The sequence below is a fragment of the Molossus molossus genome, unplaced genomic scaffold (genome assembly GCF_014108415.1).
Source record: "Molossus molossus isolate mMolMol1 unplaced genomic scaffold, mMolMol1.p scaffold_m16_p_18, whole genome shotgun sequence".
In the NCBI taxonomy this organism is placed as follows: domain Eukaryota; kingdom Metazoa; phylum Chordata; class Mammalia; order Chiroptera; family Molossidae; genus Molossus; species Molossus molossus.
Genome location: NW_023425353.1, coordinates 31,883,245 through 31,954,742, shown reverse-complemented (window position 1 = coordinate 31,954,742; position 71,498 = coordinate 31,883,245). Strand labels below are relative to the sequence as shown.

General features: G+C 47.0%; 2 protein-coding genes and 2 pseudogenes across 2 annotated transcripts; 1 reads left to right on the top strand and 3 right to left on the bottom strand.

Annotated features, from left to right (window-relative positions):
* Positions 1-12,243: 12,243 nt before the first annotated feature.
* On the bottom strand, positions 12,244-13,536 carry FOXL2 (forkhead box L2). The gene has a single exon (XM_036267494.1). It carries the CDS (start codon positions 13,372-13,374, stop codon positions 12,244-12,246), a length of 1,131 nt encoding a protein of 376 aa, XP_036123387.1. The 5' UTR covers positions 13,375-13,536.
* Positions 13,537-23,044: 9,508 nt separating this feature from the next.
* Positions 23,045-44,819, top strand: LOC118633550 (annotated as a pseudogene).
* A 17,350-nt stretch (positions 44,820-62,169) lies between these two features.
* LOC118633549 lies at positions 62,170-62,964 on the bottom strand (annotated as a pseudogene).
* A 6,965-nt stretch (positions 62,965-69,929) lies between these two features.
* Positions 69,930-70,670, bottom strand: LOC118633578 (proline-rich protein 23C-like). Its single transcript, XM_036267489.1, has one exon. The coding sequence runs from the start codon at positions 70,668-70,670 to the stop codon at positions 69,930-69,932; it is 741 nt and encodes a 246-aa protein (XP_036123382.1).
* Positions 70,671-71,498: the final 828 nt, after the last annotated feature.

The window sequence follows — 71,498 nt, the reverse complement described above, 5'->3', positions numbered from 1 at the left end:
TGGTCTGCAGAGGGAAGCTCCCCTCAGCCCCTGTTCCAGCCCTTCACAGGGTCTGGTTGCCACCCTGTGGGGCTTCGGGGCTTCAGGGGTCACCTACAAATCCTTGTAACAATCTCCCCCAACTTCACTGTTTGGTTTAAGCCAGTTCTAGTGGGTTTATATTACTCATGACCAAAGAGGACTGGCACGTGTACAGCCCACAGCACAACAAAAGCACACAAAAATAAACATGTATTCACCCCCCCCCCCCCACACACATCCGGTGTTTGAATCAGGCTCTTTGTAACTCCATGTGGTCCCAATGGAAGATTCTTTGGAATCTGTATTTTCTGGAATCCAGTTGGAGAAACCTCAGCTTTCAGTTCAATTGGGAACAGCAGTGGTTCCCTAATGTGGCTCCATGGCTTCATCAGAATCACCTGGAGGAACTGACTAATAGATACATATATAGCTCGCCAAGCCCCAGCTCCAGAGAGGCCAAAGCTATCCCATTTGAAGAGAATCTTAAAATCTGTGCTTTAAAAACTTTTTCCATGAGTTTGGCCGTTGTGGCTCAGTGGCTAAGCATCGACCCATGCATGAAGAGGTCGCCTGTTCGATTCCCGGCCAGGACATATGCCTCCATCCGGGGCCTGACACCCAGTGGGGGGCATGTGGGAGGCAGCCAATCAATGTTTTCTCTCATTGATGTTTCTGTCTCTCTCTCCCTTTTGCTTCCTCTCTCTTTAAAGATCAATAAAGGGGGAAAAAAACCCACAACTTTTTCCATGAGATTTTCATGTACAGTTGTGTCTATTGTAATAAAATTGGCTGAACGAATGTACTTTATGAAATTTCTCTTTAGCTTCTTTTTTAGATGGAGGTGATGTTCTTATCAAGTGTGGGAGATGGATAAGAGTCTACTCCGTGGACACACAAAATAGAACCCAGTGAGGTTTGGCTGATTGGAGCACATGTAAACAAACTATCAGACCGTTTTAGGTTGGCTGCTTGAGCTGATCAAATGAACCAGATCATTTGCTTTGCCTTCTTAGCTCTAGACACAACCCCCCCCCCACCCAAAGTGTGTAAAGCAGCAAATGTACTTTTTATTTTAGAAACAAAAATATCATATCTGATCCAACAATAGCCGGATCCCTGTGAATGAAGGGTTTGCATATTTTCCTGTTTTAACGGTTCTAGTATAAACAGCCCAAGCCCAGGCCTGATTGTCAGTAGGTCCTGAGCAGCCCAACCAGAGTGCTGGAAGTGACTCCTTCAGTCCTGAGAACCTGGATCGGGCTCAGTGCCAGGATTCAGGCTTGTACGGGAGCAATGGGGTCAGGAGTTGAGGGAGAGGGCAGCTGCAGTGTTCCCCCTAGACCAAAGCTAATGCCAGAAGCAATAGCAGTAGCAGCTGCAGAGGCAGTAGAAGCAGCGGCTCCCATGTATTGAGAATTTCTTTGTACAGGCACCAGGCTAAGTGATGTAATTACTTATCTGAAAACTCAAGAAAGTTCAATGTGTTAGCATTATTATTCCAATGTTTAGAATGAGGTTCAGAGAGGTTTAGCAGCTTTTCTGAGGTCACACCGATTCTAAGAGGAAGATCCAGGATTCAAATGAAGGCATGTTTGACTCCTAACTATTATAAGATACAACACACACAAACCCAAGTCACAGACACATTTTGTGTGCCAGGTGGGGATACAGGGCTTTGTTTCCAGAAGCAGGCCTGGCACTTTGCTGCTCCCTGCTGTTTTCAAGCCATTTCTCTCAGCACTGGGCTCCGCTGGTCTCTACTGGTCTCCAACAAAGGGACATGGCTCCCAGCGCAGGTGGAAGGCGTTCTCCCAGATCAAAGCAATCCCAAATTTTTGGGTGGATCTTTTGTGCCCTGAGAGTGGGACCATGACTCCTTTGAGGGGTTAGCAAAGGACTCAAGATTTATTGATAAACTACTGATTATATAGTTGGTGACTCGGAGACTTTCCTGGACCTGAAACAAAGAGAATTGTGCTGTTATATAAAAAAATTAAGGTTTACCCATAAGATGGATTAAGCATTCACTGAAAATCATGTTTCAAAGAATAAAATATGGTGTAAGGTTAAAAAAAACAGGATACAAAATTGCAAATTCTATATAAAATATATTCTTTTAATTATGGAAATTTAGACTTACTTTCATTAAAATATATAAGTAAAAGACCAGAGGAAAGTCACCAAAATGTTAACTGTGGTTGCTTCTTGGGGAGGGGGTGGGATAACCTATAATTATTGTTTTCTTTGTACATCTTAATTCTTTTCCCCAACTTTCTTTAATTTGAATTGTCTTTGTAAATAGGGAAAAGGTGAACATGTAAAAAGTCTTAATATAGCACTGAAGGTGCACAGGTATGATTATTGGTTAATTTTTACCCCACCTTGGATTTTAGCAGGCCGAAGTGTCTCCTGGCCTCACTGTTAAGACCTATTTTTAGAGGAGAATGGAGGCATCTTGAATCAGTACTGTCACCACTAGGCAGACCCTGAGCGAGGTCCTGTGCGGTGAGGGTCGGAAACCGGCCCCTTTCTGGTCCTTGAGGCGCTTTTTATTTGGTTGGAGAGACAAATGCTTTGCAACGAATAGAGATAGCCAAGCTCCAAGGCGACTATCAAGTAGGGTTAGAAGTCGATCCGAGGGGGACGGCAGGCAGGGTTTTCTGGGAGTAAGCCATGGCTAAGGGGTGCCAATCAAGGCTATGGTACAGAGAGTAAAGAGAGCACAGCCTGGGGCTTTCCCTGGGGTCCCCAGAGTCCACCGGCGGCCGAGAAGACGCGTCTGGAGAACGTCTGTGGGTAGCGGCTTTCCATGCCCCGCGGGCTTCTCCACTAGGGCGGATCGACGAGGAACCCTGCGGAAGGCGCAGAGTAGCTGGTGGCCAGCGCTTAGCTTTGACTCTCTGAGAAGTCCCCTTGGTCACAGAGCCCAAAATCTTTAGTGCTGTCGGGCGGGGGTGGGGTGTGGGTGTGGGCGGGAGGCGGAGGGGTTGCTGGGCAGGAGTCAGAGATTTAAAATACCGGCAGTCTCGGCAGTGGTTGAAAGTGCGGCGGCCACTTCTAGGATCCAGCGAGGGTGAGGTCACTCACTCTGCGCTGTGGTGTCGCCTTGCCCTGTGAGAGCCCCTCTCGTGGGCCCAGCTCCTGGGCCACTGAGGGAGACGGTGATGATGTCGCTTGGTGCCAGCAGAGGGCAGCCTCGAGGCTGCGCGGTCTCCAGGCGACTTCGTCTAGCTGCAGGCTCCCTTCCAGCGCCCAGGTTCTGCTGGGTGGGGGAGGCCTTTCAGCCCCGAGACCAGTGACCTCAGTCTGCAGAAGCCGGGACCCAAGGCTCAAGGGCGCTGAGATCTGGTCAAACTACCTCAGTCTCAAAGAGTGAGGGCTTAGGGCTGGGGATAACCAAATGCCCTAGGAGAGGAAACAAGAAGCAAAACCTAGCACATGCAGGAATGTGTGTGTGTGTGTGTGTGTGTGTGTGTGTGTGTGTATGTATATGTATATATAAACACACATATATATATGTGTATATATATTTAAGCAACAGATTTTATGATTGACTTTGTGCCTTTGGCGAAGGAAGGCAGAGGCTAAGAGCCCAGTGGCTTTGAGCAGCACGCAGATGCTGTGCTGCAAGCAGGGACCTGGCCGTCCATGGTTAGGGACCACGGTCTAGGGATCCAGACAGCTAACTGGGCACTTCCTGGCTGTGGAATTTGGGCAACTCACTGTATTGCTGTTGCCTCCGACTAATCACTTCTGTGAAATGGGCATGGTGGGCTCCAGTCGCTTAGAGATTCCAGACTGCAAAAGTTCAATGAATTCAAGTTTGGTCTCTCCCCCCGCCCTGGCAGGACACCAGGGTCCTGGGTTTGTTACTAGGGAGAAAGATCCTGTCACCCGCATTTGACTGACAGCTGTCTTTGGAGACAAAGGCCCACCAGGCTTTGAGACTAAGTTGTACATGGCCGGCCACGGTCCTGGAATCTGCCGACGCTCTTTCGTGGCATTTGGGTGAGCCCTGAGCTCCCTTGTTCTGCGCAACCGGGTCACTGAGCTCCGGAAGAGTGCACTTATCAGTGAACGAATTGAAACTTGGCACTCAGAGCCTTGGGTCTCCGGGGAAGCCTGGCAAAGGGCCAAGGGCCGCCAGACGGACGTGGGGTCTTGCTTGGGCTGCTGAACAGGCCAACCTCAGAGCACATGGGCAAGCACATCAGTGTTGAACAAGCGGGTACTTTGGCAGGTCTTCGTCTCTCACAAACTATGTAAAGGGGCCCTTGTTAAATTCTCTTAGTTTGTTTCTATCTTCTAAAATTCCAAAGGAGAGCATTTCTCAGAATAAGTGTGAAAATCGCGACTGAAAATTGTAAATGTGAGGCATAATTACTACTCACAAGCCACCAGCTCCATCAGTGCACAAACAGTGTGGGAACAGGACAGATGCAAGAGCAGTGTACAAACGTGTGCACACGCATATCACAGCTGTATAAATGTGTGTGACTGTCTCCCTTGATGTATGACAAGTGCACACACATGCGCCTGCACATGCACACGGATACAGAACACCCTTGTGCAGATGTGTGCAGATGTACTCCGCACTTGAACATGATTGTGCCCGAAGGCAGAGTATGCACACTGTTCAACCGACCCGTTTCTCTGGAAATGGGTCAGTGCCACCTGGGGAAGCAGAGTCTAACATGCAGCTCTAGGGTGCGGGGAAGCCGGGATCCATCCTATCAGCGCCTGGGCACGGCCGGGCTTCTTTATCTTTCGTCTGCCGTCAGGCAGACTGCTCTAGTTTCAGCGGGGACTAAGATCCCCAAGTTATTCGGTGGGGGACAAAGGGCGAGAGAAGGAAGAGGTGGGCAGCGCTCAGGGCACAAGAGGCTGCAGTGCCTCGCTCCCTAGGACTGACATTATTTCTTTGCCTCCCCAGGTCGCATTCCCAAAGAAGATAAAAGAGGGGCCTTGATCAGCTCAGGGAAGGCACCCGGGTCCTCTACCCTTAGAAGCCACCATGAAAGCAGGCCAACATGGGGTGGGGGGGGATATGCGGCTGCTATGGGGGCCAGGGACCCCAGGGCACCACATGGTGTTCGTGGGAGGCACGCAGGACGGCTGCTTTAAGTCCCTGCATCTCCGCACCCGCAGGTGGCAGGGCTGGTCTTTCTCTTCCTTAGGAAGGATTATTAGCGGCTCAGCGCTTGCACCACCTGAGTGCGTCTGCAGAGAAAAGGGCTCCATGTGTACCCTGGGAATTTCAAGGACACCACCAGGCAAAGGCAGTACTGAGTTTGTATATGACAGAAAGCAATCGGATCGGCTCACAGACTGTCTCTCGCCATCTCCGCAGACCCGTTCTGCCGACAGGAGAGCATTAGGCAGAAAATTTGAGGCCAGTCGCTGGAGGCGTCTCCGAGAGAACGGCGCAAGAGGCGCAGCTGTGACAGACAGGGCACGAGTTCGGATCCTGTTGGGCAACGGAGCCCAGGGACCCCGAACGCTAGTCGCAGAAAAAACAAACGATTTCCCTTCTGAGGACTAAGTCAGGCGTGATTCAGCGGGGAGCCACAGCCCCTCACGCCCCAGGAGCCCTTAAGTGGGCAAACGTAATGCTGGTGGGAACTGGGTCCAAGAAGACTTTCAAACTAAGTCAGGACACGTGGATGGGTGCCTGAGTTGGGCCTGGGGTTGGCGGAGCAGTCCCTGGCCTGTAGCCCCTGTTTCAGCAAGGCCGGCCTGTTGGAAACGGAGGTGGGACAGCCCCCTCATCCCCCCCGCTGACCTTTCCCTCAGGAATCCTCAGGGCTCTGACCCGGCCTTTATCTCGGTGCGGTCAGCAGTCTTGGGGGCTTCAGGAAAGAAGACAAAGGCCCGGGTGTCACTGCGGGCGGGGGCTCGGTTTCCTGACTCTCTGCTCACACTCAGCCTTTAGCAGTTGGGGGTGTGTGTGTAAAAACATGCCGAATATCCTCCCCCCTCTAGACACACACACACACACACACACACACACACACGGCACGCACGCAGAAGGCATATTCCCCTTCCCTCCTCATCCCTAGAGATGGAAGTTTTCTGGGATCCTGCCCTTTCCTTTTCTTTGCCTGCCTAGAGAAGTCCTTTTCCTTTGTACAGAGAAGAAAATCCGGAGACAGATTTTGTTTTATTTGGTTTGTGAGTATTATTACTGAGGACAACAAGGTCAGGCTGAGCTCCCAACTTGGAGAGGCAGAGTCGGCTTCCCGGCGTGGCGGGGACTCCGGCGACCTTTGCCCTGTGCGCTCAGTACCTCTGGGGACGACCGTGCGCTCCCTCTGCTTGTCCCGCTACGGGGAGCACCCTGTACTTAGACAGGACCAGTTATTCTCCCCGAATTTTGTTCAGAGCTGCCAGGAGGCGCCGCGTCCCCGCCTGAGGATCTGCGCCTGTAGCGCCGCCAGCAGGCCTGCGCAGGGCGGTCTGGTAGCTCAGGCCGGGTCTTCGAGCCGCTGGCCCCACACCGACCGGCGCCCACCCTCGGGCGGCAACCCTGGCCGCGGCAGCTCGGCCCAACCCGCTTCCTGCGTTTGCCCCTAGGTTTCCCGTTTCTCCACAAAGACCGAGGGGAGCCTCTCCCACAAGTTGACCTCCGAAACATCCCGCCGGGTGGCTACTTACTGCTTTTCTGACAAGGTGGGGGCGGGAGGGAGTTCAAACAGCCCTGCGTTCCGGAGGGAGGCTCCCGAGGGCCGGAGGCGGCCGCCCACTAGCCTAGAGTGACGGCTGTACCTGGCCCCATGCGCCTGGGTCGGTGTCATTTCGCAGATCAGTCGGGCCTTTCTCAAAGAAAGCCTCGTATGTTGGTGAAGACTGACTTCGGAGTAGTGAGAGGACGGTTGGAGAAGCTCCGGGCTGGGGTATTCACCACGATGGCGACAGAATATACCTTACCCCAGGTCAAGGGGCCGGGGCAGGGTGGACGCAGTTGCCTGGGTCCCGACCTAGGAAGGTCATCGGTGGTCTGGGCTGTTGGGACACAAAGGAGTGGCCGTGGCCATTGGGTTAGGATGTCAGACCCTGCAGGATTATATTATCAAACCCTTCCTTCCTTCCTTCCTTCCTTCCTTCCTTCCTTCCTTCCTTCCTTCCTTCCTTCCTTCCTTCCTTCCTTCCTTCCTTCCCTCTTTCCATAGGGAAAGGAAAGCCACCTACTATAAACCAGGCATTTTGACATTAGACCATATAATTATTGTAATAACCCTGCATGGTATTATAATTTGTTCTATTTTACAGATGAGAAAACTAACATTCAGCAGGGGTGCTTTGCCCAAGGTCACACAGTTATTAAAGGAGGTTACTGGGCTTCACACTAGTTCTTTCAAGCTGAACAGGCCCTTGTCCGTGCCCTATCCCAAAGAAGCCACATCCCTGGGTGACATAGTCCCAGAACAAGCTTGCCAGAGCTTATTACCACGTTGAGACTGTGCAGCAAATAGCCATCACAGAAGTTCCTGGGTACAATCTGCCCAGCCCTGTGCTTCTTTCTCCTCTCGCTGGTTCCCCCTCCATCCAATGAGCTCCCCCAACGTTGGGCAGCAGGGCCTGTGCCTCTGGGAGAGCCCAAGTAGGCAGAATGGGCCTTCTCTCCAGAAAGCACATTGGTAAGATTGCTTAGTTTCAAGAATCCTTAATTTCTGGTTGTCCCTGTGGGAGAACTGGGGACATGAAGGTTGCTCCCATCTACTCATGCCTCTGGTTCCTATCACATAGGGAAGGTGTGGGACCCTGGTCCTATACCTTCCTATAGCTTCCACATGCTACTCCAAGAACCAGGGACCACCCTGTTGAGGTAGCAGGAATGACAAGGCAGGGCCACTGCTAGCTTAGCTCCACAGGGTGGGGGCACTGCAGGGCTCCTGAGCTTGGCACAGTGGTTCTGGTGCTCCAAGCCTCCACTAAGGAAAAAGCTCATTCATGGGCAGGCTTCTGTGGGTCTGACCTAGTTTCTTGGGTCTGGCCCATCCTCTCCTACCCCAACGGCTGCAAGAAGCCCTGGTCATCCCGATTTCCACCTACCACCAGGGGGCTCCTTGCATCCCAGACCTCTAGCCTCTGCTAGTGGGAGGCCCAGGCAAGAGCCGAGGGCCCCTAATCTCAGGTGAAAGATGCCAGGTTTCATGCCCCCCACCCCCAAACTGGACACACAGGGCAGTGAACTCTTTATTTACGCAAGGAGGAAGCAGGCCTAGGACACCCTCTGGAGTAGGGTGTAAGGCCATTCCAGAGAATCCCCTAGGTCCACATCCCACAGTCCCTTACTGCACTAGCAAAGATTTCCCCAGGGTTCCCCTCAGAACAGGACACAATCCCAGTATTTTTGCTGGGCAGTCTTAGGGGGAAGGGGTGACCAAGAATTGGTGTGTAGCCTGCCGATGTGGCTCAGTGGTTCAGCATCAACCCATGAACCAAGAGGTCTCTGGTTTGATTCCCAGTCAGGGCACATGCCCAGGTTGTGGGCCAAATCCCCAGTGGGGGGCATGTAGGATGTGGCCAATCAATGTTCTCTCTCACTGATGATTCTATCTCTCTCTCCCTCTTCCTTCCTCTCTCTCTAAAATTAATTAAGGAAAAATAATTTAAAAAAAGAATTGGTGTGTAAATGAGAGGAGGGTGGCTCACCTTGTCAGTGTGAGTGTGGGGATGTTTACATGCATACAAGCACACACATACTTCTCATTCAATACCATGTGTAGCAACTCATTATCCAGAACATGCAGAAGTTGGCAGAGTATTTGTATCAAGCTCTATTTATGTTGCATTTACAGTGCACCCTAGCAAACATGTACATATACCCAAGTGTTCTGGCCATCTGGACTACACCGTATAAGCTAGGGCATAATTGCTACATATCAGGAATCTCTCTTAAATAATTTTCCTCTCATTTAGGGAATCCCTTAACTCATCTTCTCTAACAGAAACTCAAAAGTGCAAAGAGAAGAGAGAGGAAATGAAAGACTAAGAAAGTCAGCCATCGCCCTGACCTTTTAGCACTGGGTTAAAATGAGGAAACTATAGGGTTTTGAGAAACCCCTAGGGCTGGAATTAGAGACCCATGTCTTCCTGTGGGCATCCATGGGGAGGTGGGGTATGATTTGGCTCCCTTCTCTCACCTCCCCAATCCCCTAGTAGACCAGGAATCCCACACCAATTCCTTGATTTCATCCTTTATACTTGGTGAGGCTGCCACTCTCCCCAGCCTAGGGTGCCTTTTCAGTTAGTTACTGGGGGGCAGAGAGAGGTTCTGTCCTCCAGTGCTGGCCTAGGCTAACTTCCCCACCTCACTGAAGGCTCTGCCTCCTCTGCTTGATCAGCTTGGGGTAGCAGTTGGGAGGTGCTGAAAGCCAGTCTCAGAACAGAGCCTCAAGCAGCCGAAGCACAGGTTCTGTATGTATTCTCCGTTATCATCCAGCAAACCAGGATTACATACCCAGAACATAACTGCACACATTGCCAGTGATTTATAAATGCAACACACACTGTGGTTTCAGTAAGCACTCTCTGAGTACTAGCCATATGATTATTACAATGTCCCAAATATATGCACTCTCCAAAGGTGAATGACAGACATATACACCTCCCACCCTGTCACCAGGATACTGACTTACACTGTATGCACATATTTGCAGCAGTCATAGACTACCCAACTGCCCATGGGATACACGCTCACACCACAGAAAGCACAAACAGACAAGCACGAAGCAGTCTACTTTCTTCCCAGCAATTCCCCTTCGTCATCCAGACAAAGGTGCAGCAGGTCGCCAGAAGTGCCCAGACCCCAGGCCCGACCTACCTCTTGGGCTTCCCACCCCAGGTGAGCCTCTCTCTCCAGCCTGTTCTTTCCAGCTCCCCTGGCTCAGGCAGGCTCCAGTCCCTGTCTCAGGATGATACTCCTCCGAAACTTCATGGCTTCTTCCTCTAACTTCCCTCTCCCCAGGGATGCCCGAGGGAGGAGAGGGCAATCCTGAGTCGGAGCCACTTCACCTTGGGCCCAACTAGTGTAACAGGGATCCCACCCTGATGTTCCCAAGGGGTAACCACTAGTAAAGGCTGAGCAGCAGTGGACAGCCACTCCCAGACCACCAGAACACCGGGACCTACTGCTACTGTTGTCAGGTTCAGAGTGGGGAGGCAGTGGTGGACACTGGGCTGGGTGTAGGGTCCACCCCAAGTTGCACCAGAGTCCCAGCGAGAAAGCGGGCTGATACCTGTCATCTGATGGGAGGACTGAAGGTGTACCATCCCTAATCCTGCCTCTGGGCCCCTGATGGCAACTGGTCAAACCCCAGGGTTTCTCAGTGGAAGCACAGGTTTTAATTCGTTATTTAAAGAGTCTCAGGAAAGAAAAAGAAAGAAAAAAAATTAGATTTCTACAGCCACGAAGTATGTTCATCCCTTTCTGATACTCCCAAATCTCTAGGTAAATAAATTGTGATTATTAAAAATAATAAGCCACTCGTTATATTTGTACAGAGGTTTTCAGGGCATTTTCGCACACAGGATTTTATCTATTTGTAATAAACCTTTCTAGCTGTTATATTTGACTGGAAAAAAATTTAAGTATGAGGACAATATAAGGAAAACACAGCCCCCACACCTAATCCGATCTCGTAAGAAGTAAAATACAAACTTGCACGAGTGCAAAAACCACAGCAAATCCTACCTACAACGGCGCCTTGTGAACGAACCACGGCAGATAAAATCTCTGATGAGGGGAAACAGCCGCAACAGAACCGCGATGACACAGAAAACAATCCCCGAGAAAACAAAGCAGTAGAGGCAACTACAAATGCCCTGTCTTGGGCTGCCCTCCACCCACGTTTATCTGAAAAAGGATAAAATTTTGTTGAAAAGCTTCCTCTTTTAACTAGCTGCTGAACAAACAGGCATGATGGAAATAATGTAAGTCCGTGTTAAAAGAAAGAACAAGAAATTTATTCGGGTATTGACAAAACAACAACAAAAGTGCTCTAGTTCTCTCTAGAAAATTTGGTCCTTCAAACGACACACTACAGAACAATCAGGTCTAGGAATTTCGGGCAGGCCGGCTCTGGGCGACAAGCCCATCTGGTCCGACTGCTGCCCAAGGTGCGAGAAGCAAGACATTTGAAAAACAAAAATCAGGGAGAGGGCGAGCGGTCCCTGCAGCGTCCGCCAGGCTATGATCTTCCCTGGCACTAGGGACTTGCATCGGAAGATCCGGGAAAATTTGTTTTTGATTAAAAAAAAAAAATTGGTAGAGGAGGAAAATCCCCCAATTTGTAGCGGAAACCATCTTTTACTGAGCATACTCTCCTACCTCTCTTAACACAGCTTTTTGAAGGCCTCATAGGAATTCGACTTCAAATCTCCGGGAAGAGATTTTCATGTTTTGCTTTAGCGAATTCCAAGGCCACAATACTTCGCCGGTTTTCCCAGTGAGTTTTTTTTTTCTTAACAAACATTTAAAAATATTATCTGAAACAGCTCTCTCGATCCTTTTAGTAAAATCTAGCCAGCCGCCGGGCCCGGAGGGGCCCGAGGCGCCAGGATGGAGAGCGAAGGAAACGCAGCCTTTCTCCGAGCCGGGATGTGGTGTAAACTCGGGCGAAGGCCGCCCAGCGAGGCAGCCCGGCTCCCTGCTCCGGCCCAAACCCCGCCCCACCCAGTGGGCCCTGGCGAGCGACTTCTGAACGGCTTCACGGGGTTACGGAGCAAACCCATGTTCGTCTTTTTTTCCGGCGGCGCGGGGTTCGAAGTCGGCCCAGACCCGCACTTCTACGCAAGGACTGCGCGGCAGCCGGGCGGGCAAAGACGAGCGCGAGCGCACCGACCTGTGAGAGATTGCCAAGCGGTCTGCGCCGCTGACGCCCGGCTGCACCTCGACCCAGGCACTTCCTCTCCGCCTTGAATTTTGGCATAGGATGTCCAGCCCGGAGACGGGGCCTGCAGAAAGCGCGCGGAGAGGCGGCCTGCAGGCGGCAGGAGTGAAAGGGCATAGAGGCCAAGGAGGCGAGCACAGAAGGAGAAGCGAAGGAGACAAAGAGGAGCGAGAGGAGCCGAGGGGTGCGAGGAGGCGCAGAGGGGCCGCGGGCGCTGGCTCAAGAAGCGGCCCCAGCGGGCGCGCGGTCGGGCTGGCGGCGGTGGCTGCGGCCAAGGCTGGCGTCGCGCGTCCCTGCATCCTCGCATCAGGCGTGCGCTGCTGGACTCTCAGAGATCAAGGCGCGAGTGCAGCGCACCGGTCTTGCTGTCGTGGTCCCAGTAAGAGCAATGCATCATGGCGAGCTCGGGCTGCCGGGCGCAGGCGAACTGCAGGCCGGGCGCGTTGGTGGGCGCGGGCGCCGGGGGCGCGGCGGTAGCTGGGCTGGCAGGGCTGAGCTGGCCTGGGGGCGGTGCGGCGGCCCCGTGGTGCGGTGGGGCTGGCGGGGGTGCAGCGGCAGCGTGTAAATGGTGTGCGTGCGGGTGTGAGTGGGGGTGCGGTGGCGGCGGGGGCGCGGCCGGCGGGCCTCCCAGGCCGTTGTAAGAGTTCACTACGCCCGGAGGCAGCGCCATGCTCTGCACGCGTGAATACGGCCCGTACGAGGGGGCCGGGCCCGCCAGCCCCTTGACCACCGCGGCCGCGCCTGGACTGCCCGGGCCCGCGGCGGCCGCTGCCGCTGCGGCCGCCGCTGCGGCTGCCGCCATCTGGCAGGAGGCGTAGGGCATGGGCGAGGGCGGCTGCGGTAGCGGCCAAGAGTTGTTGAGAAAACCGGACTGCAGGTACTTGGGGGGCGCCAGGTAGCCGTAGCCGTCGGCCCCCGCACCGGCCACGCCGCAGCCACCCGCGGCGCCTCCGGCCCCAAAGAGCCCCTTGCCCGGCTGGAAGTGCGCGGGCGGCGGCCGGAAGGGCCGCTTCATGCGGCGGCGGCGCCGGTAGTTGCCCTTCTCGAACATGTCCTCGCAGGCCGGGTCCAGCGTCCAGTAGTTGCCCTTGCGCTCGCCGCCGCCCTCGCGCGGCACCTTGATAAAGCACTCGTTGAGACTGAGGTTGTGGCGGATGCTATTCTGCCAGCCCTTCTTGTTCTTCTCGTAGAACGGAAACTTGGCGATAATGTACTGGTAGATGCCAGACAACGTGAGCCTCTTTTCGGCGCTCTCGCGGATCGCCATGGCGATAAGCGCCACGTACGAGTATGGGGGCTTCTGCGCCGGGTCGGGCTTCTCCAGGGCTGTCCCGGCGCCGCCACCGCCCTTGCTGGGGCTCGGCGGTGGCGGCGCCTCGGGCTCTTTGGCTGCGCGGCCGGTCTCCGGGGCCAGCAGAGACCCCGTGGCGTCCTCGGGCTCGGGGTAGCTGGCCATCATGACAAAGCCGGCGCGCCGCGGCCAGGCAGCCCTTGCTCCTTTCTGCTGGTGCTGGTGCTGGTGCAGCGAAGAGTCCGGGCGCACAAGTCCGCGCGCGGCCGAATCTCAAACTTCTGGAGTCTGCCGATGCCGCGGCCCTCGTTCGCTTGCGGCCTCTCGTTTCTCTCCACTTTTCCCCCCTTCCCCTAGGGAGCGGCCGGCGGGAGTGGAGCTCAGCTTCTGGCCATGGGGAGTCCGCCCAACAGAGAGGGGCTCCGGCCCAGCCGCCCCTCCCCGCCAGGCCAGTCCCCGCCTCGATGGGTTTTCTTCACTGCGCTCTTCCCTTCCCCCACCCTCCGGTTTCTCGAAGCAAGACCCGCGTCTCTGGCGGAGCTGCCGCCCGGAGTCCCTAGTGCGCCAGGAGCCTCTCTCTGTTCTGATTCGTATGGGCTCCGCTGAGTTCCGCTTGCGTCAGGCGCCTTCGCCCCTATAGCTGGGCGGCCAGTTGCGCACGGGCGAGTTCATCTTCAAGTCACTTTTTGTAAACGCCCCGCACAACCCGGACTGGCCTGCCCCCTCTCAGCGAGCTTGGGGGCCTGGCGGACAGCCGGGCTCACTCTCTCACAAACCCTGGAAATCTGCTGGTGCTCGCTCTGCGGGGCCCGTCCCCACTCGACCCCGTGTGCAGGGAGCTCGGGCCCTATCGAGGAGAGGCGTGCCAAGCCTCCTCGCAGCTTTCAGGTGAAAGAAAACGACTCCTTTGCTCTGCCCTTTGCTGCTGTCTTGGGAGTAAACTTCTAGCTCAGGGCTGGGGGAGGGGCAGGACGGCGAGGGGGCCGGGCGGGGGTGGGGTGGAGAGAGCTGCGCGGTGGCTTTGGGAAAATCAGCCCAGAAACGCGTGTCACTGAAGGAGAAAACCTCGGCTTGGCCTGTTCCTGGCGCTCTCGGTGTGACTGGGCCGGGCTGGGGCTAGGGAGAAGATCGCTGGGAAGAGGCGCCCAGGGGCTCCGCCTGAAGCTCCTTCGCCCTTTCTTGAGCTGCCGGTGGACCTAGGAACCAGACCCTCTTCAGAATGCGCGTGGTACTCCTACCGGTTGTATATGTGCTTTAACACCAAGTAGACCCCATTGTGCTCCTGCTCCGACACAGGCGCGAAGGTTGATGCCATGGGGCTTTGGGGAACCGTGTAAGGGCACTGGTATCACATCTAGAAGTCAGGGGAGGGTCTGTCCTTGAGACACGTGAGATAGCTACCCAGGTGTACGTGTGCTGGTGCAAAAACAGGTATGCACATGTACAAGCTGTGAGGTTTATGAGGTAAAACATTTATATTTATAGATATGTAATGATGTGTATCACAGAGTAAATGTGGCTCAAGGATATTGCCTCTTCTTTCTTTTTCCTCTCTCCTTTCTTCATTTTTTCCTTCCCTTCCCCCTTTCCCTGCTTTCTTTTGAAAATTCTTCCTGCCTCCATTGCTGCTGCCAGTATATATCTATATCTATATCTATATCTATATCTATATCTATATCTATATCTATATCTATATCTATATCTATATCTATATCTATATCTATATCTATATCTATATCTATCTATCCTGTCTCAGACCAGGAAGAAAAATAGTCTGTGAGGGAAGCACTAGTTCAAATCTCTCTCTTGACATTTATTTCTCCAGGGTGGAGAGGTGAGTTCTCACCTACCTTCAGCAGAAATCTGATTGAGACCCACTTACATTTGCATTTGCACACATTATCTCAGGGGAAGTCAGCGCTGGCCAAAAAAGAAAAAAAGAAAAAAAAGTCAGGTGTGCTTTTTAACTGTTAACAGCCTTAACAAAAATTCTGTGATTATAAGTGTGAGAGAGATGGCCCATGTTTTGAGTCCTCATGCTCCAAACTCCTGGGCTCTGAGGGGGCAGGGATTCTTTGCAGAGGAAGGTGGACTGAATGGATGTCCTGCAGGTGTGTGTTAGTGATTGGCATGTCTGGAGTGGTTGGCCCAATGCCTGTCACCACCTTGTCCTCCCAGGCTGCCCAGTCTCTGAGGCAGTCAAAGCTGACCTGCGTGTGCTGCTGCTTCCCACCCAGGCCTCTGATCTGCATTCTGAAGTTAAAGGAAAGGAGGACAGGGTGGAATTCAGCATCCTGAAGACGACTTTAGAGAGGTCAGCAGAAAAGCCTGGTCTGACCACCACAGTAAGAGGCTGCAGGGCTCTCCTAAACTCATCCCAATAAATACTCTCTTCCAGCCCACCGCTGAAAATATAATAGTTTTCTGGTTTTCTCCCACTGCTCCCAATAGCAGGGCAAAGTGGCACTTCTTCACATTCTCTGTGCCTGCTTCCTGGGCAGGAGTGCAGGTGTTTTTCTTCATCCTTCCTACATGGGTGCCCAGGCTATGGGTGGAAGTTTGATTTGGGCTGCTGCAGATCGCCTGCAGTGCCCATCAACCCCCGTGGCCTGGGCAGGGGGAAAAACAGCTGGGGCTGGCCCCACCCTGGGATGCTGCTATCTCTTCTTCTCTTTTTTTTCTGACCACCCAGGCTGGCTCTCTGTCTCTCTCTCCCCCTTGCAGGCATTTCCGCTTCTGGCCAGCAGCAGCCAGGTGTAACAGCATTGTTGTGTGTGTCATCACTTCCCCGAATTCCAAACTCGGCTCCCTTTTCAGTCTTTTAAGGAGTGTGTGTGTGTGTGTGTGTGTGTGTGTGTGTGTGTCGCGCGCCTAGGGCGTCGGGGTAGAGGAAGGAGTGCCTCTAAAGGATTTTCTGAGTGTAAAAAAGAGGAGTTCTGTTCTCCCCAGGTATTGATCTCTCCAGGAAGGTGGGACGCGCCCTAGTTTACTTCTCAACCTTCATGGACAGGTTGGGGAGGGCCCCACTTCCCTGCGAGGTCAGGATCCTTTCTGGCGGGACAGACCACGCCGAAGCTTGTGTGGGGGGCTCAGGGCCCCGACTCAATTGACCTCGGGTGGTACCCACCTCCAGGGACCGGGCGGAGCTCCTAGCTTCTACCGCCGGGTTTCCCCGGGCCCGCAGCTGCAGCTCAGGAGCCGCCGGCGCCTCCCTCTGGTGTTCCCACCCGAGCGCCGCCTGCAGAAGTCGGGCCAGACAGAGACCTGCCGACCGACCGCGGCCTCCCCTCCGGCACCTCCGAGGCCCCGCGCCGGGCCCGCGCCTCCGACGCCCAGACAGCCGGCGCGAGCAAAGCTTCTCTCCCCGGAGCCGGGAATCCTGCGACAGTCGCGGAAGCGGCCGGCGCCTTGGGGCCGGCAGTCGGGCCTCGCCAGGTGAGCGGCCCGCGGCCCGCGGCCCGGAAACAAGCAGCCGGCCGCCTGAACTAGGTCTTGTGGCCCCGGTTCCTGGCGGGGCTCTGAAGCACCCCGGGGAGATGAGGCACCGAGCCCGCTGCAGGCCTCTCTTTTGGGTACGGCCCCTGCGGCACGCATCGGGAAAAGGGAAGCTGAACTGTGTTGCTTGGTACATCCCCACACAACCCCACGCTTCGACTGTTAGCACGACCCCAGACCCCTGCCACCCTCCTCCCTGACCCGTGCGGACTCCAGGTCCCTCTACTCAGGTCACATCCCTCCATTTCTCTCAGTTACCCAGGACCCTCACTACTCTCTCATACTCACCTATTATATATACTAATTCAGATCCTGCACATCTTGGTGCAAAATGTCAATCTGAGGCTCGGACTCTAAGCTCCTTCACACACTCGCCACCTGGCTTTATTATGACAGAGTGACCTCTTAGCTCCATGTCTGCAAGGCTGAGTCCCAGAACCTGTTGATTCTCTGACGTCTTTGGCCTGTGGTTAGGGTGACTGGGCGGCCACCTGGATGTTCCCATGGAGAGGTTACTGCTCAGAGTTCTTTCGAGAAGCTTCAGTACAGAGCATACCCCTGATGTACTTGAACACCACGCACACAGGCCACATCTCTGTGTTGTAGCTGAGCTTGCTGCGCCCCTGACAGTCTGCAGCCTGAGTTGCTTGCACGGTTCTCCTGCATACACCCACACAGCCCCAGGCCCCAGGCCAGCCGGAATTATTCTGCCTGGATGGGATTAGCAGGGTCACTTACCCAAATATGTGCTTTGGAAAGACAGTGAGAGAGTAGGGAAGGAGAGAGAGAAAGACTGGCAGGCAATGCCACTGCCCGTTCTGGGGAAGAACTCACAGATGACAGCTGTTTCCAGTTGGTAAGTATCTTTTTGAATCCCACACTCCTGACCCTGTGGTGGCTGGGCTGGGAAGCAGCAGGCCAGAATTCTGGGCTCCTCCTTACCTCACTGTTGTTGAGACTCAATTCATCCAGCACTCCTTTGTTCAAAGGAGTGTGTGCCCTACCCTCTGCAAGGTAGACTGCAGGGCAGTTGCAGGCCTTTCCCCTGGTCGAGCCCAACTCAGGGAGAAAAAAGCAGAGGGGGCTAGTTTCTGGCCCACATGAGGATTTCCCCTTTTCAAAGACTTCTGGGATGCTTTCAGAGAGAGAATTCTAGGGTGGAAGAAGAAGCTGGCCAGCTTCCTTTGGTATCCCATGGCTATGATTCCTATGGCCCAAAGCCATTTTGTTGATTCCTAAAGAGTGAATACCCTGCCCCAACTCATGCTTGAGAGAGAGCTGTGTTGTTTAAAATCGCCTTGTTGCCTTTCTCTAAACCTGGACTATAAACCTTGATGGGCAGAGAGTCTATCTCCACTTCTCACTCAATGCTTCCCACCAGGACGTGCTCAGTACATTCTAGTGGAATTGAAAAATGACTGCTTCACAGAGAGAACTGAGAAATGTCACTTTCCTTGTAATGAAGCTGGAATTTCCAAGAAAGAAACTGCAGGTGGGACACAGTGGGTGGACCATGGAGGGCCAGCTCAGGATCTGAGTCCTCTGCCATTTGGGGCTCTCTCTTCATTATGGCTGCATAGCCATGCTGCTGAATCTTAGGCAAGAATACCTTCTTGGTTCCCTGATCATGGTGAAAACCTATCTGAAACATTCAAACTGAACTTTCTTAGAAACAGAGAGGCTTCTGTATCTGTGGCAGCTGGCTTGCAAGGCATAAGACGTGCTGTCTGAAGCCCCAAGCAGGACCATGAAGGGATGCCTGAGAGAGCCTTCCTCTTGGTCTTTATTCCCACCTGAAGTTTCTCTCCACAAATGGGCACCATCTAAAGAGCCTCCATGCAGGAGGGCAGTTTTAGATGCTAAGCTTTGATGAAGTCCAGAAGACGGGAGGGAGAAGGGCCGAAGTTTATGTTTTGTATTACTGGCCTTCTGAAGATTTCCCTCAAACAGAATACCAAAGTGACGTGTGTGTATGTGCTGTATAATTTATATATGGTAAACGATATGCATCTCAAGTGTACAGCTTGATGTGTTTTTATATATAATGCACCATGTAACCACCACCCTGATCTAGATATGAAACATTAACATCTGTCATCTCAGAAGGTCCCTTTATTTTTGATGTTAATCCTCACCAGAGGATATTTTTTCCATTGATATATTTAGAGAAAGGTAAGGGAGGGAGGGGAAGAGGAAAGGGAGAGAGACAGGGACATTGATGTGAGACAGATATATCAATTGGTTATCTCCTACAAGTGCCCTGACTGGGTGGGGATCAAACCTGCAACCTTCCAGTGTGTAGGCAGATGCTCTAACCACTGAGCATGCTGACCAGGGCTCAGAAGGTCCCTTTGTACCTTTTCCTCATCAATATGTATTCCCAAAGGTAATGCATATTGATTTCTATCACCCTAGATTAACTTTTCCTGCCTGATTTGAGGGTCATGTAAAGGGGGAATATAACACATACTCTGGTTTCTTCAGCAGAACATGTTATTAATATTCATCTTGTTATATGTGTCAGACATTCATATCTTTTTATTGCTGTGTAATATTCCACAATATGCTTATCCCTTCACTTGCCTCATCTGATGGACATTTGTGTTGTTTTCAGTTTTGGGATATCCTAAATAAAGCTGCTGTCAACTTTTTTGTACATGTCTTTTTGTGAAGGACATTCTTTACTCTTGAATGAGTACCTAGGAAAGTAGGCATTTGTTTGGTTTTAGTAGATATTACCATTTAGTTTTCCAAAGTGGAAGAACAAACTATAGTGCTATGTAGACAGACAGACAGACACAGACTGTAACAGGGCCTTTTCCTTATAGGTAGCATTCTCTAAAAACCACTGTGTACCTCCAGCTGTTGTCGTTTTTATTATTATTAAAAGCATCTTGTTTATTGATTTTTTTTAAGAGAGGAAGGAAAGGAGAGAGAGAAAGAAATGTTGATTTGTTGTTCCACTTGTCTATGCATTCATTGGTTGTTTATTTCTTTTTTTTTTTTAATCCTCACCCGAGGACATTTTGCATTTATCTTCAGATAGAGCAGGAGGGAGAGATAGGGGAAGAGAGAGAGAGAAACATCGATGTAAGAGAGACACATTGCCCTGGCCGATTTGGCTCAGCGGTTAGAGCGTCAGCCTGCGGTCCAGAGAGACCTGGGTTCGGTTCCCGCTAAGGGCATGTACCTCGGTTGCAGTTTGTCCCCGGCCCTGGCTGGTCGTGTGGGTGGCAGCCACTCGATGTGTCCCTTTCATGTCGATGTTTCTCTCTCTGTCTCTCTCTCCCTCTCACTCTAACTGAACAAAACAAAACAAAACAAAAAAAAAACAAAAAAAAAATGTCCTCAGGTGAGGATTAAAAAAAAAAGAGAGACACATTGATTGACTGCCTGCCACCCACATGACCCCAACCAGGGCCGAGGACAAACTGCACCCGAGGTACATGCCCTTAGTAGGAACCGAACCCGCGACTCTCTGGTCCGCAGGCCAACGCTCTAACCGCTGAGCCAAACCGGCCAGGGCTATTGGTTGTTTCTTGTATGTGCCCTGACCAGGGATAGAACCTGCAGCCTTGGCATATTGGGATGACACTAACCAACTGAACTACCTGGCCCGTGATCCAGTTGTTATAATTATTATTATAATTATAAAGGAACAAAATAGGTATCCTTTATTAAACACTTATTTTGATCCAGGGACTTTACATGCATTCTCTCATTTCTTTTTTCTGACAAATCTAAGGGGTTTGAACTATACTTATTTTATAGGTGAAGAAACTGAGGCTCAGAGAAATTAAGTAACTTGCTGAAGGCCCTCAGCCAATAAGTGGCAGTTTGACTTTGGAGCCCTGAGTTTCACCTCTGCACATGTGTCTGTCTTTGTTCCTGCAAAGGCAGGAAGTCTTTCCTTCCATCTGACAAAATGTAGCTGCTATTTATGAGCTCGATTTCCTATAACCCCTGGTCCTTCCCACATGCACTGTCACACCCAGGCTTAAGATTTGTATACACACATATGCACACCATCTCATAGCCACATACACTCACTGGGAAGAAGAGGGGCATGGTGGCCAATTCAGTGAAAACCTCAAAGCTTGTCAAGCACTGGGCTTAGCAACCTAACGGTGTCCTCGGGGAATTTGCAGAAGAAGATTGGACCAATTTGTTTCTGGACGCTGCAGAGAAGAATTCAGAGGCCATCTTTTCCTGGGAGAAGATGGGCATTTGGCCGTCCTCCCAACAAGCTGAGCCAAGCCCATAACAATGATGCTTAAGAGGCAGCCTGGGGAATTCCTCCATCTGCAGGGCTCATCCAGGGATGCTCATCTTCTCCTAGAAGGAGGTGACAGCCTGGAAATGGTGCACCTTGCCTGGGAAAGTGGTAAGTGGTGAGGATGTGTGTGGTCTGAGCAGGGAGAGAGCATGAAGTCTAGACAAATGCACTTTGAGACAGAGTACTTGACTAGGTTCTGCAGGGAAGGATCACTGAGAAGGAGAGTCAATAGCCTTCTCCTCAGGATGTCCTGTGGATGTTGTTACCCAGTATCCAAGCCCCTGGGTTTGACTAAGAGGATTATGCTGCCCCGTGGGTGGAGGCAATATGTGGGCACTATACTCTGCAGCTGGCCCCTCCTCAGGCCCGTTTTTAGACTAATTGAGGCCTTGCTGGCTCCGGGTTTGTAATTGGGTGTAATTGCTGACAGGCTGCTGTGGTGGTACAAGCAGGCTTTTGTTGGGGAAACAGTGGTCAGGATTCTGGGTTTTCGGGCGGGAATAGTCCGGGATTCTGGTGTGCTCTGTTCCAGGTACCTCTTGGCTCTAATCTTTGCTGGGAGGCAGCACTCCTGGGGGCCTGGGGGAGGGAGAGACTAGTAGCATGTCTATCCCCTTGTGTGGATGATGGGAACTCAGCTCCAGACATATACAAGGTCTGCTCTAGGCCACAGAGGTAGTGCAGATGGACTGGAAATCCTGGTATTTGGTACTGTCATTGATGTACAACCCCCAGAGGCTCTACCCAGAGGTAGGTACCATCGTGGAGTGGTTTAACAGACATCTGTCCCAATATTTATTGATATCAGCCTGTGAAATGATGGAAACTTGCTGAGCTTCAGAGTTTTAAAATTTTGTCATTCTTTCAGTAGCCAATATATTCACATATACCAAAATTTAAAAATATAGAAGGCTTACAGCAAAAAGTCTCCCTCCCACTTCTGTCCCCAAGTCATCCTTCTCACAGGCAGTGGCCCTGCTTTCACCTATATCCCACCGGACATATTTCATGCACATACAAACATGCAATATACATTGCCCAGCCCTTCCTCACTTTTTGCACATGGCATCTAATGCACAGTATTCTGCATCTTAGAAATCTATCCATATCTGTGCATTTTATTGTTTAGAGCTGCGTGGTATTAGGTTGTTTCCAATCCTTAGCTTTTATAAACAATACTGTGACAAATAATCTTGTATATATCTAATTTTGTAGGTGTGTGCATATATCTGTGCAAAAATTCCTAAAAGTGTATAGTTGGGTCAAAGGATATGCACATTTGAAATTTTGATAGATGTTACCAAGTTACCCTCCTTATAGATTGAAGCAATGTATACTCCCGCTAAAAGTGTGTGGGGTACCTGTTTCTCCACAGCTTCCCTCACGAACACACATACTTCTTTTTAAGAAATAACTCTTACAGATATAGTTGAAGACCCCTCTGCACCTTTTCTTAATGCCTCTCTCTTTCTCTCTCCTGAGGTGATTGATCACTATGGTAAATTTGGTGCTAACTATTCCCATAACTGTTTTTATACTCGTACTACATTTATACCCACTCCTGGGCAATAGTTGATAATGTTTTGCGTTTCATAACTTTAGGTAAATGTATCCTGCTGTTGCAGAAAGACACTTGCTTTTTCATTCAACCTGATGTTTGTGAAAAGTTCCTGGTTGATATAAGGACAAATTCATTTTCACTGTGTTGCACCATTCCATTGTATGAACACACCACAGTTTATTTATTCGTGTTCCTGTTGAGGGAGGTTGGGTAGTTCTGCTATGGATATTCTTTTTTTTTTTTTAATCCTCACCCAAGGATATTTTTGCATTTATCTTCAGATAGAGCAGGAGGGGTAGAGGGGGAAGAGAGACAGAGAAACATCGACGTAAGAGAGACATATTGATTGGTTGCAACCCACATGATCTCAACCAGGTCAGGAGACAAACTGCAACTGAGGTACGTGGCCTTAGTGGGAACCAAACCCAGGACTCTCTGGTCTGTGTTCTAACCGCTGAGCCAAACTGGCTAGGGCTGGATATTCTTATATATGTCTGCTAGTGGTCATGTGTTACAGTTTACCAAGAAGTGGGCGACTGCTGGATCAAAGGGAACTGACATCTTCAACCTTACTAGTTATTGATGAACAGAAACTCAGCTTCTTCATCTGTGAAAGAGAAAGTGATGCCCGTACCCTGGCAAGTCAGTGTCAGTGAGTGTGAGATGGTGGAGGGTGGAGAACATGGGCTCGGATGCCAGCAGATCTAGACTTAAATCCTGGCTGTGCAGTCTACTTGCTCTGTGACTTTGGTCCTGTTATCCAGACTCTCTGTGCCTCAGTTTTCTCATCTTCAAAACAGTGATGATAGTATCTAGGTTCCAGGGTTCTTGAAAGATTAAATAAGATACTATGAGACAATGGACATAGACAGTAGTTTAAAGAAAGCATGGGGAGTGGGAGTGGGGAGGAGGGGGTCATTGGAGGGAGAAAAGGGAGGACATAATACTTTCAACAATAAAGATGAAAAAAAAGATACTATGTGAAAGTATTTAATACAAGGTCTGGCATAGAGGAAGCACTAAAAAACCCTAGCATTTATTATTATTAATATTAATATTATTTCTTTGATCTCTTTGTTTTAAACCTGTTATTGTGGCACATTTCAAACCTATATAAAAAGAGAGAAAATAGTACAGTGAATCCCCATCTGGTTTCCTCTACATCCCCACAAAGTTCTTTACACTTCCCCCACCAGATTCTTTTGAAGTGAATCCCAGGTATATCGATTACTTCATGTGAACTGTGGTTTTATATCCCTAAAATAAAAGCATTAAAAAATGATAGTCACTATACCATCATCATATCTAAAAATTGTGAGTAGTTTAGTATATCAAAAACACAGTTAATGTTCAGATTTTCTCAATAGTCTCAGAAGGATTTTTCAGTTGGTTTGTTTAAGGATCCAAACAAGATCCATACATTGAATTTGGTTAACATGTGTCTTAAGTTTCTTTTAATCTATAGATATGTCCCCTCTCTCTCTTGGCAATAAATCTTTTAAAGATAGTAGGTGACTTATCCTACAGCGTTTCTCAGAGCCTTGATTCTGCTGATTGCACCTCTGTGGCATCCTCTAACGTGTTCCTCTGTCCTCTGTATTTCCTGGGTATTGGTAGATCTAGAAGCTTGGTTAGATTAGGCTTGATATTTTGGCAAAAACACTTCACCAATGGTGTTGCATACTTCCATCAGGAGACACTAATATCTAGTTGTTTTTTTGAATTTTAACAGCCACTGATGATCACTGCCTAGAGTCATTATTCATTAGTGTCCATTAGCAAAATGGTGATATTCTAATTCTATCATTCCTTCTTCATTAATTAACTGTTTAGCAAGAATTTGATTGCCCTGAGGTAGGGTCTGTGAAGGACAGGCAGAATGAATGATGGATTCTTGTTATATTTAATGACAGCGACAATGGGACTCTAAGCGATCATTTAGGAAATTTCTGATTTTATGGGTCCTGATAGATATTAGACTGTGTCTTCCACCCAAAAGAAGAAAAGAAAGAATGAATGAACAAATGCATTAATTCACCAATGACATCATTTGTTTCTTTTTTTTTTTTTATCCTCACTTGAGGACATTTTCCCATTTTTTTGTTCAGGTAGAGTGGGAGGAAGAGAGAGGAACAGAGAGAGAGAGAGAAACATCGATGTGAAAGGAACATATCGAGTGGCTGCCACCCGCACGACCCAACCAGGGCCGGGGACAAACTGCAACCGAGGTACGCGCCCTTAGCGGGAACTGAACCCGGGTCTCTCAGGACCACAGGTGGACGCTCAAACCGCTGAGCCAAACCGGCCAGGGCATCATCATTTGTTTCTTCACATGCATTTGTTGAGTCCCTTTTCTGCGCAGTGCTATTCTAGGTGTGGGATGAAAAGAGGAGCAATGTGTGACTTCTGCCCACAGGGAGATCCAGGTGACAAGTACTCAGCCTTTACACAGCTTTTCAGCCAAGACAAAGGTGGGATTGGAGAGAAGAGGAAGAAAAGAGAGATTTCTGGCTGGGTGACCTGGAAAGACCTGGCAGATAAAGGTCAAGCCTCCCAGGAGAGGCCACAGTAGGACTGAACTGTCCACCAATGTCATTGCAGGTGCTGGGGGCCAGAGGACAGCATGTTATCGCTTTAATCAAGGGGCACTTTCAGCTGTGTTCTTGTCAGGTGCCAAGGTATATGCCAATTTCTCTAATGGACATAAGTAAAGACCTAGTTTTCACCCTTGAAGACTTTTCTTCAGTCTAATTAGGAACAAAAACAACACATTTTAATCTATTGATCTATTTGATCTATTTGTGGAATAAATCACAAGCCTGGTGTGTAATTCAACAAACTTTTTTACTGTGTATGCCAGAAGCAGGACACTGAAGGGGAGTTGGACATGCCCCTTACTTTCAACAGGCCATATGGCCATCTCAGTATGTTCATGTTTTGGCAGCTCTGTGTTCCTGTACACCCGTTCTCTCTCTCCAAACTAGGGGTGCATCCTTGTTCATGTGGACCTTCAGGTTGCTCTTCTTGGGCATGGTAAAGGTGACTTGCCTATCAGCCTATTCTCAGCTGATTGCTGTTTATCTTTTAGGTCTGCTCAAGGGTCACATCCTCTTATAGGTCTTCTCTGGTATAATAATCTATATTAGCAAGCTGGGCTGTGTATTTGGGTTCCCATGATACCTTGTCTGTGCTTTGTCTGTCTTCTTTTGCTAGACTGTGAGCTCCCTGAGGGTAGCGACTGTGTTCTTATCATCTTTGTATTCTTAGTGCCTGGGGTAGCATACATCTGGCATAAAATGTTTGTTGAATGAATGTGTGGGATTGTACATTGAGCATTTTTTCTTTCTCTCTCTTTTTTTTAATCCTCACCTGAGGACATTTATTTATTTATTTTTTGTTCAGATAGAGTGGGAGGGAGATAAAGGAAGAGAGAGGGAGACACATTGACGTGAAAAGGACACATTGAGTGACTGCCACCTGCACGACCAACCAGGGCCAGGGACAAACTGCAACCGAGGTACATGCCCTTAGCGGGAACCAAACCCAGGTCTCTCTGGACCACAGGCCGACGCTCTAACTGCTGAGCCAAACTGGCCAGGGCAAGGCATTCTTTAGGTAGTGGCAACACTGGAAAGATAAAGTCCAGCTGGAGGGAACACCTTGTATGGGGAGGCTGGCACTTCACTAAGGACAGGGACTGCCTTGGCTCTAACTTTCTATGAGAAATGGGTGCCTATGGTTTTGGGGACTTGACAAAAGCTTCTGGAACATTATTTTATGTCAAGGGATGGTCTTTCCTTGATCTGAAGAGTATATGAATGGAGAACACAATCATGTAAGCTTGGGTATATGCCCACGCAGTTGCACATACATACCACCCACTCATGTGCCCACATGCTCACGCAGTTGTGCACGCAGACACATGTGTGTTCTCACTTGTGCATGTGCACCTCCCACCCCTACTCCTTTTCTCTTCAGGCTGAGTCTTAGGAAATCTGCCCATTAAGAATGCCTGTTTCCCAGGCCAGTTTGGTTCAGCAGTTAGAGCCTCAGCCTGCGGTCCAGAGAGACCCGGGTTCGGTTTCCACTAGGGGCGCGTACCTCAGTTCCACTTTGTCCGGTGTCCTGGTTGGGTCGTGTGGGAAGCAACCACTTGATGTGTCCCTTTTGTGTTGATGTTTCTCTCTCTCTCTCCCTCTCTTTCCCTCCCACTCTATCTGAACAGAAAATGGAAAAATGTTCTCAGGTAAGGATAAAAAAAAAGAGTGCCTGTCATATATGGCAGTCTGTGCTTACCAAATGCTTCTTGATATATCTCCATTTTTCCGGTCTGAGGAGGAGATTTTTGTTAAAGATCCCACCAGATTTTCTTTGGCTCCTGGGGCTTCGGGGCAAAATTATTTGCAAACTTGAAACTTTATGAGTCATCTGGGAGGAGGAAGTTTCTACCACATACGTGGATTTGCTTAAGACTGGCTGCCCCCCTCCCCAGCTGGTTTGGCTCACTGGTTGAGCATTGACGCATGCACCAAGAGGTCACCTGTTCGATTCCTGATCAGGGCACATGCCCAGATTGTGGGCCCGATCCCCAATGGGGAGCATGCAGGAGGTAGCCAATTGATGTAGTCTCTCATTGATGTTTCTCTCTCTCTCTCCCTCTCCCTCTTTCTCTAAAAATTAATAAAGAAGAAAGAAAGAAAGAAAAAGACTGGCTGCCTCCCAAGGACTGTCTTTAGGTGCCACTCCATGGTTGGTAGAATTTGTTACTCATTCGTTTATGCATATATGAACATATCCAGGCACCACCTCTTGACTGGCTCTGTGCTAGGCCGAGAATCTGTAGAAGACCTTGTTCCTGCCCCTGGGAAATTACAGTTTAGTGGGGAGTTGGATAGGTGAACAGACAAATACAATTTAGTGTGATAAATACTGTGATGAGGGATGGTTGAGGCTGTGGAGTGGTGGGAGAAGTATTCCTGGAGGAGGTGATGCTGGGGTTAAGTCTTGAGGGATGAGTAAGAGCCGGGGGAGGTGAGGGGAAGGCCTTCCAGTAAGAAGGAGCATATGTGTACAGGCCCAGAGCTGGAGTAGGGAGTGGTGCTCTCAGGGAACTGCCAGTGGCTGGGTTTGGCAGTGCCCAGTGTGGGGGAGGGGTGGTGGGCAGTGGGCAGTGGGCATTGAGGCTGGGCAGGTTAACAAGGTCTACATGACTGAGGGCCTAGGGTCTCTCCATGAGGCCATTCGGGTTGTCAAATGAGAGTAAAAGGGAGGGCTTGCACATTAAGAAGCTGATTCTGGCTGCAGTGAGGAGGATGGCTGGAGGGGGCTGAGCCCGAAATGCCTAACGCCCAGGTGAGAGATGATGGGCTTGGGATAAGAAGGAAGCAGGAGAATGGAGAAACGGGCACACCACAAGACACATTTAGGGTGTGGAATCTGTGAGGCTTATAACTGATTAGAGTGGGAGTGAGGGAGGAGTCAGAACAATGCCTAGGTTGCTGCCTTGGTCAACTGGGCATAAGGTTTGGTCATTCCCTGCGGCAGGGAAAGCTTGGAGACACAGGCTTCGTAGGTGAGATGATTATCTGTGTGGGGCATGTTGCAGTTGAGGTGCCTGAGGGGCATCCAGGAGGAGATGTCTGGGAGCCACTTGGACATGTAGATCTGGACTCAGGAGAGAGGTTCAGTAGTCATTAACCTATAGATGGGACAGGATGAAATCATCCAGGGAGGGTGTGGAGAGGGGGAGAGAGGAGGAAATTAAAGAAAAGAGATAGGTAGAGTTGGGAAGCCTGTAAAATGACTGAAGCAGAAATGGCTAAAGAGAGAGGTGACCAAGAGTGTGTGGTGTTACAGAAGTCTTGGGAAGACGGTGGTCAGGGCTTGTCCAGAACCTTCCCCCAGACCCACCTTCTCTTGCTTTCCCAGGTCTGGGGTACTTTGCCCCTTATGGACAATTGGTATTTTAGTGGTGACAAAGTCTCTCTCTCTTTTTTTTTTTTTTTTAATATTTTGTTCAGATAGAGTGGGAGGGAGAGAGAGAGAGAGAAACATCGATGTGAAAGGGACACATCGAGTGGCTGCCACCCACATGACCCAACTAGGGCCAGGGACAAACTGCAACTGAGGTACGTGCCCTTAGCGGGAACTGAACCCGGATCTCTCTGGACCGCAGGCCGATGCTCTAACCGCTGAGCCAAACTGGCCAGAGCGACAAAGTCTCTCTGATGGTGAAAATTCATGTGGTGCAGTAGACTAGCTGTGGGACAAAGGTGGGGGGCTTCTTACATGCTTTAAATACTCAGAGTTACTATTAGGCAACTCTTACTAGGTGTTGATTACATAGATTATCTTGTTTAACCTTCAAACAACTCTTTTTAGAGTAGACATTATTTTTCCTACTTTGCAAATGAGGAAATGGTGGCTCAGAGGGGGTAAGTGTCTTGCCCAAGATCACACAGCTAGTTAGAAGTGGAGCTGGGGTGTGAAGTCAGATCTTTTTGCTTTACATATCCCAAGTTGTTTTGTTTTATACTGCCCTATGCTTTTTTCCCCTTAGTGGTGGCTGCCTCCTGGATTGGCGTCTGAGCCTGGCCTGGCTTGGCTTGCCACAACCTCCAAGCCTCCAGGCCACGGGGACTTCAGAGGAGACCCGTATCCCAGATTAGCCCTAAAGACAACATGCTCCTGAAGAAGAAAGAGGAGGTCCAGGCACAGCTGAGGCCTGTGATGGGAAGGGCTTCCCGAGAATCAGCAGGGAACTTCCTCCTGGGCTAGCCATGAGAGGGGCAGTTCCTCTCCTAGGCCAGGCATCAGGGAGTCAGGGCCCCAGCTGTTCCTGCCCAGCCGCCCGCAGCCCTGAGCGCCCACCGGAGACAGGAGGCCCTGCCTGCTCACTGTCCATTGTCCCTGCACCACAGTGCCGCTTCCCATGTGCCTCCTGTTTATACAGGAAGCCCCAGTTCTGGGATGCCACCTCCCTCTCCTGATGGCTGGCCCCAAGCTTGAATTCTTCACAGGCAGCCTCAGTGAGCAAGGACTAGAGTAAGTTATTATTGCTTTAGAATTAGTACAGCAGAGTGGGTAAAAGCATGGCCTTGCCATGTGGCTGCCCTGGACTGGAATCTGGCCACTCAGTTAGCTGTATGACCTTGACATTCGTACTAACTCTATGAGTGCAGGTTCTTCCTCTGTAAGATGGGGAACAGTATTCCTAGCTATCTTACAAGTTTGATATAAGAATAAATAAAATCAAGTGTCTGGAACATGGTATATGCTCAATAAATTGTAGACCTCATTATTGTTTTGTTCTTTTAAAAATATTTTTTATTTATTGATTTTAGAGAGAGAGGAAGGGAGAGGGGGAGAGAGATAGAAACATCGATGAGAGAGAACATTGATTGGCTGCCTCCTGCATGCCCCCCACTGGGGATTTGGCTCACAACTTGGACATGTGCCCTGGCTCACAACTTGGACATGGAACCAGTGACCTCTTGATGCATGGGTCGATGCTCATCCCCTGAGCCACACCAGCCGGGCTTATCTGTGTATTTTTATAGTCAGTGTTTGTTTAGAGGATTCATATGTTAGCATTTTCTTTGCTCACCCATTCCTTTCTTTTGAATTCAGTTTCCTTCTTCTTGAAGTATATAGTTTCATAGAGCTTTCACCAAAAGTCTGTGAAAAGTCTTTGCTGAAATTTTAAAATTTCATTCTCCCTCTTAAATGATAATATATCTGGATATTGAGCACTAAAGTTGACAGTTATTTTTCCTCAGCACATGGAAGATACTTGGGATATTCTATTACTTTCTGGCATCTGGAGTTGCTACTGAGGAGTCTGTGGTCAGCCTCATTGTTCTTTTGTAGGTATTGTGTCTATTCTCACTAGTTGCTTTTAAGATTTTATTTTGGTATTCTGCAATTTTGATATATCTCTAGGCATGGAATTATTTTTATATAGTCTGCTTGGGGACTGGAGTTCTTTTTTCTTATTATGGTTTATATTTTTCATCATTATTCAGAATTCTTGGCTCTTATAGCTTTTGGTATTTCTTCTTCTTTATTACTTTTGTTCTTATTACAAATTTGTTGAGCCTTTTCATTCCTTTTCTTAATTATCTTCCACTCTTTGCTTTGCCTCTTTGTACAATGTTAGTGATTTCCTCATAGCTATTGTCTAATTCAGCACTTCTCTTTTCAGCTTCATCTATTCTACAATTTTATACATTCACTAAATTTTCAATTTTGATGACTACATTTTTCATTTCTAGAAGTTTTATTTGGTTCTTTAAAAAACCTTCCTAGGATTTCATTTGGTTTTTGTTTCTTCCCTTTTTCTCTTTTATTATTTTAAATCTACTTAGAGTCTTTCAGAATGCTCAGTTATCAGAAACTCTTGGGATGCCATTTCTCCTATTTGTTGTTTCTGAAAACTCTTGCTCATGGTAAACTTTTCTTTGTATGGTTTGCCATTTCCCTAGGTGATTTCTTTCCCTGTGGGAATCATGTACTGCCTGAGTTGTTGGAATGACCCCACAGAAAGATTTGTTTTGGTTTTTCTAGGTACCCTCGAGGTATCATCAGCTTGGGATCTTTTTTTTTTTTTTTTTTCACTTAGGATTGCTGCATGATATGGTTGGCATAAGTCCAACTCTAAACCATCACCTGGTACAAACTTGGTGTTTTGATTTTTTTATGGGAGACCAGGAAGAGACAAGCTTTATTGCTATGTCTCTGGGCTGGTGGGAGAGTTTTTTTAACCCTCTTTTCATTAAGGGTGCAGCTCTTCAAAAGTCCCGACTTTATGCATAATTTTCACTCCTAATTTAACTTGAGTGTCTCTTGTCCCTGTAAGAGGATTAGACCGAAGCTTCTCACCTGTAGAGATATTTACAGTCTGTAAGCCTTCTGCCCTCTAGCTAGGGTTTCTTCAACGCTGGCTCCTGTGCTACTCTTCTGCCTTTCAGGTCCCTTTACTTCTGGTATGTACAGATTACATTTTGTTGAGAGCTAGAAATTGAAAACAATTGATACTTGTTTTTGTTTTTTTTTAATCCTCACCCAAGGACATTTTTCCATTTTTGTTCAGGTAGAGTGGGAGGGAGAGAGAGGAAGAGAGAGAGAGAAACATCGACGTGAAAGGAACACATCGACTGGCTACCTCCCGCACAACCCCAACTGGGGTCGGGGACAAACTGCAACTGAGGTACGTGCCCTTAGCAGGACCTGAACTTGAGTCTCTCTGGACCGCAGGCCCACGCTCTAACCCCTGAGCCAAACTAGCCAGGGCAACAATTGATACTTTTATTTATTATTTTTAAATATAGAATTTCTGTGAATTTGTAATGGGAGACTCTTTTTTTTCTTTATAGCTTCAGGTCACAATGAACCTTTCCAAGCCCTTTGCATATGTTCTGTCATATCATCCTCACAAGAACTCTATGACACAGATGGTTTTTTATAAGCTTCCTTTTATGAACTATGATACTGGGCCTTGTCAGGTTTAAGTCAGGTTTAAGTCTTTTCCCTGATCAGACAGGTAGGAAATGGTCTTGTCAATATTAGAACCCAGGTTCTTTGATTCCATTCAATGTGTCATTTAGGATATTATTGATAATGATTTCCTCCCCCCATCATTTTATTATGAAAATATTCAAACATAATATATATACTACCCACCCAGATTCAATTATTTTGTTATAGTTGTTTTATCATATATCTCTCCACTTACCCAACCCTCTATTCATTCATCTACCCAGCTTATATTTTGATACATTTCAAAATAACTTGCAGACATTAGTATACTTCATCCCTAAACAGTTCAGCATGTATATCACTAACTTAAGTATTTATGGTTCGTTTTCCCCCTAGGTACAAATACTAACTTTACCATCCACGAGGGTGTGGAGAAAAGGGGACTCTAGTACACTGCTGGTGGGAATGCAGACTGGTGCAGCCACTCTGGAAAACAATATGATGTTACCTCAAAAAATTAAAAATTGAATTGCCATTTGACCCACTGATCCCACTTCTAGGAATATACCCTAAGAAGCCTGAAACACCAATCAGAAAAAATATATGTACCCCCATGTTCATAGCAGCACTATTTACAATAGCTAAGATCTGGAAACAGCCCAAGTGTCCATCAAGAGACGAATAGATAACAAAGCTGTGGTACATATACACGATAGAGTACTATACAACTGTAAGAAAGAAAGATCTCTTATCCTTTGAGACGACATGGAGGGACCCGGAAAGTATTATCCTAAGCAAAACAAGCCAAGCAGAAAAAGACAAATACCACATGATCTCACTTATTTGTGGAATATAATGAACATAACAGTCTGAGGAATAGGGTAGACCCAGAGACGTGGAAGTAGGGTACAGACTGACAACCTTCAGAAGAGGGGGTGGTGGGGGGAGGGAAGAGATAAACCACAGAACTTATATGCATGTACACATAACCAATGGACATGGGCAACAAAGCTGGGGACAGGATGGAGGGGATGGGGAGGAGGGTGACAGTAGGGTAAAAAAGGAGAAACATCTGTAGCAAAAGTATATATATATATATATATATATATATATATATATATATATAAAAGTGGTGTAACAATTTTACATAAAATACACAAAATAAAACCATGAATTATTTCTTTAAAAAAAAAACAAACTTTACCATCCATGAGTTTTTACTATTGCACATATCTGTGTAATGTAACTATACATTAAGATATTGAGCATTATCATCTCTGCAGGAAATTCCCTCCTGCTCCTCAGTCAATCCCTACTCTCACCTAGAGGCAACCGCTCTTTTGATGTTTCCCCCATGGACTGGTTTTGCCCATTCTGGAAATTCGTGTAAATAGATTATTACCAGGTGTACTCTTTTGGGTAACTATTCTTTCAGTTAGCATAATGATCTTGAGATTCATTCATGTGTGTGGATCAGTAATTTGCTCATTTTTATTGCTGAGTAGTATTTCATTGTTTGGCTGTAACACAGTTTATCCATTCTCCTATTGTTAGACACCTGAACTGGATTCAGTTTTTGGATATTATGATAAAGCTGCTATGAACATTTTAATAAATATTATATATTTTAAAAAAATCCTTACCTGAGGATATTTTTCCATTGATTTTTAGATAGAATGGAAGGGAGGGAAGGAGGCAGGGAGGGAGAGAAGGAGAAGGAGAGGGAGAGGGAGAGGGAGAGGGAGAGGGAGAGGGAGAGGGAGAGGGAGAGGGAGAGGGAGAGGGGGAGAGAGAGGGGGAGAGAGAGAGAGAGAGAAAGATCGACATGAGAAAGACACATTGATTGGCAGCCTTCTGCACGACCCCAACTGGGGCTGGGGATCAAAGCTGCCACCCAGGTACGTGCCCTTGATCAGGAACAGAACCTGCCACCCTTCAGTCCTCAGGCCTATGCTTTAACTGCTGAGCCAAATTGGTCAGGGCAATATTGTCATTTTTTTAACAGTTTCTGTAACATGGAGGTGAGGGGCGTAGAATAACAGGCAGATTGCAGTTAGTTGAAGGAAATGAAGAAGTGCAGAGAATAAACACAGACAATTTTCTTAAGATGAGTAGATGAAAAGTGGGGAGATAAAAAGTTGTAGCTAGAGAGATGTTCAGGGGTCAGACCAATATATAGATAAATATCATATATATTACATAAGTAATATAAATGTATATATTTAATGTTCTATGGAATATAGTATATAAAGAATATATTACTGCCCTGGCCACTTTGGCTCAGCGGTTAGAGTGTTGGCCTGCAGACCAAAGGTTTGCAGGTTTGATTCTAATCACGGGCATGTACCTCAGTTGCAGTTTGGTCCCCGGCCCTGGTCGGGGTTGTGCAGGAGGCAACCAGTTGATGTGTCTCTCTCACATCAATGTTTCTCTCTTTCTCTCTCCCTCCCACTCTATCTGAAGATAAATGGAAAACTATCCTTGGATGAGGATTAAAAAAAAAAAGAAGAATATATTATCATAAAATAAACATATATTTACATGTATAAATATCGATATTTGTATTTGATGAGATATAAACATGTTTTCCCAGGGAGAAGGGGAAAAGAGGAGGGAGGGGATGGGGATCCTTGCTTCTGGGGACATGGCAGCTTTCCTCTTGTCCCTGAGTCATAGATTCTGGGCAGAGGCCTTGGTTCCCATGTCTGCTCCCTGGCTTCTTTTGGCAGAATCTCAGGTCCTGAATCTTTTCCTCTGCCAGTCCGATGTCCAGATTGGTACCAGACACTCTGACAACTGAAGGGACAGCAGAACTTTGTCTTGGCCATTTGCCCAGACGATTGATGTTCTGGGGGCCAGACAGTGTCAGTGAGAGATGGGATAGCTTCAGCTGGGCAGTGGGGAAGCATCTGCTCAGAAATGGAGCCACCTCTCATAGTGATGATTGCATGGGCCTTGCCACAGGAGAACCACTAAGATCCCTTTCAGGTCTAAGACGCTGTGACTTGGAGCAGTTGGTGGTCTGAGCTCCTGGGCCAGAGATCACCCCTGAACAAACATATAGCAATCAGTCTCAGGAGCCAGCTCATGCATTCACTTCAGTCCACATTTGGTTCTCAAGATTATTCGTTGGATTACCAAAAGAAAGTTTGCTTTTTAGAATAACTTGGGCTTAATTGTGTGCAGGCAGGCAGATAGCACCAGAGAGTTCTTATGATTGTTCCTCTAACCATCCCTTTCTGGGTGATGTGGGCGTGTTATGAAGTACCTCCCTCATTAGGCTCTCAATACTGGGTTTTTGTCACTTTAAAAACTTTTTGTGTATTGATTTATATCACACACATATATTTTTTCTCTTTAAAAAATCAACTCTACTGATATAATTTTCATACAAAAAATACACCCATTTTAAGTGTATATATTGAGGAATTTAACACATTTAAACACCCATGTGATAAACACCTCAGTCAAAATATAGAACATTTCTATCACCCCAAAAAGTTTCTTTGTGCTCCTCCCTAGTTGATCCTCCACCCCACTTCCAGCCCCAGATAACCACTTTGAGGTTAGATTTATCTTTCTGAAATTGCATATACATGGAAGTAGACGCTGTGTTGTCTTTTGGATCTGGCATTTGTTGTACAGCATAGTATTTTGTAGATTTATTTATGTTGTTGAGTGATTCCCTAGTTCATTCCTGGTTATTTCTGAGTAGCATTTCATTGCACACATATATCCTAATTTACTGAATAGATAATAAGACGCATTGTTCAAAAAATTTAAAGTAAACATCTTTCCCACCCCATTATCTACCCAGTCAGTCCCTTTTCAGAGGCATCCAGTGCTGCAGCTTCTTTTTTTTTTTTTTTTATCCTCACCCGAGGACATTTTTCGATATTTTGTTCAGATAGAGTGAGAGGGAGAGAGAGAGAGAGAGAAACATCGACGTGAAAGGGACACATCGAGTGGCTGCCACCCACACGACCCATCCAGGGCCGGGGACAAACTGCAACCGAGGTACATGCCCTTAGCGGGAACCAAACCCGGGTCTCTCGGGACCGCAGGTCGACACTCTAACCGCTGAGCCAAACCGGCCAGGGCTGCAGCTTCTTGTGTATCCTGTTGAGCTGTCTTATGCACTGAGAAGCAGATGTGCAGGCAGGATCATCCTTCAGTCCTCCAAAAATACATATCTAATTTTGCATGTGTGTGAATATAATCTTAGAAGTGTAATTGCTCAATTAAAGGGTCCTTGCACATGTAATTTTGACAAATGTTGCCGAATTGCCCTCTACAGAGGTGACACAGATCCCCCAACTTTGGGGGAAAGATTTAAACATAGCACAGACTTTTGATGATGCTGAAAGTCTATTGATTTCAGGAGGATAGACACTCATTTAATTTTTAAATTTTTTTTTATCCTCATCCGAGGACATTTTTCCATTTTTCCAGATAGAGTGGGAGGGAGAGAGAGGAAGAGTGAGAGGGAGAGAAACATCGACGTGAAAGGGACACATCAAGTGGCTGCCTCCCACATGGCCCTGACTTAACCAGGGCCGGGGACAAACTGAAACTGAAGTACGTGCCCTTAGCGGGAACTGAACCCAGATCTCTGGACTAAAGGCCAACGCTCTAACCGCTGAGCCAAACCGGCCAAGGCGAGACACTTATTTAAATCTGTAGGAAAAAGTAAACCAGTAAGATTGTTATTTTACATACACAGTGGGTTTTCAGCTTCACACTTTGTGAACCTCGAGTGTACCTGCTTTCAGTCTCAATCTTTGAGACCTGATGCTCTCATTTGCTGTGAAGTGATAGGCTTCTCACGACCCAGGTGTGGCTCAGGCGTTAGGATGTTTCTGTTCAGAGTAGCACTGGGTTTCTGACCTGAGATGGACAAGATAAGAGCCCCACCCCAGATTGGGTCTGAGGGGGAGCTTGGCCCACAGGAGTCCTGAATCTAGAAAGGGGAATGACTGGACTGGATGGGCAGGAGGGGTGTGTGTGTGTGTGTGTGTGTGTGTGTGTGTGTGTGTGAACAGTCCATATGGACTCTGCAGCCAGGGTCTGTCTTGAAATATGCCAGCCTGATTCTCTTGCTCCAGGGGCTTGTTGGGGACCTTTTGTGGGCAAGAGCAAATACTTATAAAGCCCAGAGCTCCTCAGAGGGGCTCTCCCTGGGCACCTGCACTCCAGCCACTTCAGCTTTTCAGTTCTTTCTCCTTCCCAGCTCGCATTGCTCGCTGTACCCGCAGGCACTCCCTTAGGCCCACCTGCCCCTCAGCACCCTGGCTTCTCCTAGGTAACATTGTTTCATCCTTAGGACTGACCGCCACCGAGGGCAGAGCCTCCTGGTACAGTTCTCCTGCGGCATTTAATCACCATCTCTGCTTAAAAATTTCTCTGATCTGACCCTTAGTGTTTATTTCTCCTCTTACTCTATTAGTGTCATGCAGGCAGGGGTCCTATCTTTTTATGCACCATTTTATGCTCGCGCTCTAACAGAGATTGACACATAGGAGGTGCTTGGTGAAAGTTTGTGAAGTGAACACATGAGGCATTTTGCTAGCACAAGCATGTAGCTAGTAGTCAGAACTGGGGTGAATTTCATTTTTTTGCATCTTGACAAGTCACCTAACCTCTCTGAGCCGTGGCTTCCATGTCTGAAAAATGGGTATACTAACATTGCCTATTGAACTGTGGGAGTACTAGGAAAGTGCTGGGCAAATAGCAGGTGGTTGAGCCCTGGTAACTGTCATAGCCCTGGTAACTGGATCTGAATCCAGTGAGCACACTTGTTCATGGGCAGCTTGTGCTCCTGGTGTCTGGCAACAGCTGGCCTCAATGCCTGGGGTCAGGCTGGGCCACAGGTTGGGGCTCAGTGCCCCTCTGTCCCAGGAGGTGAAAGTAACGATGGAGCTGGGGGTTGAGGAGGTCACAGTGCCATTTGGCAGCTGCCACCAAGACCTTGGAGGGAAGACAGGCTTGGGGCACCTCCAGTCACTGGCCTCTGCCAGGGCAGTGGAGAGGAGCATCAGGGAGCCATGGGAACAGGGGAGGGCGGGGAAGCTGGGTGGTCTCAGGAAGCTGCGGGCCTGGCTAGCAGGCGGGAAAGGAGCTGATGAGAATGTCAGGGCTCTGGAGGGGATAGAGTTTCTGCCGCCTCCAGCTGCCCTAAACTGCCTCTGCTGTTTTCCAGAGGGACCCAATTACCACCCCCTTGTGGAGCCAGGGCCGCCAGAGATCCTGGGGAGATAGGAGGCAGCTCCCAGCAGGGCAGCAGGGGCTTTTAAGATCCTCTAACCATATACCTGTTCCTGATCATCTGAGATTTGGGGCCTGGTTTGGGGAAATGTTAGGACTTCTGAACATGATCCCTCAGGTCTCCACAGAACCTCAGGCTTTCAAAGTGTTCTCATAAACACCGGCTCGTTTGATCCTCTTCACAGCTTGGGAGCTGCCTGGAAGGGTCTGTAGGCTTCTTTGGAAAAACAGTGTCCCTATGGTCCAGAGAGAAGGGAAGCCTGTTGGTTACAGTCACCTGATGAGCAAGTGATCCAAGACTTCTGTCTTTGTAGAACCTCTTCCCTGTACCACTTGGTCAACCAATCAACATACAAGCTGCAGCTTGCCAGAGGCTCCACCATGCCCCACTGTTTGCCACCATGCTTCCATCCCTCATTTATGTTACCTGCCTGGTCCCTGAAGATATTTGAGCAGCAGCCCCTGCCAAGCATGCAGCTTGTGCCCAGCTTTGTTCTGGTTGCTGCGGTGGGTACAAGGGAAGGTGGAGTGTTATCTTTCCCCAGGACTGGACAGCCAGACATGCTCTCTGAGAGAGCATCATATAATGTTGGGTACACTACTAGGAGGCCATGTGATGTCAGGCCTGAGGATGCTGACCTGGGCCTTGAACTGGACCTCCATGGGATTGGGGTTAGCCTACGCCAGCAAGTATGGGGAGGAAAGAAGGGATGAGCATCTCACAGGATGGAGATAAGACCTTTCTATGTAGAATAAAATAAAGTTTGGAGGTTACATGGCTTTGAATCCATTCATATCACAAATATTTCCTGAGAACCTACTATGCGTCAGATACTTACTAGGAGCTCTACATACCTTATCTAATTTCATCCTCACTATAGCCATGGAAGTAGATATTTTTTCCCACTTCACAGATAAGACAGTATGAGTATACAGATGAGGTATATTGAAATGAAATGGCCGCTGAAGCCCAGTCTGAATCTAAAAGCCATGCTTTTCCTTTACAGAAGGCTCCGGGGGAAGGTGAATTTTGGGTACATGTGAGGGCAGATGAGGGGATAAACCATAGGAGGCATTAGAGGTGGTAGGAACTGCAGGAGTAAAGGCAAGGGGCAGGACCAAGTTGGGTGTGCGTGGCAGACAGTGAGATAAAAGGCTTCATTGATGCAGAACTTTCTGGTCAGGACCCCAATACTCCCACCAAGGGCCCAGCTGCCTGGTCTGCCTGCCTCCTCCAACAAGTTACCCTGTTCTCCAGTTGGCCCCCTCTGCAGAGTTTCCGCTACTGCCAGGCTCTTTTCTGATTTCCACCTTTGCGTTTGATGTTCCCCCTACCTTGATATCAGACCCTATCTTCCCCACCTAACCAAATCCTGCGTATCCCTTTGTGGTCTACGAATTTCAGCTCCTCCAGGAAGCCCTCTCTGACCTTCAATGTAATCTCTTTCTCTCCTCTGAACGTCAGTTGTCTTGATTCTTAGCTGAGGTGCCTGGGCCCCTTTCAAAAATCGATGTCATCTCCCCATTTTATAAGCTCCCCATGTTCTGGCAGGAGCCACAACTCTAACCCACTCCCTGCCTGCCCGGCAAGGCTCAGGGGCAGTGGCAGACCATTGATAGAGGGTTTGCTGCAGGCTGGGCAAGGGGCCAAGCACTTCACACACATTTCCTGGTTTAGCCCTCACAGCAAGCCCTGGATTTTGACCTGCCCTGAGTGTAGAGGTCACTGGAACTAGGTCCCTGCTCACAGGAACCCACAATCAGAGAGGTGAATGCAAGCTAATGCTGCCCTGGTGAGGCGGCTGGCTCCTTTGCAGATGCCTCACAGCATAGCCCCTCTTCTTTCTCTGCTTTTCCTTTTGTATGCTGGTGGGGTATTTGTGTTCCCCCAAAATCCATCTCTACTTTTAATCAATTTCCATTTGAAAAGTGAGTCTGGGTGGGCATGGTTTGAGATGGTACCTACCTCTTGGGGTCAAAATAAGCCCATCTGGGGTGATGGTGAGAGGATCGTGGGGCTCCTTCACCAGCCTCAGCGGCCATAGCTCAGGTGTGCAGCCCAGGCAGGATGAACCAGCCTGGAGGCAGGCAGCAGAACAGGAATGCAGCCCTCTGGCCAGCTCCTGACAGGGCATCTCTGGGAGGCCCCATCTCCTCCAGGCCATGACTCTGCCGGGGAAGCCGGGGATTAGAAGCCTAATTCCGCCAAGAAGCCCTGTTTTTCTTAGCCTCACACAGATTGCTCTTTAGGAAAGGCCCCTCATCTAATTAGCCTGAGTCAACAGCTCCATTTATTTGGACACGTGATGTTATGAAACGGGCTGCTGCTGGTGTGTTTTTGTACTGCATATCTGGGCTGCCCCTCCAGGATGGCATCGAGAGGGAGGCGCCTAGGGCCACCAGGCTGGGGTGAGAGCCCAGACCCAGAGGGGCTCCAGCCGAGGCCGGAAGAGTGGCCGCAGGTTTGCTAGCCAGGCGGGAACTACTCACTCTCAGGTTTCATAACAAGAAAGTGACCCATGGAGTGTCCACATATCCAGCTTCCTCTCCCGTTGGTGTTTTTGAACCAAAATAAAGAAGGGATTAGGGGCCCTTTGCCTGAAACTCCTTCCTCTGTCTCCTGTCAGAATCAAAAGGGACTTCTACAAGAGGCTTTTGATGGTGACAGGCCCTTTACTACATGCATAAATACCCAGGACTTTCTGAGAAAAAAGTGAAGAACAGTAGTTACTATTTATTAAGCATGTACTATGTGCAGTGAGCTGGGCATATTATAAAATAAGTCATCTGCGCGTGTATGCATGCACACACACACACACATTTCTTCTCAGTCTCCCCTCATGCTGTTATCCTTATCTGCCTGGTGGAGGTGGAAGCCCCCCTCCCTCTCTTCTACATTCAGTCCCCTCCCCCTCTGCCTCCCCCACCTTTGGTATTTATCCTTCCACATTCTTTTTTGTGCATTAATTTACATATACATAATATATTATTTCTAACTGTAAAAACAACTCTTCATGAAAAGTACTGTTGTACCCATTTCACAGATAAGAAAACTGAAGTGAAGAGAGGCTAAGCAACTTGCCCAAGGTCACACAGCCAGGAAGGAGCAGAGCTGTGTGACCCCAGAGATGGACAGGAAAACCCTTTTCTTATGGCACTACCCTGATCCCCCGCAGGTCACAGACTTTGGTCTCAGTGATTTGTCATGTGCTTCTCACCTGGCCTCCATCTTGGTGTCCCTTCTCCATGCTGTTATTATTTTTGCCAAATGGGTCAATCAAGATGGGCATTTGATACACTGGACCACATGGAAGTCATCCTGAATAAATGGGGCAGGAACTCTGTCTTGCTGCCTCCTTCCTGTCCCCTGATCTGGAATTGCTGCCTACCCAACTGGCTTACCTGGACCTCTTTCCGCTTTCTACACACAAGAGTTAAAAGGAAATAAGTACCAGCAAGGATGGAATTGACATCCTTTCCCCAGAGTATGGTTGATCAACTCGCTTTAGGGGCTCAGTATTCACCCCTTTTTGGTCAGATAGAACATTGTGTGAACACCAGCAGTTCAGGGGTTCAGGGTGCTCACCACACATGGGTTGTCTGGGAATGTAGCTGGTTGTTGCTATTCCTGCCTGGGAGATAAACCCATGGGAGGAACAGCCTTCTCAATGTTTTATATTGAGGGTTCTTGGTCAGGAGCTGCTCTATGTATAAGACACTGAAACCACATCTCACCATTGATGAAGGCTGGAGAGGCAGGCATCAAAGAGATATTTACTTGACGGAATGAAAAAACAAAATCCCACCCTTTCAATTGCTAGATTCGCTTACTAGTTCTAGTAAGTGATTTTTAGCATCCTTTGAGTTTTTCTATACTAACAACCATACCATGTACAAATAGAATACTTTTATTTCTTCTCAAGACAACAAAAACAAACCCCAAATTCCAATGCTGGGCCTGGAAGTTTCTTTAAAAGGTAATGGGACTTTTTCCTGTTGAACTTTCAAACCTTTCTGACCCTGCACTTTGTGCTCTGTAGTTTATCAGGGACACCAGGGGCCAGGAGTGTAGCATGACTAAAGTTACTGGGACAAAGCTAGAGGCAGGTCAGCCCTCCACAGGGGAGTCCCAAGGGCCTGCAGGCAGCCACCGCCACCAAGAACTTCTAAGGCCAAGAAAGGGAAGCCTCAAAACCAAACATCCCTGCACGGTCCCAGGCAAATGTGTTCCTCATCAAGGCAGATACAAACAAAGTTTATTAAAAAGGCTTCCAAAGGACATTCCAAATCACCAGCAGGCCTCTGTGAGGCCACCGTCCATTCTCCTGCGGACTCATTCCAGCCTCGTTGGGGCTTTTCAAACACCGAGTCACCAATGTGTCCAGAAAGGAAAATAAACAGAGGGCTCCAGTGGTCGGCCCTGTGGCTCTGGGTGACTTGGCTCTCAGTGCAGGCTTGCACTTTCTGACACCGCAGTCAGAAAGTTGATAGGAATGACCCGGGAATCAAGTACTAACAGGGCAGCGAGGCCTCTTGGACTGTGTGGCAGGTGCCCCCCACCCAACAACCCCATGTTTTAATGGCAGCCCACCAGGCAGAGGAAGGGCCCCTGTGGTGGCTTGATACAGTGGTGGCTTGGTACAGTGGAGTGAACTCTGGACTAGCAAAGTCGTGTGCCTTTTGTATTCCGGGAGGAAAGGAGACTTCTGCCCCCAAGAAACTGGCAGTTTCCTCATCTGTAAAATTGGTGATTTTCCCAGTAGATGGGAATGCTGGTCCACATGTTCCCCAAAGCATGTCAGGGTAACCCATGGAACCCCAGGGTCCTGCAGAGGGAGCATAGTTTAATATCCCCCTCCTGGCATTTAAACTGAGATTATATGATTTTAAAATAATTTAAATATACAAGTGAACCAATAAGCAAACTGTGAGTCACAGTATATTGCAGTACAAGGGACAGGGGAGAACTTTGTCTCTAGAGTCAGACAGGCCTGCAAGGCCACCACCCACTTGTGTCCCTGTGGGCAACTTCATTGCTTCAATTCCCAGAAGCTCGTGAAGAAGGCATCTTAGTAATTGCCTCATGACCTTGACGTGAGCATCTGTGTTAAAGTCGAAGCCAGCGATTTTCAACCTTTTTCATCTCATGGCACACAGAAACTAATTACTAAAGATCTGCGGCACACCAAAAAAAAAAAAAAAAGTTTGCCAATCTGACAAAAAAAGGTATAATTTTGATTCATGCACACCAGATGGCTATTGTGTTGGCTGTTGTTTTGTTATTTGACAATTTAAGGGAAAAGAGATCAGTCCCCTGAGTAAATAGTCAGGTATTGAATGTTTTAAAAATTCTTGCGGCACACCAGTGTGCCACGGCACACCTGTTGAAAATTGCTGGTCTAAACCATCAGCAAAGGGTCTGACACATAGCTGGTGCTTAAGTGGTAGCTATTGTTAATTCTATTTGTTGGGCATGTCCTATGGCCCTAGTACTGTTCAGCATTTTGGAGGGATAAGAAGGTATCCAGAGAATAAAGGAGGGGAGGAGAAAGAGAGAGCGAGCCCAAAGGAGATAGAAGAAAGTTTGCTGCTGATAAAAATTATACCTATAATGATTTATTGAGAGCTTTCTATGAGTGGCTGCTGTGTATGGAGATTACAGTAAGTCCCGCCTGTGACAATCCCACACTGCAGGTTACTGTGTTCCTTTCCCAACAGGGAGGAAACTGAAGCTCAGAAAGCGTCAGTGATTGGCCAAATCCCAAGGTTTGAATGTTTGTGCCCCCACCCCCATCTTATATGTTGAAAAGTGAATGCCCAATGTGATGGTACTAGGAGGAAGGGTCTTGGGAGGTGTTAGGTCATGAGGGCAGAGCCTTCATGAGTGGAATTAGGGTCGGTATAAAGGAGGACCGGGAGGTGGGGAGCTGGCTGGGCTGAGGGCCGCGGGGCAGCCCAGCGTGAGGGGTGGGGCTCCGGGCGTGGTGAACCTGGCAGCCGTGGTGTGGCTCCAGCTCCTGCAGAAGAGGTGGGTGCTCGTCTGGTCTTCGGACTCTTGCTCGTCTACTTCCACACCAGCGCCTTCAGGCAGGAGGAGAGGGTAGTGAGAGGTTGGAATCTCCTCTAGGTTCAAGACCATGAACAGCCCATTCTGTGGAAAGTGCAGTTCAAATTGGGCAAAAGCAGTCAGCCCAGCAACCAGGGCCGGAACTGCACTGAAGCGAAGCACCTCAGGCTTTGCAGGTGCATGGCTGCTGTAACGTCAAGGTCCTGGGCACCAGCAGTGCTGCTGTGATGGCTGCTTGTCCAGCGGCTGGCGCAGCTCACGAGCAGCCCAACAAGCAACTTCTCTTGGAGCGCTTCCTCAACCGGCAGCTGTGGCATTCCAGAACCTCTGCAAGGCAGTAGAAGATCACTTGGACCTGTGTTGGGCTAAATGCAGAACCTCATCCCAGACCATGCAGCACGAGAACACCTATAGAGATTCCACAGCAAAGTTAGTGATATGGAGAGAGCCCTCCCGAGCTCTTTCCTGCATGATGGGTGCAGAAGACTTGCCAACTGCATGCGGCTGAAGCACTTGCAGCCTGAACCAGTCCTCAGCTGTCAACTGAGTCCCTTGGAAGAAGAGGGAGTTGTGCGGAAACCTTGCCTTTGGCTACTTCCTGGGCTGTACTCTTTGGCTTCACTCTCCTCCAGGCTTTACTAGATGGAGCTGATCTGTAGAGCAGCTTGGAAACACCAGCAGGTCATCCTTGAAAAAGGCAGAACTGCAGGTGACCTTGTGGAGTGGTTGGCTGCTGTGGGTGCCTCCACCACTGCAGCTGCTGGGGGACTCGTGGTCACTCACAGTCCTCATGGGGACCTTTCACTGTAAAGTTATTTATTGGATTTCTCTGTAGTAGTGGGGAAATTATAATGTTTTATATTGGAAAATGCCTTGCCTTGATGGTTGAATATATTCAAGGAAGTTGTTGTTTCCTTGTGTTCTTGAGTTTTATGAGTTAAATCATTCCTTTACCCAGATAAAATGGCCTCTTAGGAGGTGCATATTCTCTCAAGGTAGTTATTTTGTTTAAAAAAATTTTTTTTTCTTTATTGATTTCAGAGAGAGAGAGGAAGGGAGAGGGAGAGAGAGATAGAAACATCAGTGAGAGAGAACATTGATTGGCCGCCTCCCGCATGCCTCCCACTGGGGATCAGGCCCACAACCTGGGCATGTGCCCTGACCGGGAATCTAACCAGTGACCTCTTGGTGCAGGGTCAATGCTCAACCACTGAGCCACACTGGCCGGGCATTTTGGTTTTGTTTTAACAGCATCTTCAGGAGTGGGCCCTGAACACCGCACGCCGACATCTAAAATTGTCTGAAATCTCAAAGATACCATCCCATCCTGTTCTGGCGCCAGGTTTCCAGCAGCCGGCACCAGGAGCTCTCAGGTTGTTTTCTAGGGATATCTGGGATGCTTGTGTACCTCTATGCAAGCATCATTTTGGCCAGAGATTGTAACTTACTGTTCCAGAGGGTTTTGTTCTCGTTTCCTATGAAGTGACTGGTCTGCTCAGCCATGGTCCAGTGGGAGCCTCAGGAAAATCACCGCAGCCTCCTCTCCTCTCGGGCCATGGAAACCCTGTGTTAAGGTAATTCCTCAATGGAGATGCATCTAGCAACTGGCTATAAGCGGCCATCCTTTATTGCATTCCGCTGCATGAGATGTAACAGGTACAGACGTTCGGTTTCCCTATGATTTGCAGGGAGGAAGAAAATCCAAGTTTCTAGCAAGGAGCTGTGAGAGACTTAACATCTAACTTCAGTTGGATGAGTGAATGAACGCTGGACATTCAGGTTGCTGGTCCATATGATCCAGGGGTGCCCCATGTTTCTAGAACAACACTAAATCTCTCTGAGTCAAGGCCAAGGGTATTTGGTCCTCATACGACATGCCCTTTGAATAGTATCAATTTTTGCATTCAGGAGTTCCATTAATGCACAAGTCTTTATCCTCGAGTCCCTCACTGACCCCAGGACTGGGCAAGGTCTTTTTAATATATTTTTTAATGGAGCTCTTTCTTTGGGCCGTGTTTGCCTTCCTGTATGTTTCTGCACTATGTAGTGGTCATTTCCCTTAACTTCCTCCTGTTACTTCTGACACTTACCTTCCCAAAGTGGTTTGTCCCCATAAATAAGTTTTCTTAGAGGTCAATTGTATGTCTGGCAATTGTTCTTAAATGTTAGATCCCAAGTAATATATGCAGTTTGCAGTGGACTTTTAGGGTATTCTGTGTATTCATTGGTGCTAAATCAAACTTTGTATGTGAAAAATAAAGTAAAATAAAAAAATAAGAGGACTGAGAAAGCTCCCTCACACCTTCCACCGTGTGAGGACACAGTGAGAAGGTACAAACTATAAACTAGAAAGTGGGTTCCCACCAGATACCAACTCAGCTGGTGCCTTGATCTTGGACTTCCCAGTTTTCAGAATTGTGAGAAATAAACGTTTGTTGTTGTTAAGTTTCCCAGTTTATGGTACTATGTTATAGCAGCTTGAATGGATGAAATCTGTAAGAGAAGGAGCTGGGACTCAGGCTATCTGATACCAAAGTCTGGGCTCTTGACCCCTAAGGGTCACAGATCCTGAATTCTGAGGTGAGGAGAGCTCTCCTCCCAAGTCAAAGATGGTCATGGTCCTGAAACACAGGAGCCCAACCAGAGCTGCCAATTGCGATGCTTGGGAAACCCTTCCTGTCATGGTGTTGTGTATAGACCAGGGAATGATTTCACCAGTTTGAGCAACCCCAGCTTTCTTGCTTCTAAATTAGTGATTTTTTTCTTTTTTAATCCTCACCTGAGGATATTTTCCCTTTTTTTATAAGATAGAGTGGGAGGGAGGGAGAGAGAGAGAGAAACATCGATGTGAAAGGGACACATTGAGTGGTTGCCACTCACACGACCCAACCAGGGAGACAAACTGCAACCGAGGTACGTGCCCTTAGTGGGAACCGAACCCAGGTCTCTCTGGGCCGCAGGCTAATGCTTTAACTGCTGATCCAAACCGGCCAGGGCTAAATTAGTTATTTTTAACCCTGGTTGCACATGAGCATCACCTGGGGAGCTTTGAAACTCTCACACCACACAGGTCACCCAGACCAATTAAAGTGTCTCTGGGTGGGGTTGGGCATGAGGGTCCTGCTAACCTCCCTGTGATTCCAAAGAGCATCCAGGCCTGAGAACCCCTCCGAAGGGAAACTCCTGGTTTTGGAGCTCTGCTTCCCTTCTACTGAGGGGCCGGATAGGGACTGGGACTGGGACTGAGGAGGTTTTGAGGCAGAAATGGGCCATGATTAGGGAGGCAGTGAAAGGGGAGAGATCAAAGGCTGATAAAGAATGTGTGGGGTTGGCCCTGGCTGGTTTGGCTCAGCAGTTAGAGCATCGGCCTGCAGTCCAGAGAGACCTGGGCCCGCTAAGGGCACGTACCTCGGTTGCAGTTTGTCCCCAGCCCTGGTTGGGGGTTGTGTGGGTGGCAACCAGTTGGTGTGTCTCTCTCACATCGATGTTTCTCTCTCTCTCTTCCTCCCTCTCTCTCTACCTGAAGATAAATGCAAAAATGTCCTCGAGTGAGGATTAAAAAAATACAATAAAAAAAAAAAGAATGCGTGAGGTTGAACACTGAGACTCATACAGGTTAAGTAAATGGATTCAGGGCACACACAAGGTCAGTGGCAGAGCTGGAGATGACACTATTGAAGTGGCAAAATGACTTGAGTCTCTTGTTACTGGGGAGACCCCAAGGGCAGCTCAGTGGTAGAGGTCCCCAGGACCTATTGCATCCATTCTTTTCTCAATCCATCCTTTCTACTCAAGCACACATCCACACCCAGGGTTTCCACTATCACCTGACTCCCAAATTTCTGTACTGCAGCAACTCATCTGATCTCCCTCTTGGATAATCCCAAGGCACTTAAGGATTTATGTGCCCAGAACTAAACTCATAACCACCTCCATCCCCAGGTAGATCCTTCTGCAGGGTCCCAAGCCTGGTGAATAGCACAAGAACCATGCTCAACTCCTCCCTTGCTCACTGCCTCTCCTCTCCATCTCCATTACCACTCCTTTCACCAAGTTGCCATCATCTTTGGTAACTTGTTCTTCTTCTTTTTAATCCTCACCAAAGGACATTTTTCCATTTATCTTCATTTTTTTTTTTTTTTATCCTCACCAGAGGACATTTTGCCATTTTTTGTTCAGGTAGAGTGGGAGGGAGAGAGAGGAACAGAGAGAGAGAGAGAGAAACATTGATGTGAAAGGAACACATCGAGTGGCTGCCACCCGCACAACCCAACCAGGGCCGGGGACAAACTGCAACCGAGGTACATGCCCTTAGCGGAACCGAACCCGGGTCTCTCAGGACCGCAGGCCGACGCTCTAACCGCTGAGCCAAACCGGCCAGGGCTTTCCATTTATCTTCAGATAGAGTGGGAGGGAGGGAGAGAGAGTGAGAGCGAGAGAGAGAGAGAGAGAGAGAGAGAGGTGAGAGGGACACATTGACAGGTTGCCTCCTGCATGACCCTGACCAGGGCCAGGGACAAACTGCAACGGAGGTAGTACCCTTGGCCGGAATTGAACCCACGACTCATCGGTGCTCAGGTCAATGTTCTAACCACTGAGAACCCGGCCAGGACGTTAACTTGTTTTTATTTTAATTTTATTTAATTAATTAATTTTTTGTTAATCCTCACCCAAGGATATTTTTTCCATTGATTTTTAGAGAGTGGAAGTGAGGGAGGTCGAGGAGAAAGAGAGAGAAATATCAATGTGAGAGAGACATATCAAGTGGCTGCCTCCCTCACACACCCTGGAGGATCAAACCTGCAACCCAGGTACATGCCCTTGACTGGGAATCGAACCCATGACCCTTCAGTGCGCAGGCCAATGCTCCAACCACTGAGTCACACCAGCAGGGCTATTCTTTTCTTTTTAATTTTTTGGTAGTTTATTCTTGCTTACATGATTATTTGATTTATGTCGGCCTCCCTTACTAGCTTATACACTGGGTAAGGGTGGGGACTAACTTTTTTGATGACTTTGTGTCCTCAGCACCTAGTACTTTACTTGTGACTTAAGAAACATTTGCTGATTCCTAAGTGAGTGAATAACTTCATTTAAAATTTTTAATTCCTTCTGTGGGCTCTTGATAATAATGGTTTGCTGCTTTTTAGGCTGAAATTGGGGATAATGTGCTTGGATAACTCTACCTTCCATGAAGTCTAAGGGCAAAGAGGTCTTGTCTATGGAGGCTGAACAGAGGGTCTGAGGGGACCACAGGCTCAGAGATGAGATGCAGCCACACAACAGGGTGGGCAAACACACACACACACACACACACACACACACACACACACACATATCCATCTCCATCCTTGGGCAGCTCTTGCCTGCTTACTCTATAGATATTATCTTTATTTGGAGAATTGATTATGAAATCAATCCCTCACTATTTCTTTAATAACGTAGCTAATAAAAAGAAAAGCTATTTTGATGGTGTCTGGTTTTCAGCTAAAAGGAGGGTCAAAATAGCAATTTTATCAGCTGCCCTTTGAAAGTGCCTGTCTTGGTCACAACAGTTCACAGGGGGAAATACGATGATTCCAACCCCATTCTTCATATTGGCTCTTGCCTGAGGTGACAGATTGTGTTACCTCTGCCCCAGGACATCAGTGGATAAACACCAAGATCAAGTCAAGGTCACATCATGTTTACTCTGTCATTAGAACATGGTCCTGCCCCCTCCCCCATCCACTGTCTGTTCCAGTGGAATACAGTGAAAATGGTGGGTCTCTGGGATCCTGGCAGAAGTGGGCCTTGGGAAGAAGCCCTGGTCTCTTGGTGCAGGCTCCCCTTTCAGAACCTCTCCTAAGCTTCTCCAAGAAAACGATCCCAGCCTCATGGTGGCAACTCTGACAGTAGTTCCTGCCCCTCCACCCTGACAATCTGGGCCTTTATGGGTGCTTAGTAGTTCCTTGGGTGGCAGGACAGGTATGACCATAAAGTTGTTAGAAATTAAGTACTGGAATCAGAGAAACTAAGTTTGCCTCCTGGGCCTGCTACGTCCTGGATGAGAACTTGGAGTGAGTTATTTAACGTCACTAAATCTCAGTTTTCTCATCTCTAAGATGGGGCCATAATAGTAGCTATATTACATAAGGGTTAGTGAGGAGGGGTCAAATCAGATAATGCATATAAAGTGCAATACATGCCAGTTTGTGCAATGTTGAGGGTGGGGGTCTGAGGAGATGCCAGCACCCACTACAACCCATCGAGGGTGGGGTCTCAGGCCTTCTCAGGTCACCACTCCTTTGGATTTGGTTTCCAAAAATAGAAAATAGCGACCACTGCCTTTTACTGCCAAGGCCCAGATTTAGAACTTGAATATTTTGCAGATTAAATGTCACCAGGAGACATAAAACAGATTGCAGTGTCCCTAGCCAGCAGCTTCCTTATTTGTACATGTATCGTAGATGCAAGTAGTTAATTTTATTTTTCCTTTTACTAACCATTTTAATTTAAGTATATCCTTAATTCATCAAAGAAGCATTTAAAAGAAACTCTTCAATTGTTCTTGGGCACCAAAGAGTAAGTAAGAGCACAATGCCTCTCTGTCTTAGGTTAAAACCTCTAACTACTTAACTTTGATGTGCTCACATCCCTAATGAGGCCAGAAAAGCAGTGACCAGCTCAGCAAGTGCTCTAAAAAGGTTTCTGTGCACAGTCAGGCCCTCCTGTCACTGGTGTGAACACAGCTCGGGGAGACCCCATCTGACTGAGAAGCCCTGGGGTGGCCTGGCTTAGAAGAGCTATGCTGATGTATGGCTACTTCTTAGGCTGCCATCTTGTGGCAACTGCTCTGAGGTGAGTCTGCCTGTGGGTAATGGGCTCCTAATTTTTCCAAAGACACCTCCCCTCTCCCTTGTGATTTATATAGCACTTGCATACATTTGCATATGGGGCTCTGGGGTTCTAACTCCAGCTGTAGGGAAAGTGAAACGAGCAAGATGATCTAAGAATGGAACCCTCTCCAAGTGCGCAACCAGGCCAGCCCTGGGTGGCAGGTGTCCAGGTGATATACGTGTCCAGGGTGGTGTGGTGTCAGGGCAATTATGAGCTACTATTTGTGGAGCACTTATTACATGCCAGATATAGCTTAGCACTTCCCATATATTATTTCATTTAATACTAACAATAACCCTCTGAACTAAGTAAGCCCTGCTGTCTCCCCATTTTACAGATGAAAAAACTAAAGTACTGAGAGGTTAAGGCACTTGCCAAAAGTTATGGAGCTAGTGTGGTAGAGTTGGGACTTAAAATAAGGCCTTCTGACCCCCAAACTTGTGCTCTCACCCTCCCACTCCGTGCAGCCATGGGTGGGCTATAGAGCCACAGAACCCTGAGATTCTGTCCTGGCTTATCCACTTGGGTTGCGTGAGCTGGCCTCAGTCACTTAACCTCTCCCACCACTGTCTCCCCTCTGCAAAATGAAGCTTACTCACAAAGTAATCACAAGGATTAGATGGGGTAATTAATGTAGTTAGCACAGTAGCCTGGCACAGGTCAGGTGAAGGCCCGGTAATGTGGGTTTCTTCCTTCCCACGTAGGAAGGGAGAAATACAAAGAGCCACTTCTCTACTTGGTCCCCCTACCGTTTCAGCCTCCTCTTTCTCCCCTGGACGCCACAGGACCCTGTGCACCAACACCAGAAGGTCTTTGATTCCTGATAGTTTGATCCATTTCTCAGTTTAATCATCTTGGCTGCACAGGAAAGGCAGCACTGGATAGTGTGAAGAGCCCTTGACTAGAGTTTTGGAGACCTTGGTTCTAGTCCAGTCCTGAGTCTGAGACTTGGGCAACTCTCTCTCTGGCTTCAGTTTCCCCATCAATGAAATGGAGGATTTGTCTATATGCAGGACCCATGTGCATATGTAGTCCGTGTGCAGCTCCTCCCTGGTTCTGCACCCATTGTAGAAATGGCTAAGTAATTGTAGCACCTGTCAGTGATCCTGGCTATGGCTGCAGAGCCCTCCCCACACATGGAGGGAATCACTGTTAACTGATTAGAGTCGAGATGACAATTAAAACCTCTTGCATATTCCTGGAACAGTTATTTGTCTGCTAGAGGTCCTTCCAGTTCCGACTCTCCCACCAGAGTCTTTAACGCTCTGAGCCTGGGTCTGAAACAAGGGGAGTGCATTCTAACTCTAGCCACATTGCCTAGCAGCTGTGTGACCTTGGGCAAGTTGCTTACACCCTCTGAGCCCTGTTTTCTAATTTGTAAAAAGGGAGTCCTAACATATGCTCTGGCTGCTGTCATTGTTCTGATGCCGAAATCACTGTAGCCTCCTTGAAGGCAGGGCCTGGGTCCCTGTCAGCGCTGTACCCCCTCTGCCTAGAACAGGGTCTGGTCCAGAGCAGGCTCTCGATAAAGGTTGCTAAATTGAAGCACAGTCCAATATGAAACCTGAAGACATGGAAGAAACTGCAGCCGGGTGAAATACATCTCTAGAGAAGTGATTCTCAGTCTTTATGGAGCATAAGGCTGATCAGGGAGCCCTTTCAACATGCAGACTTCTGGACTCGACCACAGAGAGCTGATCCAGGATGCCTGGCGTGGGACCCGGGAGCCTACAGGTTCAACAAGCTTTCCCGGGAATTCTGTGCAGGTGGTCCGGTACCCACTCCAGAGTTGGGAGGCTCAGAGTGGAAGTTAAAATAAACAGAGAGGCTTTGGTTTACCGCCAGTTGTTCTCCAGCAGTTGAGTTTCCACTTTGCAGTTCCTGGAGCCACTGCATCTGTGAGGGAGTCTCCTGGAAGAATGGCTCCTTCCACCTCTCATTGGCTGCCTCCAGGAGAGGCTTGATCCTCAGCTGACTGATGCTCTTAGGTTTCTGTGCTCTGACCTTCGAGGCCCACATGGAAAGCAGGGAGGTCAGGGGCATTCCCCCTTTTATCTCGAGAAAAATGGGGATGTTGGAGGTCTAGGTTGCCAGTGCTACTCACCAGCAGTGATCCTGTGTGGAACATGTGTCACTCTCCTCAACTCCACCTACAGCCTTAGATCAGGATCCTTGAGGAAGGGCAACCAGGAGGCAGGTTGGCTGAGGCTTAGCTAGGGCACTCTGGTTTCGGTGGTAGTGGTGGTGGTGTGAGCATGTATGTGTGTTGAGAGAGAGAGAGAGAGAGAAAGAGAGAGAGAGAGATCTGATGTTGGCTGTCTACAGGGTTCCCAAAACAACTGAGTGGAAGTGAAAAACAGTCAAACATTTGGCATTCTCCCCCACCCCCCGCATGTTGCTAAACATAAAGATCTTCTCAAACACCCATGTACTAGATGGAAATTGAAATTTCATCCTTATGTTTTACGGTGTGATAATATAGCTTACAAGTAGGTGACTGATTAAAACATATTTTTTGATATTTTACTTCAAAGTCATATTCATCATTTATACCATCATCATCACTTAGGCTGAATTCATGGATTATTAAGAGAGAGTTGGCCCTGGCAGGTTTGGCTCAGCGGTTAGAGCGTCGGCCTGCGGTCCAGAGAGACCCGGGTTCAGTTCCCGCTAAGGGCATGTACCTTGGTTGCAGTTTGTCCCTGGCCCTGGTTGGCTCGTGCGGGTGGCGACCACTCGATGTGTCCCTTTCACGTCGATGTTTCTCTCTCCCTCCCACTCTATCTGAACAAAAAATGGAAAAAAAAAAAAAGTAAAAAAAAGAGAGTTGGATTTTTGAGCTATTATTAAAAATTCAAAATAGCCTGGCCGGTGTGGCTCAGTGGAGTGAATGTTGTCCCATGGACTGAGAAGTCCCAGTTCGAGTCCCAGTTTGATTCCCCGTCAGGACACATACCTGGGTTGCGGGCTCGATCCCCACTTGGGGGCATGCAGGAGGCACCCAATCAATGTATCTCTCTCACATTGATGTTTCTATCTTTCTCCCTAAAAAATCAATAAAAACACATTTAAAAAAAAATTCAAAATAAATCCAATTAAAATTGTAATTTTTTCCTTTTCCTCCCAGGACCTTTGTCCCACAGCTAACGAGTTCTGTTACCTTCATGGGCTTCGTATAAGGATTAAACAAGTTAACATGTGAAATATGCTTATAACAGTGCCTGGTAAATTCTCAAAAAGTGATGCCCACTTTTCTTTATTACTACTACAACTTTAGATACAATCCTGTTAACTAATCCAACCAGAGCAACCGTCAGTGATCCCAAACCAATAAGGAATGGTCTGTCCTATAGATATAAATTCTCAGCCAGCTGAACTCTTATACTTTAAGAGAGGGGATCTTTGTACTTTTTGCTACCTGGGACATGGGGGCCATGCTGAACTCACTTGCCTTCATAAATAAAGCTCAGTGAGTATAGCCTAATTTTCCCCTGGGCTCCTGGGCTCAGAATTCAGAACGCCAGCTGGCGATTGTCAGGCCACTACATGCCCAGAGCAAATACTTCTTGAGGTCTTTTTCTCACTTTTTAAAATGGTGCCCCCTTCCCATTCAGATATTCAACTGTCTTTGCTTCAGGGAATCTTCTCTATTCTCCCTTCTAACTTGCTGTCAAGCCCAAGGGACAAGCAAGATAGATAATGCTGTTAAACTTGGTGAAAAATAAGAGTAAGTATATCCAATGCCAGAGGACTGCTTTTGCTTAATCCTAGGTCATTAGTGATGTTCTGGAGACTTAGGATTGTAATACAAATTATCTTCCAGAGAAGGGAAGTGTTACCTGGACATTACACTCTAGTGGGACACAGAAGACCCTCTCAATCCAGTATAAGGGCCAGCTTACTCAGCCATTCCTGATTCAACACCCAGCCCAGTCACAGACTCTAACCAGCCTTTTGGCTTGGGATCCCTGCTGCCCTAGCTTGCTCAGCCTGTCTCAGAAGTGAAACCAGATGGCCAGGGTAGGTGGTGAGGGAGACCCACAAGAAGACCTCAGGGAAAACTGAGCTCCTGGTCCCACCCACTGCCCAAAACTGCTTCTGAATTGGTTCATCCATGAACAACCCCCAAAATTCCTTTTATCTCCCAATCACCAAGAATCTGATCCTTTATTTAGTCCCTAAACTTGGAAACTAATCTTTTATTTATCTCTACTGTAATCCCACTTCAGGCTGTGTATGGAATACCCTGCTTGGGAACAAACCTCTAGGATTTCAGAACGACCCTCAGTCAGGGAAGTGCAAGGACTTAGGAGGGAAAGTAAAACCAGGGCCAGGATGTTTTGGTTCCATGTGCGAACTGGAGGAAGAATGTGGCTCATTTGGCCTTGTGTGATGGAGAATGAGCCACAGGCAAGCTCCCTAATCACCAAACCACAGTAGAGGGTGGGAAAACAGGCTGGCATGATGTCAGGCTCCAGAAGGGCAAGCTGGTTGAAATAATTTCCCAAGCTTCCTTTATGGCTGTGGGTTCAGCCCTCAAGCCAGGGCAAAGAATCACTGACACACAGCTCGGAGTGTGCTGAGTGGTCCCAGGCAGCTGTCTGTCAGCCTGGTTTTGCCGTCTCTTGGTGGATCTGGGGCCAAACTGCACGGCCATTGTGACAGGGATGCCAGCCTACGTGCCAGTCCTGGTCCATCCATCCTTAGCAGGCCGACTCCCACTGGGGCCCCGAGAGGACGGCCTTGCCCCTGGAGGTTTCCAGGCCTCTGCTCTCTTCCATTCATTCTTGTATTCAACAACTATTTCCTGAGTACTTACCATGTGCCAGGCCCAGAGCTGGGGCTGGCCATACGCTGGTGAACAGGGCACTGTCCCTCTCTTCACAAAGCTAACAGACCCTATGGGAAAAAGCAATCAATACTGAAGTCATTTAACTAACATTATGATGGCAGGAGTGGGAGGAGCCACACTGGGGGTTTAGGGATCAGAGGCCAGTAAGATGAGTAGGAGTCAGAAAGGTGCAGAGTTGGGGATGGGAGTCAAGAAGTGTCTTCACAAACTCCTCCACTCTCTCTGGCTTTTCAGCTTCTTCATGCTTCCTTCCAAACCTTAGCTCCTGACTCGGTGCACTGAGCATGCATTCAAAACTCCATTTCTAGAAACTGCCTCTGGGCCCCAGCCCCTGGCATCACTCCAAGTACCAGCCAACTGATCTGTCCCTTCTCAAGCCCCTTTTTGGGGAGACAGCTGCCCAGTCTTGGTCCTTCTTCTTCAACTCACTCTCATGTACTCACACATCACTGATTCACATGCCATGTCAGCTCAATTCTAGGGGGCTTTCCTAGCACCTGCTGGCTCCAAAGGCAGCACACTTTGTTCACATATTCTCTCCCTCATAAGTTTGTTTCTTCACTTCACCATTATTCCCTCAGCTAGGGCCTGGCCTTGGTCTGGGCCCTGGCTAAATACTAAAGGGGAGCCTGGAAATGGGCCATGGGGATGGGGTTAAGGGAAGGCTTCCTGAGAGAGGTGACACCTGGAGAGTCAGGCTGAGGAGGAGTTTGTCAGGTGACATAACCCCCTTTTCCCCTTTCTTCTACCTTTCTTGCTCTTTCCCATGTGTTTTTCACCCTCTACTCCTACATGTCATAGATGTCTCTGGGCTTCAGCCTCAAGAGATAGAGCTGGGAGGGCCCTTGGAGATCTAGTCTGACACCTGCCCATCTAACAGATGGGGACATTGATGTCACCACAGAGATCGATTGATTTGTAGATGTTAAACCATCCTTGCATTCCTGAAATAAATCCCACTGGACCATAGTGTATGATCCTTTTATTGTATTGTTGAATTTGGTTTGATAATACTATGTTGAGGATTTTTTCATCTATGTTCATCGGGGATATAGACCTGCAATTTTCTTTTCTTGTGGCGTCCTTGTCTGGTTTTGGTATCAGGGTAATGCTGGCCTCATAAAATCAGTTTGGAAGTTTGGAAGTTCTCCCCTCTTCTATTTTTGGGGAAAGTTTGAAAAGAATTGTATTAATTCTTCTTTAAATGTTTGGTAGAATGCACCGTGAAGCCACCTGGTTCTGGACTTTTGTTTGTTGGGAAGTTTTTTTTATTACTAATTCAATCTCCTTACTAGTACTTGGTCTGTTCAGATTTTCTGTTTCTTCATGATTCAGTATTGGTAGGTTATATGTTTCTAAGAATTTATCTTTTTATTCTAAGTTGTCCAATTTTTTGGGGGGCTATAATTATTCATAGTAGTCTCTTATGATCCTTTGTATTTCTGTGGTAACAGTTGTAATGTCTCTCATTTCATTTCTGATTTTCTTATTTGAGTCCTCTCTTTTTTTCTTGGTGAGTCTAGTTAAGGTTTGTCAAAAAACAGCTCTTTGTTTCATTGATTTTTTTTTTTCTAATATCTTTTTAGTCTCTATTTAATTAATTTCTTCTCTGATTTTTATTTCTTTCCTGTTATTAACTTTGGGCTTAGTTTGTTCTCCTTTTTCTAATTCCTTGAGGTGTAAACTGAGGTTGTTTACTTTAGATTTTTCCTGTTTTGTAATGTAGGCATTTATCTCTATGAACTCCCCTTTTAGAACTGCTTTGTTTTCTTATTGTTGAGTTTTAGGAATTATTTGTATAATTTTGGCAAACAGTTATTTATCAGAAAATACAAATATTTTCTCTCAGTCTGAGGCTTGTCTTCTTTCTCTTGATGGCTGGCATATATTTTAATCTTATCTTTGTTTTGTTTTTATAACCTTGAGACATTATTAATGTTTTAGTCAGCCATTATTCATTTAGATTCATTTATGACATATATACTACTCCCTTTTCTTCCCCCCACTGCTAGTCAGAACTTCTGCCTTGGGACCACTACCCTTCTGCTTGAAATACATCATCTAGGATTTCCTTTAGAGAGGTTTTACTGGTGGCAAAGTCATCCAGTTTTTTGTTTATTTAAAATTGTTTTTAGCTTTCTATCATGGTGAAAATGTGTATATAACAGAATTGGTGTTATAAATTGCAAAGGATGAATGATTCAATAATTAATTTTGGGGCAATGTCTTTTAATCTGAAAAAGTAATCCCTGCTTTAAACTATACATAAAAATAAAATCCCCAGAGATTAAGTATCTTAATTGGGAAAAAAAAACACACCAAAATTTAAAACTCTCAGAAGAGAATGTAGGAAATATCTTTATGGTCTTTCTTGAAAAAAAAATACAAATTATAAAAGATCATAAAATTTCACTTTATGAGAATTACAAAGGTTTCTACAATTAAACAGCTTAGAAACAAGTGACATATTAGAAGAAAATATAACATATAAAAAACAAAGCATTAGTATCTTCAATATATAAGCCATTTCAAATGAATAAAGAAAAGTCTAATAGATCCAATAGCTAAAAAGATCAAGGATATAAACTGACAATAACAGAAATAAATGTGTCAATAAATATTTGTGCTCAGTTGTATAAAGAAAATTTTATTTTACATAACTGACTTCATCTTCCTCATGAGCCCCCCCTTCATTGGTACAGGGGATTTGAGGTTGGGGAATGGGGAACAGGGACACTATCAATGTTCCAGATAAGTGACCCTCAGGCATTTTTGGTTCTAATTCTCCTTCAGATAGCACAGGCAGCTTTCTATAAACGGTATCTGTTTGGATCCCTTTCTCCTTCCCTTGCTTCTCCTCAAGATGCATCCTTTTTCTTGGCCTTTTCCTCAACTAATGCTAAGGATTTTTACTCAGAGAAGCTGAAAGTCATGATAGATGTGAATCATGAATGCTTAAATTTTCTATTCTGTCCCTCTTCTCCCTCTACATTCTACTCTGGGTAAGAGTAGCATTTTCTCTTTCCATTCTTGCCCAATTAGAAGTTCTCAGTCCTCTCTGACAATGACTTATATTAAAACCCTATGTTCATACCAAGCAAAACAGAGACAGACTCAGAGATAAAAAGCAGGCAGACAGTTTTGGTGTGTGTGGGGGATTGAGCAAAAAAGAAAAAAAAAGAGAGAGAACTCATGGACATGGACAACAGTGTGGTGATTGTGGTGTGGGGAGGAGGGTTAATGGAGGTGGAAGAAGGCATAGAGGGGATCAGTGGTCATGGAAAAAAAACCCACCACAAATTAAACCCCCTGTGTTTAGAGTTCCAAACTTGGCTGTTAATGTTTAAAGGTTTTTTAAGAAATTAAGATGTAATTTTTCTTCCTGGAGGAAATTTGATCCTCATGATACATGCCTAATAATTAATGAAAAAGAATCAGCTTTGAAACTCCATGCTGAAAGCTAACTGCTTTAATCTAGGTTGTACCTGTCCTTCACCCCTGAAAAGGTTAAAGCCACTAGATTTGATGGGTGATAAGTTAAAAGATAGTAAAATTTGCAACATATAAAAATAGATCTGAAATTACTTTAAAATATTCCCATTACACATGAAAATTGTATTATCTTACCAGTAATTAGGAAATTGCAACTTTTATTTTTTTATCCTCACCCGAGGACATTTTTACATTTATCTTCAGATAGAGCATGAGGTGGAGAGGGAGGAAGAGAGAGAGGGAAACATCGATGTGAGAGAGACACGTTGACCGACTGTCACCCATATGATTCCAGCCAGTGCCCGGGACAAACTTCAGCTGAGGTATGTGCCCTTAGCAGGAACTGAACCGGGGACTCTCTGACGCTCTAACCGCTGAGCCAAACCGGCCAGTGCAGGAAATTGCAACTTTTAAAAATAAGATACCATTGGTGAGCAATTTAAAGTTTGGTGATATGGGCTCTGGCCAGTTTGGCTCAATGGTTAGAGTGTCTGCCTGCGGGCCAAAGAGTGGCGGGTTCAGTTCCGGTCAAGGGCACTTTGCGGTTTGTTCCTGGCCCTGGTTGGGCAGTGTGGGAGGCAACCAATAAATATGTCTCACATCGATATTTCTCTCTCTCTCTTTCCCCTTCCCACTCTATCTGAAGATAAGTGGAAAAATATCCTTGAGTGAGGATTAAAAAAATAAAGTTTGGTGATATGGTGTGGTGCAAGGTTGCTAGAGGCTGTTTACACTGTTGCAACCACTCTAGAGAACAATTTTGCAATATCTAATAAAACTGTAATTCTCGGATGCATAAGGTAAGTGTGGGGGTGTTAGAACAGTATTGTTTGTAATACTAAAAACTGTAAACACAAATATCTATTAATAAATTAGTGAATAAAATGTGGTATATTCATATAACAGAAACTGAAATCTTTAGGAGGAATGAACCACATATATATTTATAAATGATGATTTCAGAAATACAGTTGAGTAAAAAAGTAAACTGAAGAATATGATGCCAGTTATGTAAAATTAATTGTCCACAAAACAACTTAAATATTATTTAAATCTAGACATAGTACATGTAGCATTCATATATTGACTAGAATGATATCCACCAAATTCATGCCAAGATGAGAATCCTCTAACAATGGTGAAGAGAGGACAGGAAATGGAGGTCAAAGAATATGATTATATTATCTATAAAAAATGATTTTCTTTATAGTGAAACCAACATTATGAAAATAGTATTAAGAAACAGTACCTGAAAATTCTGGGTGGTGGGCTAATGAGCACGAAAAAATGTTCAATAAAAAATCAGACCAAATGTCCACGTTGTGAAGCTGTGTGCATACTAGTGAGTAGCTTGTTCTTATTCTGAGGGGCAATCAAGGCAAAGCCTAGACTGGCAGGATTAAGAAGATCTATTTGATTGTTAAAGTGCAGGAGAATATGGTATTGTACAAACTGCTTTTGTAACAAAACAATATCGTAGCTTCCTCTTTTCATTAAATTTTGTTTTTACTAATTTTATATTCTAATTTTGGAAATATCCCTCAAAATCCAAGGCATCGCACCTGTGTGCCGCTTATTTATTTATTCAATATGCACTTATCTTTATTGATCAGGTCCAGGGAAAGATGTTAGAAAAGTACAAATAAGGGGAAAAAGAAAATTGGTGATCTCACTTTATCTAAATAGTCAAAGTTTATATGAAAAATATTATAACTACTTCACTGCCTGTCATAAGTAAAGACTGGAATAAATGGAGATGAACATCAAACTAAGAAGAACCAATATTGTGAAAATGTGGTGGAAAGTGTGATGCATCATCTAGAGTCTTCTTCAGTGAGAGTTGTTCCCATCATTGCTAGGAGTTTGATGGGCAGAAAGCCTTCAGCTGTCATCTCCATTAGAAATTGCCTTGATGGGGACCATGGTCCCTCCCTCGTCTTTCATACCCAAAGACTAATGAATGAGAAAATTGGGCTACTTCAGCCTAACCTGAGACAACTCTGACCAGCCATTCTAACTCCAGAGCTCCCAATGAGGTTAGCTGAGGCTGTCACTGGACCTGTAGCACCTCAACTTCTCCTCTGACCACTGCTGTTTACCTTGCTTCTCTTTCACAAGGCTCTTCTTAATAAATGTGTATGCTAAAAAAAAATGCTCATCAGAAGCTTCTCAGAGAACTTTAGGGAAATATACAGGTATATTCATAACTACAAAAAGAATAAAGAACAACCTGGAATGGAGAAAGGATAGAGGTGGAGGTGATGGGGGAAAAATTGAGATAAGTTTGAGGCAACAGTAGGGGTGCAACAAGAATGGAGTTGGCTGAAGGTGACAGAGGTGGGAAAAACAACTCATGCATCAGAAGCAAGGGATCTAAAAATCTATGGTTGGCTCTATGTAGTCGATGCTCTTTGCTAAAGGTCCTTATAAGAATCTGCTTTTTTTTTTTTTCCCCCAAGTCTTTGCCTGCTACGATGTAGTCATTTTACTAAACAATAACTAACAAAACCAACAAAAGCCGAAGCTGCCCGCTTTCTATGAATGAAGATTCTCCATCTCCGAGTGGTGGTAAGTGCTTACGGTGAGTGAGTCTTGGTAGATCACCAGCGCCAGAGCCGGGTGGGGAGGAACTGTGGGGCAGTCTCCGGGCGCGCAGGACCAGGAGGGCACTGGGGGCGCGCCTGGGGACCTGGACTCGGAGACGGAGGTAAAGGGAGGTTGGAGTGGTGAGCTGGGGAAGGGCTTCATAAGGTGGAGGTCCAGCTTGAAGTAGGGACCAGGAGAGCGCCTCTCAGGACTGGGGGTGGGGACCAGATGCAAAAGCTCTGCGACGGGGCTGTGCGGGTAGGGGCCGAACACCCTTCCAGAGGCTGAGCCGGCTGCAGGGTCCATCCCAGGAGTCAGGAACACGAGGTCCGAGTCCTCGCTGTAGGCCGCTTCTTGACCAGCGATCTCTGGGACGCGTGCGCAGAAGAATCGCTGCTGGATGGCGACGTCTTCCCCGGGAGCATCCAGGAGAGCGCCGGGTCCCAGGCCAACAGGCGAGTGGGCCTGCCCTCCGGAGCGCTCGTCGCTGGAGCCCAAGAGGGCCTCGGGGACCAGCATGAGGGTGTGCCCTCCGAGAGACACCTGCAGGACCGACGTTGGCTCGGGCTCCAGCACCAGGTCCACGCCATCCAGGTGCAGCTGCAGGGCACAGCCCGGAGCCAGGGCCACCACGGAAGTGAGCGCGTCCTCGGCCGGGGGCCCCGCCGGGTCTCGCGGGCTGAGCGCAGTCCCGGACTCAAGGCCCGCGGGCTCCTCAATTCGGCGGCGCTTGGAGGGTATGAGTCCTCTGGGCTGCGGCCCAACCAGGGCGCAGGACAGGCGCTGGGGCTGAGGAGTCGGCTGCCCATCGCCTCGAGGGCTCTGCAGGCGGCGCTCCCGTGTCCTGGCGGAGGGCCAGTGTCACTCAGTGACAGGTCTCGATGACAAGTGACGCGGGTCGGAGGGCTAGGGCGGCGCAGGACTGCGCGTCACAGGCTAGTCCTCGGAACTCGGGTGGTGCTTCCCGGGAGGCCCGGAGTCCCACATTCTAGGAGAGCCTTGCAGGGCTCAGGGCTTGGCCAGGAGCGTTCGAATCTTCTGACGTAGACCCGCGTGCGCACTGGATGATGGACCGCGTGGGGTATCACGCGACCTGCGTATCACTGTAAGCCCCGCCTCCTGCCAAAGAAAGCCCCACGTTTGGTACAGCGCAGATGGCAGGGTAGGTTTTCTAGCAAGCGTAGGGGAATGCTCCTTGGATAATCGTTTGGGGCCCCGTGGCCCTTATTCATGAGGATGATAAAATAGCTAAAACACAATCTCATAAACTGCTTGCTTACATTTAGAAGTGCCTATGTCTAAAGTCTTCTAAGATTTTCCCAGAGGCTGTGAAAAGCCTTTACCCCATCTCTGATCACTCCTTCTGCAAGTGGTCCTTAAAATTCTTTTCATTCAGGAGAGAAATTAGAAATGTAATATTAAAAAAAAAAATCAAAAAGCTTTAAAAATACTTAAGTGAAACTGCAGTATTTTGTTAGAGGTCAAGCTCTGGTAATTAATAACAATAGCAAAACTTTATCATAAGGTTAACTTTTTGTATTCAAACTTTCTATATGACTTGTATTACACTGAGTGCTTAAAAATTAGTGTATTCAGTACTCAGTAGTGAAGCTCAGAGGACAGAAGGAAATTTTACAAACTTGAATAGTATGTGTTGGATTTGGGAATTAAATACTACTGACATGTTTAACTTTAAAACAGAGATCTTTGGCTTTTTACCTGTATGGGTAGTGCAAAAAATCCAGAGGTGGAATTGCTGGGTAGTAGTGTGTGGCACCCTAACAATAATTGATAAGGACAAACTGCTTTCTTAAGTATTTATCTTAATAATATTTCTGTATTTGTATTCCTTTTGCACCACATCCTTGACAATACTTAGTGTGGTTAGATTTCTAAGCCTTTTTTCAATCTGATGGTGTAAAATGGTATCTCATCACGTGTTTATATTGTATTTCTCTGATTACTCATTAGGTTTTCATGTGTATTGGCCATTCATGTAACATCTGTGTAATATGCCTTTTCATTGTAGTTGTCTTTTTTCCCCTGAATATAAAAATATTCTCTTTGAATTTAGATTTTGGTGGGTTTACAATAATCTGTGTATTTTTAAATATACCAATCTTGAAAGTTGTGCTTCCTGAATGAAGATACTAGAATATGTTCCAGAACTATGTATATTCTTGGAAATATGGTTCCTTTATTCTTCAGTGCTGAAAATCTTGCCACCTCTATCTGCCACAGGACCAGGAAGACTAATTTCCTTATGCCCTTTATTCTTGTTCATGGTAGAAATCTGTTCATCCCTTATATCTCAGATTTAAATATTCAAATATATAATACATGGTATTATCTCACTATAGGTATCTCCTTTCTTTCTCCATCTTCCACACCTTTTTATTCTGCCCTCTGTGGCTCGTAGTCAAGCACAAAACTAAAAAAATCTTCATCCTGGATGCTGTGGCTTAGTTGGTGGAGTGTCATCTCATGCATCAAAAGGTCGCAGGTTGGATTGCCTATCAAGGTACATGCCCAGGTTGTGGGTTTGTCCTGGACCATACAGGAGATAACCATTTGATGTTTCTCTCTCACATCATTGCTTCTCTCTCTCTCTCCTTTCCTTTCCTTTCTCTCTCTAAAAATCAATAAAAAAAAAATCTTCAACTTTCCTTTAACTTTATACTAAAATTGAAATCTGCCCTTTTACCCTCTTTCCAACTCTAGGGCTCCTCTCCTTTACTCCTTAAATGTTTTTTACTCTAGGTTTTCTGGCATTCTCTTCCATATTGATGCCATTCTAATTCTTGGTGATTTCAAAATACTCTTAGGTACTTTGAACACTTAGGTAATTCTTCCATAACACTGATGTATCTCCATCCTGTATCACTCCCATTCAATCCAGAGTCTCGTATCTTACTTTGTAACCAACACTTGGATACGAAACAGGCACTTCAAACAACTCATGTCCAAAATCGAACGTTATCTTAATGCTTTCTATATCTGCTCTTCTCAAGGTGCTTCCAATCTTAGGAAATAATGGTTCCCTCCTTTCTCTTGTTTTGGATATCTTTCATTCTCATTATTTTGGTTTGTTTTTCTTATGTTTTTTTTTTTATTATAAATTTATAATCACTGGAAAGTTATCACTGAGAACATACTTAGCCTTGGGTAGAAGATGTATTCTCCTTGGAGAAAATTTCTTTTACTTTTGCCAGTTTCACCATCAATCAGAGATTATCTTAACTTAAGCTCTCAGCTGCTCTCACCAGCCTCCAACAGACTGTGTTTCATTTTACCTGGAGCCCAAACTGAGACAGATACATTTAAGTCCTATCTCCTTTTGTATTACAAGTTTTTTTCTTTTGCTTGTTAGATTACCTATTGGAGGCATCATGTTTTGGAAGCCTGGGACTTTTTTCAGGGCTATGTGATCACTACATTTTATTTTCTCTCTCTCATAAATGGACTGTTAAAATCAAAGCTCTAGGTCACCACAGAATGTTAGGAACCCCTATATGTCCTCTTGTTTCAGCACCCACTTTCCTCTATGGATTTGTGACATGTCATCATTTTTGGCTTTGGAGGATTTCTCTTACATTTACAAGCTGAGATATGCCTTTAAAAATGTTAAAATAATTTTTATCCATCAGTTTAAAGAGTGTTGCTCTTGAGGATTTTTTGGGGTACTATTTGGTTCACATTGCTGAAAGTGAATATCTTCAGTTCTTTCTTTCTTTCTTTTTTAATATTTATTTTTATTTAATTTTTGTTACAGATGTTTCTCCCTTTTTACCCCATTGACACCCTCCTCCCCATCCCCCCCCCGCCCCTTCCCTGGCTTTGTTGTTCATGTCCATTGGTTATGCATACATGCATATAAGTTCTGTGGTTTATCTCTTCCCACCCCCTCTTCTGAGGGATGTCAGTCTGTGCCCTACTTCCATGTTTCTCAGTCTACCATATTCCTCAGACTGTTATGTTCATTATATTCCATATATAAGTGAGATCATGTGGCACTTGTCTTTTTCTGCTTGGCTTATTTCACTTAGGATAATACTTTCCAGGTCCCTCCATGTCGTCTCAAAGGATAAGAGATCTTTCTTTCTTACAGCTGCATAGTACTCCATTGTGTACATGTACCACTGCTTTTTTATCCATTCGTCTACTGATGGACACTTGGGCTGTTTCCAGATCTTAGCTATTGTAAATAGTGCTGCTATGAACATGGGGGTACATATATTCTTCCTGATTGGTGTTTCAGGCTTCTTAGGGTATATTCCTAGAAGCGAGATCACTGGGTCAAATGGAAGATCAATTTTTAATTTTTTGAGGTAACACCATATTGTTTTCCATAGTGGCTGCACCAGTCTGCATTCCCACCAACAGTGTACTAGAGTCCCCTTTTCTCCACACCCTCACCAACACTTGTTGTTTGGTAATTTGTTGATGGCAGGCCATTCTGACAGGTGTGAGGTGATACCTCATTGTTGTTTTAATTTGCACCTCTCTGATGATTAGTGATGAGCATTTCTTCATATGTCTCTTGGCCATTTGTATGCCGTTTGGAGAGGTGTCTATTCAGCTCCTCTGCCCATTTTTTAATTGTTTTTTTTTGTCTTCCTTTTGTTGCGTTGTATGAGCACTCTATGTATATTGGAAATTAACCCCTTATCTGATACATCATTGGCAATGATGTCCTCCCATACAGTGGGTTGCCTTTCCATTTTGATGATTGTTTCTTTTGCTGTGCAGAAGCTTTTTAGTTTGATGTAGTCCCATGTGTTCATTTTTTCCTTTGTTTCTGTTGCCTTAGGTGATGTATCAGTGAAAATTCTGCTGCATATGATGTCCGAAATTTTGATGCCTACATTTTCTTCTAGAATTTTTATGGATTCACGGGTCACATTTAAGTCTTTTATCCATTTTGAGTTTATTTTTGTGTATGGTGTAAGTTGATGGTCTAGTTTCATTTTTTTGCATGTAGCTGTCCAATTTTCCCAACACCATTTATTAAAGAGGCTGCCTTTACTCCACTGTATGCTCTTGCCCCTCAGTTATTTCTAGTGTAGATTATAAGGCTTTTGCAGTAGAAGACAACTTTGCAAACAGGGCCATCTTCCCTCTTCAAACTAATCAGATAATTTGGCTGGGACTTGGGACTGATTAATTGATGTGTTATGGGGGGAAGGAGGGATAGCTGACTTGTGGTGGGAATTATGGACAAGATGGTAGTACAGGGGGATCCCTTCTGGAAGAAAAGATACAAAATATTAAGTCATATTAAATATATAAATCTACTTTTAAAAGAAAGACACACAGTTCCAGAGACCAGAATAGGATAGAAAATGCAGTCTCTGAATGGACAGCTGTTTTGGTGTATTTATGGTACTGAGACTAATGAAATTTCTGCTCTTTTGAGAGGGCTGAAAATTGGCCTGCTATCAATCATCAAAGAGGCACTGACCACGATTTTATGGCACACCTATGGTTGATCAAGGAAATACAGGTTGAAACCGGAATGGTCGCTGTGTGATTGTTTGGGATTAGATCTGTGACTTTTCACAGGGACAAGTTACAGGGGTCCCAAAAGCCTTGGTTCTGAGTTGTAGTCCACTAGGAAGTGGAAACTGCAAAAATTATAACTGTGCAATGTGGAAGATGAATTCCCATTCAAAATGTGCCCACTTATGAAAATTACTAAACACATGAAGCAATTCAATGTGATTAAAAACAAATAAATTTTACCTGCGAGGAAATTGAATTGAGCTATTAATTAATGTTTAAAAAATTTCAAAACATAAAGGATAGAATACCACCCATGAAACAAACCCAAAACAGGACTTTATAATACTAACTGGAGAAGTTTGAAACAAGATGAAGGAAGTAAAAATCTTTGAAATGAAAACTTTCTTATAGAAATATAAACAGAATACTGGAAACAGTTGATGAAATGATTAGTTAATTTGGTTAAAGAATACAGAAAGCTGGAATTAAGGCACACACGATATCAAAATGTTAAGAGTAATGGGAGATTGAGCACTACACACACACACACACACACACACACACATTTAATTTATTATTTTTATCCTCACACGAGGATATTTTTGCATTTATCTTCAGATAGAGTGGGAGGGAGAGAGGGAGGAAGAGAGAGAAAGAAACATCAATGTGAGAAAGACACTTGTTGCCACCCACATGACCCCAACTGGGGCCAGGGACAAACTGCAACCGAGGTGCATGCCTCTTAGTGGAAGTGAACCCGGGACTCTCTGGTCCGCAGGCCGATGCTCTAACCACTGATCCAAACTGGCCAGGGCTATATATATATTATTATCTGATTGAATCTCCAGAGATGGGGATGTGTGGGATATTCCAAGACATAGAGCCTAAGATTTTGTGGGATTTCAGCCAAGAGATAATTCCCCATATTGATAGTTAATCAAATTCCACTCAACCAAATAAAAATAGAATTTACCCCAGAGACATTACAGTAAAACTGTAGAACACCAAAAGAAAAGAAACATTTTAAAATATGCTAAAATGAACAGCTGAATCAAATATAGAAGGAATACCAAATTGATTGGCAGAAGACTTCTTGCTTTCAAAAACAACAAAATGGCAGAACAATGAACTAACATCTTTAGTTAAACACCATGTTAGAATTAATGAATATGCAATAAAACATTTTCAGACATATAAGGCTAAGAGAGTTTACCACACAAAAATATGTTCAGACTTACAAAACCAAGATAGTTTACCATACATAGGACATAGTGGAAAGAACTATTAAAGGATATCCTTCAGCAAGAAGAAAATTGTGGCTAGACTTCAAGAGTATAATGTAAGAATAAAGAGGGGGAGAAGAATTGGTAAAGCATGTTGGTATTGATGTTTTAAAAAAATAAAATCATGTTGTTGACTTCAGTTTGACCAATAGTATTTTATAAAAATGTGAAGCAAATATGATAAATAAATTTTTAAAAGTTAGAAGTTTGATTTACGTAGGAGAAAGATCAGGGTACATTTAAAAAGGTATGAAATAATGTGGAATAGCAGAAATGCAAACATTTTTACATCAGTCTATAGGTCAGAATCACCAAATGAACAGATTTAAAAAGGAAATACAAATCTCAATGCATGCTGGAAACATCTGATAAAATCCAACAGTCACTCATAATGAAAAGTGAATTGACTGGAAGAGAACTTCAGCAGGTGAAGAGGTAGCTACGAACAAATATCATGCTATTATGTATAGTAACCATTATACTATTTTGCAGTTTCCCAGAAGAGCAACTGGACACACAAAGAAAGAGAAAACCCATAGCTAAGCATATAAATTCGTGGGAAAACCTACAAAGAAAATAAAAACATGAGAAATCCAGTGATTTCTTGGTTTGGGGAGAAATGGGAGTAATGGTACGGGGCTGAGGTATAGCTTGAGAAAAAATAAGTGATACAAAACAAAGCGGAATTGGGGGGGGGGGGGGCTGAGGATATTCTTGTAAAAAAGCCCAGACGTCTGAAAACACATTGGTATCCTTGGGCAGATTTTCTATTTCAAATATGAGGTCTAGAATCTGCTTTTTCTTCCTAATGTCTTCATCTGCTTACTATAGCCAGTATGTACTTACTGAAGGCATTGTTTGCATATGAAGTACCCAGTTTCCAGTTGTTAGGATATTTCGTATAAAGGATGCTGGGAATCCCACAGGACCTCCAAAGGGGTAGCTAGAACTGTATGTGTGGTTGTGTGGCAGGGGGGGTGGGGCGCAGTTTATTCCGGGAACAAGCGCCTCCGGGCCTTGCGAGCAGGACCAGGAAGGCGCTGGGGGCGCGCCTGGGGGCCTGGACTCGGAGACGGAGGTAGAGGTTGGAGTGGTGAGCTGGGGAAGGGCTCCAGAAGGTGGAGGTCCAGGTTGAAGTAGGGACCAGGAGAGCGCCTCTCAGGACTGGGGGTGGGGGCCCAAGGCGAGGGCACTCTGATGAGGCTGTGCGGGTAGGGGCCGAACACCCTTCCAGAGGCTGGGCCGGCTGCAGGGTCCATCCCAGGAGTCAGGAACACGAGGTCCGAGTCCTCGCTGTAGGCCGCTTCTTGGCCGGCGATCTCTGGGACGCGTGCGCAGAAGAATCGCTGCTGGATGGCGACGTCTTCCCCGGGAGCATCCAGGAGGACTGGAACGTGGCGCTCGTCGCTGGAGCCCAAGAGGGCCTCGGGGACCAGCATGAGGGTGTGCCCTCCGAGAGACACCTGCAGGACCGACGTTGGCTCGGGCTCCAGCACCAGGTCCACGCCGTCCAGGTGCAGCTGCAGGGCACAGCCCGGAGCCAGGGCCACCACGGAAGTGAGCGCGTCCTCGGCCGGGGGCCCCTCCGGGTCTCGCGGGCTGAGCGCAGCCCCGGACTCAAGGCCCGCGGGCTCCTCAATTCGGCGGCGCTTGGCGGGTCCGGGTCCTTCGGGTTGCGTTCCCCACCAGGGCGCAGGATAGGCGCTGGGGCTGAGGAGTCGGCTGCCCATCATCTCGATGGCGGTGCGGGCGGCGCTCCAGGGTCCTGGCGGAGGGCCAGTGTCACTCAGTGACAGGTCTCGATGACAGCTGAGGCCGGTCGCGGGCGGCGGCGTCGCAGGGCGAGTCCTCGGAGCTCTGGGGTCGCCTACCGGGAGGCCCGTAGTCCAGCTTGTAGGAAGCCCGCACTAATCATTGGAAGCTTTGGCTCCTCACGCTGACACGCGTGTGCACTGGACGGCGGCTGAAGTTATAATTAACGCCGCCAGGAACCAAAGCTCTACAAGTTCACGCTAAGCTCCACCCCCTCCGAGGCTCCGCCCCATAGAGATCGCTGCCCAGTATCAGCCTCTGTGGTTGGTAGGTCACTGTAAGGCTAAACTTGTATTAGCTTATAGGGGGTAGGGTACTTGTGTATCACATTCGTGGGGGGCGGGGAATGATGTGTCAGTAATAGAACTTTAAACATTGCTTACTTTTAGGGCTGATGTTTTTCTGTGATTTCAGACATTCTGGAGAAAAGACCACTCAAATAGACCACTCACATCCCAGTGTAAAACGGACCCACCCAAATGCTCCATGAAATTTCATTAATGCTTGTTCTTTTATTTCAGGCGTAAATTGAAAATACTGATTTCTTTTTTTTTTTTTTTAAGAAACATCGATGTGAAGGGACACATCGAGTGGTTGCCACCCACACAACCAACCAGGGGGCCGGGGACAAACTGCAACCGAGGTACATGCCCTTAGCGGGAACTGAACCCGGGTCTCTCCGGACCGCAGGCCAACGCTCTAACCGCTGAGCCAAACCGACCAGGGCCTGATTTCTTTTAAGAGAA

What these genes read in the sequence shown, in the direction of transcription:
- FOXL2 (XM_036267494.1), bottom strand. Translation starts at nt 13,374, where the DNA reads ATGATGGCCAGCTACCCCGAGCCCGAGGACGCCACGGGGTCTCTGCTG.
- LOC118633578 (XM_036267489.1), bottom strand. Translation starts at nt 70,670, where the DNA reads ATGGGCAGCCGACTCCTCAGCCCCAGCGCCTATCCTGCGCCCTGGTGG.